At 47.0% G+C, this 72,089-nt stretch overlaps 1 long non-coding RNA gene across 1 annotated transcript; it reads right to left on the reverse strand.

Moving 5' to 3' along the window:
* Positions 1 to 6,321: 6,321 nt before the first annotated feature.
* LOC115088726 lies at positions 6,322 to 29,409 on the reverse strand. Its single transcript, XR_003855840.1, has 3 exons — positions 29,127 to 29,409; positions 9,918 to 10,043; positions 6,322 to 6,346 (listed from the first exon to the last, which is right to left on the reverse strand). It is a non-coding gene; the product is annotated as an uncharacterized LOC115088726 (long non-coding RNA).
* Between the last annotated feature and the right edge of the window lie 42,680 nt (positions 29,410 to 72,089).

Below are 72,089 nucleotides of genomic sequence, written 5' to 3' on the forward strand. Positions count from 1 at the left end.
AGAGTGCCAAAAAATCTAACTAGAATACTATAGGGAAGAAAAGGTACTGTATAATGTTGAGATTACTTACCTGATAATCTCCTTTTCCTTAGTGTATGCAGATGGACTCAAAACAAGTGGGTTAGTGTGCTTGTGCTAGCAGTTGGAGACGGATCTGACGTCAGCACGGGTACATATACCCCCACAGGAAGTGTAGCAATTCAGTAATCTTCCTTGCAAAAGCTTTTATGGATATATGTGTGACTGACCGATCGTTTAAATGAACAGGATTACCCTGACCAATTGATGGTAGCTGGAGACCGCCAGTGTTCTCAACCGGAAGGCGTCGACACCCGGCAGGGTGGAAGCCCTATATAAGCAAACATGGCTTACCGTGAGTCGGCGAATCCCCATGTATACCGGCAGCCGGGCGGGATGCTGAGTCCATCTGCATACACTAAGGAAAAGGAGATTATCAGGTAAGTAATCTCAACATTTCCTAGCGTGTAGCAGATGGACTCAAAACAAGTGGGATGTACAAAAGCTACTCCCGGACTGGGCGGGAGGCTGCCCGAGGTCCGTTTAGGATTGCCCTCGCAAATGCTGTGTCCTCCCTGGCCTGAACATCCAGACGGTAGAATCTGGAGAAGGTATGGAGGGAGGACCACGTCGCCGCTTTACATATCTCTGCAGGCGACAGCATCCTAGTTTCTGCCCAAGAGGCCGCTTGCGCTCTGGTAGAATGAGCCGTGACCTGTAGAGGTGGTGGTTTTCCTGCCTCTACGTAGGCCGCCTTGATAACTTCTTTGATCCAGGCGATGGTTGGCCGTGAGGCCGCTTCTCCTTGCTTCTTCCCGCTGTGAAGGACGAACAGATGGTCCGTCTTTCGTACTGCTTCTGACATTTCCAAGTATCTGGCCAGTATTCTGCCGATGTCGAGATGACGCAGTATTCGACCTTCTTCTGACTTCTTCAAACCTTCCGTGGTTGGCAAGGATATGGTTTGGTTGAGGTGAAATTGTGAGACTACTTTGGGTAAGAAGGAAGGAACCGTGCGAAGATGGATAGCCTCTGGAGTGATTCTGAGAAACGGATCACGGCAGGACAGTGCTTGTAGCTCTGAGATGCGGCGTGCTGAACATACAGCCAGCAAGAACACCATCTTCAAGGTCAACAAACGGAGAGACAGGCCTCGAAGGGTCTGAAGGCGGATCCCGCCAGAAATTCCAACACTAGGTTGAGGTTCCACAGGGGCACTGGCCACTTCAGTGGCGGACGAATGTGTTTGACTCCTTTCAGGAAACGTGAGACGTCTGGGTGTTTGGCAATGGTGTTGCCGTCACTCCTGGGACCGTAGCAAGACAGCGCTGCTACCTGAACCTTGATGGAGCTGAGGGACAGACCCTTCTGAAGTCCATCTTGAGGAAGTCCAAAATGATAGGAATCTTAGCGGCATGTGAATTGGTGCTGCGAGAGTCGCACCAGGCTTCAAAACTCTCCAGATCCTGATATATGTGATGTGGAGAACTTGCGTGCTCGGAGGAGTGTGTCTATTACCGGCTCCGAGTATCCTCTTTTCTTCAATCGAGCCCTCTCAATGGCCAGACCGTAAGAGAGAATTGAGCTGGATCCTCGTGGAGGATGGGACCTTGCAGCAGCAGGTCCCTGTATGGAGGCAGAGGTAGAGGATTCCCTGCCAGTAGTCTTCTCATGTCTGCGTACCAGGGTCTTCTTGGCCAGTCCGGGGCCACTAGAAGAACTAGTCCTCTGTGCCGCTGAATCTTGTGTATAATGGCGCCCAGCAGGGGCCATGGAGGAAAGCATATAGCAGGATCCCCTGAGGCCATGGCTGTACCAGGGCATCGATCCCCTGGGATAGAGGATCCCGCCTGCGGCTGAAATACCTGGGTACTTGAGCGTTGGACCTGTCCGCTAGTAGGTCCATGCCCGGCGTCCCCCACTGATCCACAATCATCTGGAAAGCTGTGGGCGACAGCTGCCATTCCCCCGGGTTTAGGCTTTCTCTGCTGAGGAAGTCTGCCGTGGTGTTGTCCTTCCCGGCGATGTGGACGGCGGAGATGTCCTGGAGATTTGCTTCCGCCCAAGTCATCAGGGGGGCTATTTCTAGGGATACCTGTCGGCTTCTGGTTCCGCCCTGTCGGTTGATGTATGCCACTGTGGTGGCATTGTCCGACATCACTCTGACCGTTCTGTTTCGAAGTCTGTGGGCAAATCGCAGGCACGCTAGCCTGACTGCCCGTGCCTCTAGTCGGTTTATGTTCCACCCGACTCTTCTCTGTTCCACCGCCCTTGGGCGTGAGTTCTTCGCAGTGTGCTCCCCATCCGTTCAGGCTGGCATCTGTCGTGAGCAGGGGCCAGGTTGGGGAGGACATTCTTGACCCCCGGCTCATGTGGCCGGGCTGCAACCACCACCGTAGCTGGTTCCGCACTGTGGTTGGTAGAGGCAGGTGTACGGTATAGTCCTGTGATCGTGGGCTCCACCGAGACAGGAGGGCGCGTTGTAATGGTCTCATATGAGCCCGCGCCCATGGTATCACCTCCAGAGTGGATGCCATGAGGCCGAGGACCTGTAGGTAATCCCGAGCTGTGGGCCGGCTGGCGCTCAGCAGGGCCTGCAGATGATCCGGAGTTTCGACTTCCTTTTGGAGGTCAGGCTGACCTTGTCTTCCTGGGTGTCGAATTGAACCCCTAGGTATTCCAGCACTGAGAAGGCTGTAGGGAACTCTTGTTCAAGTTTACAACCCATCCTAGGCTTTCCAGAAGAGCTATAACTCTGTTGGTTGCCTGGTGGCTCTCCTCTGGTGACTTCGCCCGGATCAGCCAATCGTCCAGGTAGGGATGGACGAGGATTCCCCCTTCCTGAGGGACGCTGCCACTACTACTATGACCTTGGTAAAGGTCCGCGGCGCTGGCTAACCCGAAGGGTAAAGCTCGGAACTGGAAGTGTTGGTCCAGGACCTTGAAGCGTAAATAGCGCTGATGATCCCGATGGATTGGGATATGCAGGTAGGCTTCCGACAGATCTAGGGATGTGAGAAACTCCCCTGGCTGTACTGAATTCTTGACAGACCTCAGAGTTTCCATGCGAAAGCTGGGGACCCGTAGGTATCGGTTGACTGACTTGAGGTCCAGAACGGGCCGGAAAGTGCCCTCCTTCTTGGGCACGATGAAATAGATGGAATAATGCCCAGAATTCATCTCCCTTGCAGGCACTGGGATTATGGCCTTTAGGGACAGGAGCCTCCGCAAAGTAACCTCTAGGGCCGTCCTCTTGATGGGCGAACAAGGAGATTCCACGAACCTGTCCGGCGGGAGTCGAAGAAAATCCAGGTAATACCCTTCTCGGATGATGGCGAGGACCCACTGATCCGAGGTAATCTCGACCCACCTTCGGTAGAAGAGGGATAGCCTGCCCCCTATGGCTGCTACCCCCGGATGGGTCGGCTGATTGTCATTGTGGGGTACGGCCGGGACCCGAACCCGAGCCGGTTCCCCTCTTGTTGTGCTTAGGCCGAAAGGACTGGTTCCTGGCCTGCGAACGAGGTGCTTGGTAGCGAGTCCTGTAAGGGTTGAAGCGCTGAGAGGTTCTACCTCTGGATGGTCTAGGAAAGGGGCGCTGGTCCTCCTTGACCGGTCTTCTGGTAGACGGGGTAATGGGGAGGCGCCCCATTTATTGGCCAGTTTCTCAAGGTCGCTGCCGAACAGGAGGGATCCCTCAAAGGGCATTCTCGTGAGGCGTGTCTTGGAGGAGGAGTCGGCCGACCAATTACGTAGCCAGAGCTGTCTCCTGGCCGCCACTGAGGATGACACTCCTTTGGCTGCCGTACGGACTAAGTCGGAGGCTGCATCAGTGAGGAACGAGAGAGCTGATTCCATTTCTTCTCCCGGGGTGTTGTTCCTAGCCTGTGATAAACAGGAACGTGTCACCACGGTGCAGCAGGTCGCAATTCGTAGGGACATGGCTGCCACCTCAAAGGCTTGTTTCAGAATGGTGTCCATGCGCCGGTCATGTGTATCCTTGGGCCGTCCCCCCCTCCACCGGAATGGTGGTGCGCTTCACAATTGCGCTAACTATGGCGTCTACCTGGGGGCACGCCAGCTTCTCCTTGGTTGCCGGGTCTAAGGGGTACATGCCAGCCAAGGCCCGACCCCCTTTGAATGAGGCCTCCGGCGTATTCCATTCCAGATCGATTAACTGCTGAGCTACTTGTAGGAGGGGAAAATGGTGAGACGTTTGGCGCAGGCCCTCTAACAGGGGGTTCATTCTAGGTTCCTTTGGGGCATCGTGGCCCGGAATAGCCAGCTCCGACAGGCATTGAGAGATCAGGCCTGGGAGATCCCCTTTCAAAAAGAAGCGCCTCATGGTCCGATATGGTTCAACCCCCGAGGGCAGTTCTCCCTCCTCGGGGGACTCGTCTTCCTCAGGGCAATCTGAATCCCCATAAGTGGGGGTTCCGGGTGGCGTGGCCGTGCCTAGGCCTTGAGGGTCCAGGGGCCGGGTCATCCGGTACGTATGGACCCGCTCGGGGAGCAGCCTGCATTGTGACAAAGGCATGAATCCCCTTGAATAATTCCACCCAGGAGAGCGAAGCAGGATCTGGTCTGAGGGGTACCAGGTCCCTCGGGGTCCCCGGCTGCTCACTGCTGCCTGCTAGGTCCGGGGTGTTCCCTAAGGAACTGGCAAGTACACTGGGCTGACCGGTCCTGACCCGGAACTCCCAGGGCCTCTTCACATTGGGCACATAGGGAGTCTGCTTCCTCGCTCTGTGTGGCTCTGAGGTTGCATGCCGAGCAGAGGCTCATGCCTGATGCTGGAGGGGCCGGCTCCGCTGACGCATGGGCTCTCTGACGCTCCATGTGTGCCTGGCGTATCAGCGGGCGCCTATGAACGCGCACCTACCAATGCGCCTACCATCGTGCGCCTATCACGCGGTGACAAACCAGGCAGGAAAATGGCGACCTCCGTGGCGGATTGCCACAGGCAGACTCTGCGAATCCTCGCTTCCTCGGAGACCAACAAGTAAAGATGTACGCCTTACCTTGTCTTCGGCGCTTCCCGGTTGCGACCCGGGCTCTCCGGCTGCGGGGGGAGAGGGTGAGTACCGTCACCGCCGCGCTCAAGGAAGTGCACCCGCTGCCTCTGGGCCGCGCCCAACTCGTCTCGCTCGGGGGCCAAGTCCACGCCGGACCGAGGCTGCCTCTATGCCGCCCCGAGCCCTTCTCACTCGGGGGCTAGGTCCCTGCCGTGATCCGGCCACCGGACCGAGGCCCTTACCTCCGAGGGACCACGGAAATCGCCTCGGGAAACTCAACTGGGGAGGGACCGACTGGTATCACCGCAGGAGTGGGGCTCGTCTTCAGGTAGGTTTCTTCTATGAATTTAGTTGTGTAGAATTTGGAAACACGCTCAGCGAGCGTGAGGTAGCTCCAAACTGCTTTGGAGACGGAAATTACTGAATTGCTACACTTCCTGTGGGGGTATATGTACTATGTGCTGATGTCAGATCCGTCTCCAACTGCTAGCACGAGCACACTATACCCACTTGTTTTGAGTCCATCTGCTACACGCTAGGAAAATAGGTAATATTCCTTTCAGAAAAAGGTCTGAGGTAATAAGTGGCTACAGACTATCCTCTTCAAACAGAATAATGTGGATTTGGTACACTACATGACTAGAAAACTCTAAAAATTTCTTCTGCTCAATTGCACTTGCTTGCCAGAGAAAAGACGAATCTGGTCTTTTCTATTTGGACCCATAAATGATAAATTACAGTGCCTTATAAAAATCTTCACACCCTTGTGTACAAAACAAAATGCATTTTTCACTTTCATCATGAAAGATCAATTATAGAAATACTGTAAATGTAATCAGGGAAAAAAAGTGTAAAAAGTCTTGACTACATATAGCTTCACGTCCTTTGTCATAGCAAAATCCACTAGAGAAATATCTCAATTTCTAAACGTATAGCCTTCTAAAACACTGAAAGTTCTCTCATGCAGTCAGTATTTGGCGGATCTCTTGGAGTCTACATATTGGAAGAAATTTCCAAAGAGGCAAACTTACGTTAACAGAAAATATACATCATAGCACTAATATAAACAACCCCAAACTGCTCAAAAACTGTATACAAACAAGAGGAACAAGTGTGAATGAAAAATATTAAACCTACTTTTTTAAATGAGCAGGTCCAACTGGATCTGTGTAAACAGGCTCAATTTTCTTATTATGCTTTTGTGCATATTCATTGAGTAACGTGATATATCTGCTTGGATTAAGTAATGATGATGGGTGCAATGCTCCTTGTAATGGCGATACTGTCCCTGCAGCTGTAGAAGCATATTCATTCTACAAAATGAAAACAGTTTTTAAAAACATTTAGTTTATTTTTTTGCATCTTTTAGTAAAGTTCACAGAATTCAGTTTATAGCGACACAAGAGCAGAGATATACATGCCAAACGTCATTAATATGGAAACATAAAGAAATTGGAAAGCAGTACTAAAGATAAATAGAGAAACATTATATTGTAATGTACTTTCTGAATACATTTCTGGAAATTAGAGCTCACTAAATTAATATACTTAGTGGGGTAGATTTTCAAAGGGTTAAGCGAACCCCCGAAAACCTATCCCAAACCACCCCCCCCTGGTGCGCTGAGCCTATCTTGCATAGGCTGCTGGCGCGCGCAAAGCCATGGGACGCACGTAAGTCCCGGGGCTTTCCTGGGGGGGCGTGTTGTGGCCGGCGAGTCATCGGGGGGCGTGTTTTGGGGGGCGTGTCGCGGCAGGCACGTCATCGGGGGCGTTCCGGGGGAGTCGCCCTGGCCTCCGGACCAGCCCCGGACCGGACCATGGCGTGCCGGCGGCCGGCCCAGCACGCGCAAGTTACGCTTGCCTCGGGCAGTCGTAACTTGTGCAACAAAGGTAGTGGGTGGAGGGAAAGGAGGCAGGCTGCGCGGCTTGGCGCGCGCAGGCTGCCGATTTTGGGCAGCCTTGCGCGCTCCGACCCGGATTTTAACAGTACGCACGCGCGCAGTTTTATAAAATCTGCCCCTTAGTGAATTATTAAAGGAGTTACGTGTGTAAAATTATATACACACATAAATAGTCTGTACTCGAGTACATGTTATTTTATAAACATCAAAAATATGTGCATGCGAAAGTGAAAATGTGCACATTTACACACGTAAAAAAGGGGTGTTCCAAGATGAGGCGAATTATGCGAATAAGTTGCTTTTTTAATGAGAATTATGCTCATACATTTGGCAACTTATTCATGCAATTTTACACCTATTAATTATTTTACGCAATTGATATCAGATTCATATGTTATCAAGTAGTGGTTGGGCAGAAAATCTGGGTGAACTAGAGGGAGTTCAAGCTGAAGAACTAGGATGACATGGATAAGGACTGGGTGAACTGATGGAGGAATTAGAAAACTAGTGATTTCAATTATGTGCAAATATTTTAAAATATACTGACAACATCTATAAATCGTTTTGCATGAGCAAGCTGTATATTTTTTCACATGTAAAGTATATGCATGTATGTTTCTAAAATAGGTAGCAAAAATACGTGCTTTCAATGCATTGCACATAACCAGACATACACAGATTTTATACTATGTGTATATCTGATACGCACAGGTCTATTGTAGACTTCTATACATCCACACGCATATATGGGATTACACTGAGTTTTTTTAAAATGTATCCTCATACCTTTTATTAAACTTCTAAATATATCTGCGGAGGTACTATATCCAGTTATCGTATTATGTTATTGTACAACTATGTTCTTTATCTGTGAAGTTGCTATGTTTGTATAGCACAGTTGTTATTCATTGTTGTGCAATATGACAAAAACCCAATAAAGATATTGGAAAAAAAAACTTCTAAAATATTCCAAAATGGTATAACTACCTACCTTCACAATTCTGCTCTTGCCATGGATTGTCAATTGACAATCAGAATAAACAGCTGAAGACAGTCAATTTGGATTAATGTGGCTGATTGGTTCCTTTGACCTAAAATTCTACATCTACACAGATGACAGTCAGCTCCTTCTAACTATGGACTCTGACCAGTCAACAGCTACTTTTAGGCTCCATACCGCCTTAAGAGGTGACAGGAGGGTTTGTAGGTGTCTGCAAAGATGTCCACGGGTATTTCAAACTCTTTCAAAGGGGATGGGTTTTGACGCATACTGCCCTTTAAAAACGATGGCGGCCCCATGCAAAGTGGGCTGCCATTGCGCATTTTTGTGGCCTCTGCCATATTCTTGTTTAACACAAGATTTTCCATGATAATATCGCAGCTATATCAATGCAATATTTTGTCAGGGAGGGACAAAATATTCCAGAACCACCCCACCCACAATATTTTGCCCCCCTGCGATAAAATATCACAACTTAATAAATTTCCCCCTTAGTATGACATCTAAATGACAGGTAAGGGCAGGTAATTGTATGTACATGATGCTCACAATTTTGCATGAAATAGTTCAACTGTTTAAATTTTCTGCCCATCTACAGCTTCTGATACAGTGACTTGAATGAAATGCAAACATCCAGTACATCATGTACACTTCTATGATGAATAAAACAACAAAATTGATTTGTGATCTCTGGACTGCAATTCCCGCACTCAAAAAATCAGTTCCATACACTGTCAAGGAGCAGCAGCATGCTTGCAAAAGAGATAAGGCTGTTACTAAGGCATGGACTACTAAGATATATTTATAAAATGGTTGAAAGAAATCAAGCATTTCAATTTGCCACAGACTAATATTTGACCATGATGAAAATCATTTACTGTAGTCACATTACAATGTTAAAGTAGCTTGAACAATGCTTCAAGACATCTGAGGGTAATTTTCAAAGGCAATTCCACAGAGAACTGCAGAAAACACTCCTTATAAAAATACTGCGAGTAGGTTTACCCAGACTGATTGGAGGTGTTCCTGAAGGCACATAGATTGTGTTTGAAATCTTATAAATAAATGTTTAATCAATAATACAAAGAAAAATACCTTTGCACAGAATCATCACAAGAGTTTTAAACATCCAAATAAATTGAAATAACAGAAATATGCCATTTGAGAATCTTTCTCCATTATATCGTTCAACAAAACGAGGGGAGTAGGAAAAAGAAAAGAGGAGTAAAGAACATTAATTAAAAAGGAAAAAGTATTAACACATGCATTTACCTAGTTCAACTTTACAAATGGACAAATTAGCTTAAAGCTCTAGGATGGTAGGTGCACATTCCCAGTCCTTCCATCTAAGAAAAACCTAAGTTGCACTGGGAGGGAAAAAAAAACCCCAAAACAATCTGCATTTAACTTCACTTTATATTTACAAGAGTATCTGATAAGGAAGGACACACTTAAAGCCTGAATTTCTTGGCTCATTCTTTTCTGTGTAACTCTAGCCAGGTCTGGATAGATCTTGATGTGTTCTCCCAAAAATGTGTCATTAATATGTTGAACTTTTTTTTTCAGGCACATAGATTTTCCTGAAAAATGTGTGCGCACATAATAGCAGGTGCAGTTGGTAGGATAATTTTCAAAGCAAATTTATGCTCTTACACATATTTTTAAAACCTAATTTAGGTGATTTGTTTCAAAATTATTCCCATAATGTCTAGCTTTTCTTACACTTAAAATAAGACTTTTTAAAATAAAGTAAAAAGTATTGAAAGTAAACATTTTATTTTTAAAAGCAAAATCTGAGGAGGTTTTTTTGACAAAGAAACTTTTTTTTTTTTTATAAATGCAGTAGCACTTTCCAGATGAGCACTGCAGGATTTTCGTGAACTTCCAGATGATAAAGGTATAAATCCACCACAGATCAACATACAATTGTTTTAGTTACTTGACTGGTTATGACTTTTTCCTTTGAATATGCAGTTCACTCACCATGCTTTCAAGAGTAGTATGTTATTTTGCAAGTTTTTCCAAGAACAATGAGTCACTTTGTTTTTTGCTTGTATTTGATTTGATCTTCAGCAACTCTTGTCATTCAGAACAATTCCACAGATAAACCTAAAGCAAATAAAATATGGAGACAATGAAAACACTCAAAATGTTGCAAACCTGGTTCAAGAATTTACTCAAATATTTATTTGGTTTTCTAGATGTAATTTGTCTGTCAACCCAGTGATGTAAGAATTCTATAGTGAATCACTCATCCAACAGAATATGACAGTATCTTTCAAACTTGCATGCAGGCACACTTTGGCGCATGTGCATCAGCGCACACCCAGATAAGTGGCCATTTTATAACTTGCACGCACATAAAATAACCTAGCCGTGCGCACAGGTGTGCCTAGGCATGCAAACCCTGATTCTACCACGAAAGTCAGGGTATTTTATAATGGGCGCGTATCCACACCATTGCTAGCTTCCCCAGTTCATCGAACAGTTCGCCCAATTAAGAGCTAGGTATTCCAAACCCCCTCGTTTAATAACCTGCACTCCCCCAGTTACCCCACACCCTTTAAACCTGGAATAAAAAATTTATTTATTTATTTATTTATTTACTCGGCAGTTGACTTGGACATGCACCGGGACACGTACGTATTTACACACAAATCTCTTGGCTGTGCCCCAAAACGCTCACCCCCACCCAGACCACACCCCTTTTTGAAATCAAGCGAGATGTGCACGCAGTCAGAGATACGCTCATCTGGGCAGCTTTTAAAATTCGGTGGGTGAAAGCAAGCCCGACTTGTACAAGCATCTCCCAATTTTGGCATGTGTCAACCTTTAAAATTCACCTTTTAAGGAGCCTATGCATAAAAATTGCACTAAATAAAAGTTATCATCTGTGTGCTAAAAAAATGAACATGCAATTTAAAATGGAGAAATTATTTACCTGATAATTTGTTTTCCTTAGTGTAGACAGATGGACTCAGGATCAATGGGTATAGTGTACTCCTGATAGCAGTTGGAGATGGATCAGATTTCAATCTGACGTCAGCACTAGTACATATACTGCTGCAGGAAGTGCAGCTCTTCAGTATTCTCCTCGAAAAGCATTGTGGATATATGTGTGACTGACTAATTTGATAACTTGTGTAACTTCATAATTTGAATAACTCTTAACTTTATAACTTGGTTAAATTGATTAACTTGAATCGGTTGAATTGGCTATAGCTGGAGACTGCCAGTACCCTCAACCGGGAAACGTGGACACCCAGTAGGGTGAGTGCCCTAGATGAAGGAAAGCATGGCTTACCCTTGATTCCCTTGCTCTCAGAGCTGTCCCCCGAGGCTTTCATGAGTAACGGCAGCCGTGGGTGGGATGCTGAGTCCATCCATCTACACTAAACGAAATTATCAGGTAAGTAATTTCTCCATTTCCTAGCGTGTAGCAGAGGGACACAGGACCAATGGGATGTATAAAAGCTACTCCTGAACTAGGTGGGAGGCTGCCTGTGACCCACTTAGTACTGCCCTTGCGAATGCTGTGTCCTCCCGAGCCTGAACATCCAGGCGGTAAAACCTGGAGAAGGTATGAATGGAGGACCATGTTGCCGCCCTGCAGATCTCGGCGGGTGACAGCATCTTGGTTTCTGCCCAGGACACTGCCTGGGCCATAGTAGAATGGGCCTTGATTTGTAGAGGCTGCGGCTTGCCTGCGTCTACGTAGGCCGCCTTGATGACTTCCTTGATCCAGCGGGCTATGGTTGCTCGTGAGGCCGCTTCCCCTTGCTTCTTCCCGCTGTGAAGGACGAACAGGTGGTCTGTCTTTCGTATGGATTCTGACATTTCCAGATATCTGGCCAGGAGTCTGCTGATGTTGAGGTGGCAAAGACTTTGGGCCTCTTCTGAATTCTTATGTTCATCTGGCGATGGTAGTGAGATGGTCTGGTTAAGGTGGAAGTGAGATATCACTTTGGGGAGAAACGAGGGAACCATGCGCAACTGGATGGTTCCAGGGGTGAGCCTGAGGAACGGCTCACGACAGGACAGTGCTTGTAGCTTGGATATGCGATGGGCTGAACAGACTGCCAGCAGGAAAGCTATTTCCAATGTTAACAGTCGGAGAGACAAGCCTCGGAGGGGTCTGAACGAGGCTCTTGCTAAGAAATCCAGGACCAGATTGAGGTTCCAAACAGGTACCAGCCACTTTAGGGGTGGTCGGATGTGTTTAACTCTTTTCAGGAAGCGGGAGACATCCGGGTGAGAGGCTATGCTCTTGGCGCTGTAGCATGATAATGCTGCCACCTGTACCTTGATGGAGTTGAGGGACAATCCCTTCTGTAGGCCGTTTTGTAGGAATTCCAAGATCGCGAGCCTCGCACCAGGCTTCGAATACTCTCCACACCTTTACGTATGTTAGAGATGTGGAGAATTTGTGTGCTTGGAGTAGGATGTCGATTACAGCTCCCGAGTATCCGTTCTTTCTCAGGCGAGCCCTCTCAATGGCCAGACCGTAAAAGAGAATCGAGCTGAGTCCTCGTGGAGGATCGGTCCCTGTTGGAGCAGGTCTCTGTGTGGAGGCAGTGGCAGGGGGTTTCCTGTCAGTAATCTCCGCATGTCTGTGTACCATGGTCTTCTTGGCCAGTCCGGGGCCACAAGAAGTACCTGTCCCCTGTGTAGACTTATCTTGTGAATGATAGCGCTTAGTAGGGGCCACTGTGGGAAGGCCATGTCTGAACCAGGGTATCGATGCCTTGGGACTGAGACTCCCGTCTGCGGCTGAAGTAACTGGGCACTTGGGGGTTGGACCAGTTTGCCAGAAAGTCCATGGTTGGTGTTCCCCAACTGTTCACTATCAGTTGGAACGCTGTGGTCGACAGCTTCCATTCTCCTGGGTCTAGACTTTCTCTGCTGAGGTAATCCGCCGTGATGTTGTCTTTCCCGGCGATGTGGACGGCCGAGATCTCCTGGAGGTTCCCTTCCGCCCACAACATTAGGGGGTCTATTTCCAGGGACACCTGTTGGTTTCTGGTTCCTCCCTGACGGTTGATGTATGCCACTGTTGTGGCATTGTCCAACATTACCCTGACCGCTTTGTTTCGGAGTCTGTGACCAAACCGTAGGCAGGCTAGTCTGACTGCCCTGGCTTCTAAGCGATTGATGTTCCACCCAGACTCTTCTGCGTTCCACTACCTTGGGCGGTTAGCTCTTCGCAGTGTGCTCCCCATCCTCGTAGGCTGGCATCCGTGGTGAGCAGGATCCAGGTCGGTGAGGATTCTGAACCGTTACTTGTTCCCTGGCTCAGGTGGCCTTCCTGTAACCACCACCGTACCTGGGTTTGGACTTTGCCCGGGAGCGGTAGACGTACGGTGTAGTTCTGAGATAGTGGGCTCCATCGCGATAGGAGTGAGCGCTGTAAGGGCCTCAAATGAGCTCGTGCTCATGGCACTACTTCCAGCGTGGATGCCATGAGACCGAGAACTTGTAGGTAATCCCATGCTGTGGGGCGATGTTCGCTCAGCAGGATTCGTAACTGGAGTGTCAGGTGACCTTGTCTTCCCTGGTGTCAAATCAGACTCCTAAGTATTCGAGGGTCTGTGAGGGTTGCAGACAGCTCTTGTTTGTGTTGATCACCCATCCGAGACTCTCCAGTAGGGTCTGGACTCTGCTGGTTTCCTGGCGACTTTCCTCTGGGGATTTCGCCCTGATCAACCAATCATCTAGGTAATGGTGTACGAGGATTGCTTCCTTCCTCAGTGTTGCCGCCGCCACCACCACTATTATCTTGGTGAACATCCGGGGTGCTGTGGCTAACCTGAAGGGTAATGCCCGGAACTGGTAGTAACGGTTCAGAATTTTGAAGCGAAGGAAGAGCTGATCTTCTTCATGGATCGGAATGTGTAGATAGGCTTCCGACAGATCCAGGGATGTGAGGAATTCTCCCGGTTGTATCGCCCTTATTACGGAGCAAGGGTTTCCATGTGGAAGTGGGGGATCCTCAGGTGGCGGTTGACTGACTTGAGGTCCAGGATGGGCCTGAACGTTCCCTCTTTCTTGGGGACGATGGAATAGTGTCCAATATTTATTTGTTGCGGAGGCACTGGGGTTATGGCCTCTAGGGCCAGTAATCTGGTCAGAGTCACCTCCACTGCCACCCTCTTGGAGGGGTGGTGGCAGGGGGAGTCCACAAACTTGTCCAGAGGGGTTCGGAGGAAGCCTAGATAGTACCCCTCTCGAATGATGGTTAGGACCCACTTGTCCGAAGTTATCCCCACCCACCTTTGGTAGAATAGGGCAAGTCTGCCCCCTATGGCTTCTTCCTTTGGACGGGTCAGCTGATTCTCATTGTGGGGTGCGGCGGGAGCCGGGGCCCGAGCCGGTTCCCCTTTTGTTGTGCTTGTTCCGAAAGGACTGGTTCCTGCCTGCAGGACGAGGCGAATGATAAAAGTTTTTGTATGGATTGAAGCGCTGCGAACCTCTGCCCCTGGAAGATCGGGGGAAGGGTCATTGGTGTTTCTTATTTCTGTCCTCCGGTAGTCGCGGCAATGGGGACTTGCCCTATTTGTTAGCCAGTTTCTCTAGTTCGCTACCGAACAGGAGGGATCCCTTGAAGGGCATCCTTGTGAGTCGCGTTTTGGAAGATGCGTCGGCCGACCAGCTTCGGAGCCAGAGTTGCCTCCTGGCTGCCACAGCTGATGACACTCCTCTCGCCGCTGTGCGCACCAGATCGGAAGCAGCATCCGCAAGGAATGATACTGCTGGTTCCATGGCTTCCCCCAGGGGTGTTGCTCCTGGTCTGTGATAGGCAGGCACTTGTCACCACGGTGCAGCAGGCCCCTATTTGTAGGGACATAGCAGCGACATAGAAGTGATATAGAAACATAGAAGTGACGGCAGAAGAAGACCAACGGCCCATCCAGTCTGCCCAGCAAGCTACGCAGTTTATCCATTTTTTTTTCCCCTTTTTTTCCCTCCCAACCGTCTCTATTGGCTTCCAGCACCCTCCGGCCCCAATTCCCTTCCACCCTTCCACCAATGCAGAGAGCAGCGCCATCCTAGTGAACATCCAGCTCAATCAGGGGTAGCAACTGCCGCAACCAGCAGGCCACACCCCTGCCCCTTACCCACCCCTGTTTTGTTTGCTTGTTTGTTTTTTGAGATGGCAGCCCTCCATCCTTCCGCTCCGTGAAGGTGGAACACCAACCACTGGCCACTGGCATCCCACTCCGTGAATGCCTCTGTGGCTACTGCCGCTCCGTGCAGTGTTTTGTTGCATGAAAGTGGAACACCAACTACTGGCCACTGGCATCCCGCTCCGTGAATACCTCAGTGGCTACTGCCGCTCCGTGAAGTGTTTTGCTGCCTGAAGGTGGAACACCAACTACTGGCCACTGGCATCCCGTTCCGTGAATGCCTCAGTGGCTACTGCCGCTCCGTGCAGTGTTTGCTGCCTCCTCTCTATTTATGCCCATCAAACATCAAAGGATTGTTTTAGGATGTATTCCAGAAGTCGGTCATGAGCATCTTTGAGCGCTGCACCTCCCTCCACTGGGATGGTGTTGTACTTCGAGACCACGCAGACCATGGCATCCACTTTTGGGCATGTCAGAAGGTCTTTGGCCGCCGGGTCCAGAGGGTACATGGCTGCCATAGCCCTCCATTCCAGGTCAATTAGTTGCTGGACGGCCTGTAACAAAGGGAAATGGCAGGAAGTCTGGCGGAGTCCCTCTAGCAGGGATTCGTCTTAGGTTCCCCTGAAGCGCTTGTGCCCGGAATAGCAAGCTCCTTCAGGCTGTAGGTGACCAGGTTTGGGAGCATGTCCTTGGTGAAGAAGCGTCTCATGGTCCGGTGAGGCTCTGTCCCCGGGGGGAGTTCCCCCTCATCTAGGGGCTCTGATTCCTCTTCAGAGTTATCCGTGTCCCCGTAGGTGGGACATCCGGGCGGTGGAAACATTTGTCTGGGTCTAGAGAGGCCTGGGACATGAAGGTCTTCTGGTGGAGGCTGTGGCTGTTTTGCCGGAGGCTCTGTCTGCATGTGAATGAAGGCCTTTAAAGAATTCCACACATGAGATGGATGCTGGGTCCAAGCTAGGGGGCGCTTAGTCCCTGGGGGACTTCATTTGAGGGAGAGTCTCGCTGGAATTTGCTAGGTCCAGGGTGCTCATTGAGGAGCTAGTACTCGGCCCTAGGTGAGACTGGCCCTGGGCTGGATCTCCCAGGGCCTCCTTATTTATTTATTTAAAGTTTCTGTATACCGACATTCGTTAAGAAAACATCACATCGGTTTCCATAGAACAATAAGTATCCAACAGGGCTTTACAGTGAAACTCATAATAGAAACTGGGTAGAGGGGTGGGTGGGGGGGTGGAGGGAGCGGGAAACCAAGGTTATGCTGTACAAATAGGTAAACGCAAAACATAGTTAAATACAAGTATAGATTTTGCACAATAAAATACTAGAAGGGGAGAGTTAAGAAAAGGAGTTTTCGGTCATGGACCTAGGGGGCGAGGGGAGGGGCAGGGGGTGGAGGAGGGGTGATGTAGAGTAGGAGTGATAAGAAGAGGGGGCTCATGCTTAGGATCGTGTGAACAGCCAGGTCTTGAGGTTCTGTCTGAATTTCTTAGTGCAGGTTTCAAGGCGTAGGTGGGTGGGCATAGAGTTCCATAAGGAGGGTCCAGTTTGGTGGCTGTTAGATGGAAGAGTTTGGGGGAAGGTGTGTGAATGTTTGCGGTGTAGGGTGTTCTGGTGGGTCTGGAGGAGGAACGGATGTGTAAACAGTCTGAGAACCAGAGCATGCCTGGATTGTGGATGGCTTTGTGAATAAGGGAGAGGGTTTTAAATTGAATTCTGGCTGTGATGGGGAGCCAATGAAGTTGTTTGAGAATATTTTTTTTATTTATTTTATTTATTTCGGTTTTTTATATACCGGCATTCGAGACCGCAGTCACATCATGCTGGTTCACATAAAACAAGGAGTGCATAATAAACATAAACTCTCAAGTGTACATGCCTCGTTTAATTTGTATATAAGTTCCTTTGCATACTTAACCCTAACTTGAATGCAAAAAGTTGTAATTCTGCTGTTGACTCTCTCTTCCTTTGTATTTTGTATATTACCCAGTTAGCCCCTCCCTTGTTCATTGTAATTTCCTTTCTCAGTTGACTGTAAACCGACATGATGTGTCCTACGAATGCCGGTATAAAAAAGTGTTAAAATAAAATAAATAAACTAGAACAGTGGAGCGGAAAAGGCAGTTACATGTAACAGGGTGACTAGAACTTGGCGAAGAAGGAAGAAAAGGACAGGTTACTAATTAATAATGGCTAATGATAGTAGAGATAGTTAACAATGGTGTAAATGAAGATGAGTGTTGAAGTTGAGGTGTTATAGGTGTGTGAGGTGAATAGGTGTGATGTGTTCTTTTCTGTGGGTGCCTGTTAATATTGCACTGGATGCACAGGGCGTTGGCCTCTTCATTTTGTGCGGCTCTGAAATAGCATGCTGGGCAGAGGCCTTGAGCCTTGATCTCAGTTTCCGGTGGTGGCATGGGTATAGGCGCGTAAATCTTTAAGCGCTTAAGTGCGTCGAAGATGTGCGTGCGGGTTGTGTGCGCGCAGGTGTGTGCCCGGCCCAGTAAGCGCGTGCTGCGCGCGTATCTTATGCGCACGGCCCTTGTGTGTGTAACTTTATGCACGCGGCTCTTGTGCATGTATCTTATGCGCACATGTAATTTTGTGCGCCTAGAGAGCCTTGTGCGCCCAGGTCGAAGCGGCGGACAGAGCGGCAAATAGGGCCAAGATGGCGACGGCGACCACGCGGGCAATATGGCGACCACTTCGGAGGGTCTCCATGTGGGGGGGAATCTAACCGGGGCCTGGCCCTGCTAGGGCGGATCAACCCGGCGGCACTGGTCCCAGCCGGCGACCTGTGCGACTCCTCGAACCTCGGAGACCAGAGTCTATGCTGAAGATTTCTACCTTACCTTGTCTTCAGCATTTCCCGGTTTCGTTCCCCCGGCTGCGGGGGGAGAGGGCAAATACCTTCACCGCCACGCTCGAGGGTGCACCCGCTGCCTCTCAGCCGCACCCTAGATCGGGGGCTAGGTCCTCGCTGCGAATCAGCCGCCGGACCGGGGCTTACCTCCGAGGGACCACGGAAATCACCTCGGGAATTCTCAACTGGGGGAGGGACCCGAGGGTATCACCGCAGGAGAGCGGGGCTCGTCTGTAGAAGTAGGTTTTCTTCCGAATTTGGGTGTTCTCCGTTGAATTTGTTCTAACGCTGTGAGAGCGTGCAGATAGTCCCTAACTGCTATGGAGATGGAAAATACTGAAGAGCTGCACTTCCTGCAGGGGTATATGTACTAGGGCTGATGTCAGACTGAAATCTGATCCGTCTCCAACTGCTATCAGGAGTACTCTATACCCATTGGTCCTGAGTCCATCCTTTTATGGGATGACATACTAGGAAATGTCAGTTAACAAATGATGCAAACAGATTTATTGTATGCACACTAAAAAATGTTTAGTATAACAGGGATTAAAAGGAGCTGGACAAGTTCCTTAAAGAAAAGTCCATAAGTAATTAGCCAGGTAGACTTGGGAACACCATTGCTTATGCCTGGAAGTGAGCAGCAGGGAATGGATCTACTCTTTGGAATTTCCTGGGTACCTGTGGGCGTAACTAAGAAGAACTGAGTTAGCCAAATAAGTTATCCGGCTATCTCTGATCTTAAAGTCTTGTCATCCCATAAAAGGATACACTCACCACATCCAAATGGGCTCAGAAAGGCAGACACATCACACCCAGAGAAACAGCACATTCAGACAAAGAGAGGCATAGGCACACTCGGACAAACACAGAGTAACATATACATACCACATCCAGACACAAGGACACATCACAATGACAAAAGCAGAAAGAAAGATGTAGAGAAACACAGATATCCCAGACACAGACACTGCACACCTAGAGACACAGAGACAGATACTCCATACCAATCCACACAGAAACACACACTATAGTCAAAGAGAGACACAGATACCCCATAACCAGACAGGGATTTGAAAACAAAGAGTGCAGCAATAATATAAGAAAAACAGAAATGACAGCAGAAAAGAACCAAACAGTCCGGCCAGTCTGCCCAGCAAATTTATGGTAGTATCTGCTGCTCCATTCAAGTCATCCCCATTTCACTTTCCCAGATCATCAAAGTTAGGGCCCTTGTTGGTTGCTGTTTGAATCCAATTCCCCTTTACTTCTTGCCACTGAAGCAGAGAGCAATGTTGGAGTTGCATCAAAAGTATCAGGCTTATTGCCAAACCAGAAAGTTACTCCCATGCATTCTTTTCTTTGTTTCCATCCTCTAGCCTTTAAGGATCCACAATATTTATACCTTGCTCCTTTGAAATCTTTCACTGTTTTTGTCTTCACCACTTCCTCCGGAAGGGCATTACAGGCAGCCACCACCCTTTCTGTGAAGAAATATTTCCTAACGTTGGTTGAGTCTTCCTATAGTTTTGTGACCCCTAGTTCTACTTACTTCTTTCCAATAGAAAAGGTTTGTTGTTGATTGTGCATCATTAAAACCTTTCAGGTATCTGAAGGTCTGTATCATATCTCTCCTGCACCTCCTCTCCTCCAGGGTATATATATTTAGGTCCTTCAACCTCTTCTCATAAGTCATTTGATGGTGATCGCCCACCATTTTGGTTGCCCTTCTCTGGACTACCTCTATCCTGTCTCTATCCCTTTTGAGATACAGTCTCCAGAACTGAACACAGTACTCCACATGAGGCCTCACCAAGGACCTGTACAAGGGGATTATCACCTCCTTTTTCTTACTGGTTATTCCTCTCTATGAAGCCCAGCATTCTTCTGGCTTTAGCAACCACCTTGTCACATTGCTTCGCCATCTTTAAATCACTAGACACTATCACCCCAGGGTCCCTCTCTTGCTCCATGCACAACAGTCCTTCACCCCCATCACATACAGTTCTTTTGGATTACCACACTCCAGATGCATGATTCTGCACTTCTTGGCATTGAATCCCAGCTGCCATATCTTCATCCACTGTTCAAGCTTCCTTAAATTTATTTTATTTATATTTATTTATTTTTATTTTTTATATACCGAAATTCTTGTAAGGATACAAATCAATCCGGTTTACATAAAACTAGGATGCCAACGGGCTTAAGGAAAGCCAAAGGTTTACATGAAACAGTTTAAACAGAACGCTTCCATAGAACAATGAGGAGGTAACTCTCTTTGGGTAATATAGGACAGACCCAGGGCTATGATTAAATTGACTTAAAACGATTAAGAAATATACAATACAAAATAAATAAATTAAATTAAAATGAATCCAAATAATAAATAGAATAGAATGAGTACAACTACAGTTGTAACTATTATACATCGAAGGAAGATGTTGCAAATATGAAACAGAATAGTTACAGGTTAAATGTTTAAATTATACAGTATTTAAATATACAAATATACGGAGAAGGAGGCTGAATAAAGTTTGACAAATGAACAAAGTAGTGGAGAGAAACGCATGAGGCAGGGGAGTAAACAAGATATCAAAATGAAGTAAGTGAAGTAATAGTAATAAATCAAGTCTTATTTTCTCTACTCCTTACGGCATGTCCACTCTGTTGCAGATCTTAGTATCATTTGCAAATAGAAAAACTTTACTTTCTATCCCTTACGCAATGTCGCTCACAAAGATATTGAACAGAACTGGACCCAACACCATTCCTTGTGACACTCCACTTAACACTGTTTTCTCTTCAGTGTAGTTTCCATTTACCATTACACGCTGTCTTCTATCCGTCAACGAGTTTGTAATCCATGCTACCACCTTGGCGTTCACTCCCAAACTTCTCATTTTATTCACAAGCCTCCTATGCGGTACCGAATCAAAAGCTTTGCTGAAATCCAAGTAGATCACATCGAGCGCTCTTCCTCAATCCAATTCTTTAATCACTCAATCAAAAAAATCAGATTTGTCCTCAGGACCTTCCCCTAGTGAATCCATGCTCCCTTGGGTCCAGCAATCCTCCTGACTGTAGACAGTTCACTATCCTTTCCCTCAGCAGATTCTGAATTAGTGATGGATTCGGTCAAACGCGCCAAGGCGGCGGTATCTGTCTCCAACTATGACCATTGGTCTACCTGGTGGGAACAACTGGTAAACTGGCTCACATCCTTAGGGGAAATTGGCAGGGGTATCTTGTGGTTTGCTCTGGTCCTTCTTATGGTTGTGTTAGTAGTGTGTATGTGTTTGTCTACCTGTTTATTGTTTATGGGCCCAAACAACGTCTCCTATCACCTTGAACACGATCAACATCCAGGGGTCAAGTATGTCACAGAACCTCTATGCTTCCCTTGATACAGCAGCTTCCCTTGAAAGGGACCTCCTCAGGATGAGTCATGTTGATAATGACGGGTAAGATCAGAGTACGCCCTCTGACAACCTAAGACAGTCGCATGGCCCTGATGGTGATGATTGTCCCAATCATCAAGAGGGAAATGAGGATTTAGGTTATTTGTCAATTGCTGCTTTAAGAAAACTGCCCCATGTTGACTAATAATTGACATAAAAAGGTCATGGTCAGCCCAGAGACAGAGAAACAGAGGCTGTGCAATAGTGTGGAAAAGAATGGCATGAGACTGCAGAGTGAATGTGAGATAAGAAGGTGCCAATATGGGAAGCTACAAGAACAAAAAGATATCTAAGAGGCGCATGAAGGAAAAGTACCAGCAAATGTAGGGGATGAGAGAGGGGAGGAGGGAAACATGTGGGAGTCATGTTTAACAGTGTATAAAAGACTAATGCAAATTCAAAACGATGAATTAACTGGCATTGCTCAGAAAGCAGTTCATTCTGTAAACTGTTTACTCCCTTGAGGAAACACAATCTTGTTTCCTTCGGTTTCCGCTATCAAGTTTTGTATGTATAAAAAAAACAAACCTGCCAGTGATTATAGATCTCTAAGCTACTTAATAAATGTTATGTTTTGAAACTGAAAAGCTGTTTCATCACTGGATTTGTGCCCTGTCTGGGGAGGAAACCAGGCAGGGATAAGTTTCAGTATTAACAAGGTGATGAGGGCCACGTGGCATGAGTGTATGTGTGAGTGCAGAATGACAGCGCATAGAAGGGTCTGTGATGTGTGAATTGGAGCCTGAATGAGGGTGTGTGTGACAGAGGGATTTTGTAAGGATATGTGTGTGTGTGAGAGGGAGCCCATGTGAAGGAGTGTGTGTGTGTGTGCAACAGAGATAAGAAGCCTGTGCGAGGGAGTCTGTGTGTGTGAGATAGAGAGCGAGAGAGAGAGATGGAGCCTGTGTGAGAGTATGTGGGGGTGTATGCATGAGACAGGGAGCCTGTGTGAGGGTGTGTGTGGTGTGAGAGAAGGACAGACCGAGCCTGTGTGAGGGGGTATATGTGCAAGAGATAGGAAACCTGTGGAAGAGGGTGTGTGTGCGCATGTGTGAAAGAGAGGGACAGAGTGAGCCTGTGTGAGGGGTGCTGGAGAGAGTGAGTCTATGTGAGACAGGGACAGAGGGAGCCCTTGTGAGGAGTATGTGTGTGTGTGTGTGTGTGTGAGGGTCAGTTGAGCCTGTGTATGGGGTTATGTGTGTGAGAGGCACAGATTAAGCCTGTGTGAGGGGCTTTTGAGAGAGAGGTCAAACTCTGGGAGTGGAGAAATGATAGAGAGTGGAGGGGTTAAGAGCCTGAGAGGGCAGAATGAAAGGGGTCTGGCCAGGGGAGTAGGGAGAGAGATTGGAAGAGTGCACTTCTAGGGGAATTCTGCTCAAAATATTTAAGACTGCATCTTTGGGTAATAACTTTTCTGCATTACATTTTAAGTGAATTACTCAAAGACTGATGTATATTGTGTTATTTTAACCAATATAAAATTTTCAGAATTTTGCAGAATTTTAAAATTGTTTGTTTGGAATCCCCCCAGGAAAACTCTATGATCTCCTCTCTTCTTACATCCAGATAGATCCCTTACCTTCCTTCTTCCCCAGACCCAATGTAAGAGAATAGTTGGGGGCAGAGTTGGAAGCAGTTTGCATGCCCCCCCCCCAACCAAAAAGGCATTCCGCTGCTCCTCCCTACAAGTAACCCCCTCCATAGTCTCTCACAAACTCCACCAAACAATTCCCATGGCCCTCTCTTTCCTGTTCATCTTCTCCTAGTCGATGATGCAGGCACCACCCTGTCTTCTTTCTGCATTGCATGGCTCTCACATAGTGTGAGCTGCATGATGCAAAAAAACACCTGTGCTGTTCTCAAAGTCTTGAAGAACAGTATGGGAGTTTGGGTATCACGCAGCTCACATTCTGGAAATTACACTGTGCAGGAAGAAGAAAGCTATTCCAGGATGGCAATTAGGGAAGTAGGAGTGGTTTCTTTTTCATTACTACCCTTTTACACTTTTTGGGAGAATTGGAAAATTTTGGCCAAAAAATAAATATCATGCCACAAAATAAATGTGCCATTCCAGAAGCACATAAATGTATGCAGGGCATTTGATCAATAGAGATTTGTTAAAAAAATAAAAAGTTGATCCTGCCCTTTATATTTTTCATTTTAATTGTTAAAGATCTAGAAGAAAGACAAGATAAGGGAGATATGATGGAGACATTTAAATATCTCCAAGGTTTCCATGCAAAGGAGGCAAGCCTCTTTCAAAAGAAAGGAGGTTCTAGAATAGTAGTTCTCAACCTTTTTTCTATCAGGGCACACCTGAGAGATTAAGCACACATGCATGACACATTGAACACATGACTATCATGGGACTTATATAAACATATACTCTGCATCCACAGAAGTTTCCCTAACAATGCTTCCTAACAATGAGTGCAGAGCAGAACTAAGACATTTCCCTGTACAACTCACCATACAAAAAAGATATTCTGATTCTGGTGACGTCTCAATAACAACATCACAAACTCCCTCTACTACCAGGTACACTGTAAAATAATACAAAACCTGGAAACAAACAAACAAACCCCACTCTGTACATGTTTATCAAACCTGCCATACTGAAGCAGCACTAACTCCACGAAATAAAAGGGAGCAGTTCACCACCAATGCAATATCATATTGAGAAAATACAACAAATAAGACTGATACAAATCCCTGCTTGCTAGTAAAGCACCTCATCTCAGTCACACACACATACAGAATAGACAGACCTACCTTCACCTAATTTAGAATAAAATTCCTCAAATTACAATTGCAGAAACAAAAACTGGAATGGAAACCCCAAGAAGACCTGTATGCAGTGCAAAACTGGAGAACTAGAAACAGAAATATATTTCCTCCTACATTAAACAAAGTTCAAAGATAGAAGAAATGCATATTCTCAAAACAGACATATGGCCCTTGTACCCAGTCACTCCCCTCCATGCCCCCATTACCCCTCATTTCTCCCAACTACTCAATCATCCTTTCACATGCTCATATCCCTGTCCAACATTTCTGACACCCTCCATCGCTTCACCCTCTTCCCTGTGCCTCCTCAACTCTCCCTACCCTTCCCTCTCCCCTACCCAGCATACCTCTGACCACCTCTTTCCCACCCCTTCCTGCATCCCCTGACCTCCCTTCTCCCCAACCCAGCAGGCCCCACACCTCCATCTCTCCTCCCTGCCCAGCACCCCAGCCCTTTTCCATCATCTCTCCCTACCCAGCAACCCCAACCTCCTTTTCCCCACCCTCCCTACCCAGCAACCCCAACCTCCTTTTCCCCACCCTTTCTTACCCAGCAGATGCCTGATTCCCTATCTGCCAAGGCCTTCCTGCCCAGCACCATTTCCCCATCCTCCTGGTTCCCAGCCAGCATAAGCCTTCAGTCCAATCCAGAGTCTCCCTCCCACTTTACCAGCAGCAGTTGGGGAGAGCAAGAAGCACTGAGGAGAGGAAGAAGATGAGGCAGCAGAAGTCAGAAGTGGATCTACAGAGCACGCATCTTTCTTCCTCATGCTCCTGCTTTCATGTCCAGGCTCCATGGGGCAAAGAGAGAATCAGCAGCCTCACTGCCAAGCCAGGCAGAGGAAGATAGTTGGTGTCCTGCCAGGCCCATATGAACAAGAGTTGGTGATATCTCACACTGATATGAGTGAAAGAGAAGGGAATAACCTCCCACTGGGTCAGGAAAAGAAGGAAGCAAAAGCAGCTTCCTCTCATACCCAATAAAGGAGAAATCAGCCAACTCCTTTCCACACAGATAAGGAAAGAGCAGCCTTCTGCTGTGTTTGCGACACACCTTACGAGATCTCACGACACACTAGTGTGTCCCAACACACCTGTTGAGAAACACTGCTCTACAACAAGGAGAGTGAAAGGGGGTAGACTCATGAGTAATCTTAGGAAATATTTTTTTACAGAGAGGATAGAAGATGCTTGGAACAGCCTCCCAGTGGATGTGTTGGAGACAAAATACATTTCTGACTTCAAGAAAGCACAGGATAAACACAGAGGAGCCAATGCAATAAAGTGTGCTCAGCCTATTGCACAGGTTTTTTTGCAGTTGGACGCACCTTTTGGATGTGCTAGACTAGCTCCCGATGCATCACATGTAAACTATATGTAAATTAGGCTATTAGTTATTACACACACACACACACACACCCCGATGCAGAAAATCGCTGGGCGCCCAACGCACACTTTTTAATGGGGCAAATTTAACTCCAGCCCCAGAGCTGGCATTAAATCAATCCACAACTCAAGGGCTTAGAAGAAATTTTTAAAAAGTGTCCTGTGTGGTTGCTACCTTTATTCTTAAACACCTATTGCTTGCAGTGTTTAAGAATAAAGGTATGTTATACGGCTTGATGAAAAAAAATTCTGGCTCCAGGCCGATTTCGCCCCTTGCTATTGTGCGTATATATATTGGGCTTCCAGAAATCAACCTGAAGCAGGATAACATGTATGCTCATATTGAGCACTCATTGCAATTGTGGGCGCAGTCATGTCTCCTGGGTGCCCAATGAATTTGAGCATTAGGGACACATAATTCATCCCTAGGAGCCGATGCAATATTAGTCGCGGAAAGCGAGCGCTGAATTTTCAGCACCCACTTTCTTAACGCACGCGCCTGCAAGGAGGCGCCATGCAATATGCAACCTTAGCGCCTCCTTCCTAACACGACCCCACGGTTACCGGCAGTCTGCCGGTTATGAAAACCAACAAAGAGCATATCGGCGTCAGTCTTCAAAGCGGCCGGCAAAGGGTTTTTTTTTTTTTTTTTTTTAACTTATAAAAAAGTACAGAAAAGCATTTTTTTCTGCTTTTCTATACTTTTTTTCAGTGCGCTCAGCTATTAACGCCTGCTCCAGGCAGCGTTAATAGCTGAGCGAAAAATGTGCGTCTGAGACATGAGGCATTTGCATGCGATGAGCGCTAACTCATTCACTTCGCATCGGAAGTGCGTTAAATAGGCGCTAATCCTCCTATTGCATTAGGGGGTGGATTAGCACCTATTTAACCCGCGTTTGACAACGGGTTAAACAGTGCGCTTGGCTGAGCACACTGTATCGCATCGGTCCCCTAGTGTGACCTTTTTAATGCAGCAGCTCATTAAAATAGAGCATCGGATGCCAAAGAGATATGGCTGTGCATGCGTTAGGAAAACAGGCACTCAATACAAGTCCCCATTTTAACACGTCTTGTGCACTGGCCCTAGAGGATCTCTGAGGGAGTGATGGGAATTGTAAACTTAAATTAGTTGAGAGGATGGGCAGACTAGATAGGCCATTGTTGCGCCCAGTCGCAGACGGCTGCAACCTCTGTTGCTTGCCTCCTTTTTCCCTGCACCAGTGATTCTGGGGAAGATGGCGACCTCTGCCTCCACACGCCAACCTCCCCAGGACGGCATGGGCGATCCCATCCGCCATCTTGAGTCAGAGTTCCAATAAGGAGTAGAAGAATTCTCCAGGCAGGAAGGCCCTCCGAGAAGCGGATAGCCGTAACGCGACAAGGCCCCCGAGAAGCGGGTACCTAAAGCGTTCAAGTCAGGAACTCAGCAATCAATAGTGAGAAGCGAAGCGTCTCCGAGGTAGTGGAATTCAGCAGGAAGGAAGTCCTTGCTAACTCGTAGGAAGCAAAGTCCGAAGGGCTTAAATACACTGGAGGGTGACGTCATGCGGAGGGGACGCCCCCCCCCCCGAGGCCTCTCTTATTCATGTCATGGTGGGAACCTCGGGGGCGTCCCCCTCCGCATGACGTCACTCGCCAGTGAATTTAAGCCCTTCGGACTTTGCTTCCTACGAGTTAGCAAGGACTTCCTTCCTGCTGAATTCCACTAACTCGGAGACGCTTCGCTTCTCACTATTGATTCCTGAGTTCCTGACTTGAACGCTTTAGGTACCCGCTCCTCGGGGGCCTTGTCGCGTTACGGCTATCTGCTCCTCGGAGGGCCTTCCTGCCTGGAGAATCCTTCTACTCCTAACTGGAACTTGACCTTGTTCAGCCTTGTGAGTACGCTCCTCTGCTACCATCTCTTGCTGACGGAACCTCCGGCGTATCCCACGCTTTGGGCCACTACCGAGCCTCGCTGCAGCATATCACATTCTTCACTTCGGAGTGAGTACCTACATCTACCCAGCTCTACTGACTTTCTACACCTCTCCTCACCTACTGCACAGATTCTCGGTGTACCCCGCTCTGCGGGCCACTACCGGATCTACTATTTAAGAGGTATCATCTTGAGGAGAATCTCCCCGGCGTACCCTGCTCTGCGGGCCACTACCGAGGACATCATCAGGGGCAACATCTCCACTACGAGCTGTATCCTACACTTCTCCATTGCTGTATAATAAAACATCACTTCTCTCTATGTCCTTCACTGCTGAGGCCACGCCTATCGTGGAGAGTCCTCACAGGGCTCCTTCCTGTGGGTGGAGTCAGCTCTCATCACGATCCAGGGTTCAGAACCATACCAAAATCTAACAGCCATATGGTCTGTTGCATGTTTCTATTCCAAATAGCCACCTCCTTCAAGGCCCAAACATCATATCTCCTGATACTGACATTCCTTGAAGACAGTGGTGGGACATCAACTGCTTTAAAATATGACCAAGCCAATATGTACACCTCCACAAATGGTAAATAAAGGTCAAGCCACAGTATGATTGCATCAAGGTCCTTATGATTAAGAAAAACAGAGGAAAATTAAAATAATCTTGAAATATAAGACTTTTGAAGTTGATATAGCAAAACATTCTGACTTGACAAGAAACTCAGAGACCTAAGTTTATTAACTCATTATGAGCCACAAAAATTATAGTCGCCTTCTGATCACCCATGGAACTTTCCCTCCCTTCAACCCCCCCCCCTTTTCCAGTATCACTGGAATGCCTTTTATATTTCACTTATATTAGAATGTCATGTTTTGCTCATTGTAGTCTGACCTTAGGAAGGGCGTATTAAATCAAAAAGTAAAAAAATTTAGTCCAATTAAAATGTAACAACACCTTACTTGTCTTATTTATTTATTTATTTATTTAACAATTTTATATACCGGCATTCGTAGGACACATCATGTCGGTTCACAATTAACTGAGAAAGGAATTACAATGAACGAGGATAGAGAGTGATTAACGATATTACAATGAACTAGGAACAAGGATAGAGAGAGTCAACGAGCAGGGATACAACTTTGTAAAAGAACTGGATGAAGATTATCCATGTTAAGAGTAGATATGCATCAGGATGTTAAGGATGCATGTACACTTAAGAACTTAACATATGAACTTATTTACAGTATTAATGTTAAATGCAGGGGCAGGGAGAGGGGAGAGGGGGAGCGAGGAGGGGAAAGAGAGAGGGGTAGGGGTATAGGAGATCGTTAAGGCAATGGCACTTTCAAGGAAGGCTTTTGTTAAACTTTTGTTTCTATAGACAAGAACTGAATTTTTAACTATAGGCTTTGCAGCTGACAGGAGTATTAATGAAGTCGTGCAAATAACGGGTGCCCCCCGGGAACTTTCCCTTTCCCTCTCCGTACCCTGCAGACCGGCTACACCCACATAAACCTCTGACCCTCCTTGGCTACACTGCCAAGGAACTGGTGCAACCGCACCCTCGCGACAATTAAAAGACGTGGCTTTAAAACATAAAAACAGTGGAAAGCTTATGCTCAATGCTCACGCGCGAGATTGTGGACCGAGCTGCTTACCTACTTATTCTCGCTGTCTCTACGGCCAACCATCTGCAGCTGGGACCGGGGCTCGCGCTGCCCTCCGCCGCCGCTTGCTCGCGCCAGACCACGCCTACTTCCCTGGAGTCCGCAGTTTCGATTCCTCTGACTAGGAGGGACGAGACTGGGGTACAACTTACTTTCGTTTTCCCACTCCGGGAGTTGCTCGGCTGTCTACGTGATGGGAGGAGACGTCGTCGAATTGAAAATAACGTGGTTGATGAGCATTTACGTGAAATACTTGTTCATGTTAGGAATATGGTACACTTAAATGCAGCCCTAGGTTCTCAAACGAGTCTCAACCGCCATGGTCGGGGGATTCTCCGATGGCAGCAGGGAGGATAAGACCTTAAAAAGGTGAATTTACAAAGCGTTGCGCACATAAAAATTAGCACAATAAAGATCTTCTTTATGAATGTTGGTGTGATAGAGTTGTTTTGTTTTTTACAAATGTATTAGGACCAGATGGAGGGGGTGGAATGGGAGGGGTTGGTTAATCGTAGGTAGGCCAGAGGTGGTTATCCAAACCCGAGTTTGTTGTGTAAAGCACCATAACCTTAAACTGGACACGCCAGACAATTGGGAGCCAGTGAAGGTCAATCAGCACGGGGTAATCTACGATTTCATATTCAGTCCAGTTTAGAATTTGTAACAACTAAAGCCTGGAGAGCGTATGCAGGTAGTCCATAATATCAGGAATGACGATAGCTGGGCATAATTATAATCTGTACCACAAAGTTTTGAATGGTTTAAGAGTGGTTTTTAAGAGCGAAGTAAATTAATCTTATAATAGCTAGCCTTAAATCTGCTGCATCCGCAAATCTAAAATTACTTCTAAGCTCTTTGCCTGCTCAACAATAGATATAGCAGCATTGTCAAATATAAAAGAAGAGGGCACAGCAAACTTCTCTGACCTCTGCAAGACCATCTTTTCACTTTTATTCAAATTCAATGCTAATTTATTTTGAATCATCCAATTCTTTTCTACCCAGAGGCAAGCAGCAATAGTGGTAAATCTAGGAGACCGTGAAGCCGATAGCAGAACAAAGCATTGAATAGCATCAGCAGTATCCATGTGCTTTCGGACCGACAGCCTTGCAGTACATGGATACAGGATAAGGTTGCAAGGGGTTTATTAGAGATGTAAAAACAAATAGTTCCTAATTGACAGCATAGGAGATTATATAAAGATTTACTTTACAAAAAAAGGATAAGGCTTGTATCTAATCCAAAGGTGCAGTCCAGGTGTTTACACAGTGATTCTTTCCAGTGATAGTACGAACACAGTTTGACAAGACTTCACAATACAGTTCAATACCGTATTTTCCGGTGTATAAGACGACTGGGCGTATAAGACCACCCCCCCCCCTTTTTTATACATATTTTTAAGAAAAAAAATTTTTACACTCAAACAGGAGCAACCCTATCTATGAAAAGGCAACACTACAAATACCGTATATCAGGCCCTAAAAACCAATATACCTCTTATTAGGAAAACAGAACTAGCAAGCAGCTATAGATCCCCACACATAAATAATTGTAAAACTATACTAATAAGCAGAATAAATGTTTCAAAACAGCTATGAACAGAATAACATCCAACAATTCAAAACTCATAAAAACTATTAAACATTCTCCAAACACCAATAAAATATTTCAAAAAAGCAGACACATCACATAATATTAAATAATTAAAATGGCAGTCAATCAAGAAAAATAAACTTAAAAAGCCACCTTTCCTTACCCCCTCCAGCAGCTCTCCTATTCCTCTTCCTTAGGGCCCATGTCTCTCACACACACACCATACCAGTCATGCCCCCATGACCAGTTTCTGTCTCTCACGCACCAATCATTTCCCAAACAGTCTTTGACACACACACCAGACACCTTCCTGAACAGTTTCTCTCATGCCATACACACACACAGGCTTCCCACTCCCGTGTTCTGCTTACCGTACATATACGGGCTTCTCACTCTCATAATCACTTTCTCTGTCTCACACACACACACACCAGTCTCTCTCTCATTTCCATGCTCACTCTCCACGTGCACAGGCTTCTCATTCCCTGAATCACATTCTTTCTCTCACATTCACACACAGCAGTCTCTTTCTCTCACACACACCGTCACCTTATCAACCAGTCTCTCTCTCATGCACGCGCACACACACACACAGCCAGTCCTCCCGCTCCCATGCTCTCTCTCACATAATCAGGCTTCTTACTCCCATACCCAGATTTCTCACTTCCATGCTTTTTCTCTCTCTCACACTCACATACACATCAGTCATCTCTCTGAGCAGTCACTTTCATTGTCTCTCACACACATGAGCTCGCTGACCAGTTAGTATAGCTGTGTTTAAAAAAGGATTGGATAAGTTCTTGGAGGAGAAGTCCATTACCTGCTATTAAGTTCACTTAGAGAATAGCCACTGCCATTAGCAATGGTTACATGGAATAGACTTAGTTTTTGGGGTACTTGCCAGGTTCTCATGGCCTGGATTGGCCACTGTTGGAACAGGATGCTGGGCTTGATGACCTTGGTACTGACCCAGTATGGCATTTTCTTATGTTCTTATGTTCTCTCAATCACACACATGCTCTCAATCAAATGCATTCTCTCACTTATACACAGGCTGGCTGCTTCTCTCTCTCTCTCTCACTTACACACAGGCTGGCTGCTTCTCTCTCTCTCTCTCTCACTTACACACAGGCTGGCTGCTTCTCTCTCTCTCTCTCTCTCACTTACACACAGGCTGGCTGCTTCTCTCTCTCTCTCTCTCTCACTTACACACAGGCTGGCTGCTTCTCTCTCTCTCTCTCACTTACACACAGGCAGGGTGGCTGCTTCTCTCTCTCTCTCTCTCTCACTTACACACAGGCTGGCTGCTTCTCTCTCTCTCTCTCTCACTTACACACAGGCTGGCTGCTTCTCTCTCTCTCTCTCTCTCTCACTTACACACAGGCTGCTGCTTCTCTCTCTCTCTCTCTCACACCAGGGGCTAAAGGCTGGCTCCCTCTCTCTCTCTCACTTACACACAGGCTGGCTGCTTCTCTCTCTCTCTCTCACTTACACACAGGCTGGCTGCTTCTCTCTCTCTCTCCTTCACTTACACACAGGCTGGCTGCTTCTCTCTCTCTCTCTCACTTACACACAGGCTGGCTGCTTCTCTCTCTCTCTCTCACTTACACACAGGCTGGCTGCTTCTTCTCTCTCTCACTTACACACAGGCTGGCTGCTTCTCTCTCTCTCACTTACACACAGGCTGGCTGCTTTCTCTCTCTCTCACTTACACACAGGCTGGCTGCTCTCTCTCTCTCTCACTTACACACAGGCTGGCTGCTTCTCTCTCTCTCTCTCACTTACACACAGGCTGGCTGCTTCTCTCTCTCTCTCTCTCACACTTACACACAGGCTGGCTGCTTCTCTCTCTCTCACTTACACACAGGCAGGCTGCTTCTCTCTCTCTCTCTCTCACTTCCACCCCCACCCCCGAGCACAAATAGTAGCTGCAGCAGCTTCCTCCTCCAGCCCCCGCAGGCCAAGAAAGAAGAAACCCATCGGCCGCGGGAGGCTCACGCTGCTGTCTCCTTTCCCGATTACCAGCTCCTTCGACTGCTCGGGGCCGTTCCTGCTGTCACCGCTGCAATTTTTTCACGCGGCACGGTTCTTTCTTCCCGCGCATCACTTCCTGTTCCGGTTCAAAGGGGGGGGGGGGGCGGGAAGAAGACAAGGCCAGCCGCGGATGCCACAGCTTTTTTTTTTTTTTGCACCGCTGTCGTTCCCGCTGGGCTTGAACGTGCTTTTAGCCCAGCGGCAACGGCAGTGAGGTGCGCGGGAAGGAGAAAGCCGTGCCACATGAAAAGATAGCAGCATCGGCCCCGAGCAGTCGAAGGAGCTGGTAATCGGGAAAGGAGACAGCAGCGTGAGCCTCCCGCGGCCGATGGGTTTCTTCTTTCTTGGCCTGTGGGGGCTGGAGGAGGAGGTGATGCAGCTACTATTTGTGCTCGGGGGTGGGGGTGGAAGTGAGAGAGAGAGAGAGAGAAGCAGCCTGCCTGTGTGTAAGTGCGAGAATGCATTTGATTGAGAGCATGTGTGTGTGATTGAGAGAAACTGGTCAGAGAGCAGGTGTGCCCGGCGTATAAGACGACCCCCAACTTTTGAGATTTTCTTGGGTTAAAAAGTCGTCTTATACGCCGGAAAATACGGTATATATATTTAACACTTCACATAAGCAAGAACTTACAAGTCTCTTCCAGGATCCGACACTCTGGCCGCTGTGCCCTCTAAATCAGTGGTTCTCAACCTTTTTCCCATCATGACACACTGCTCATTACAATTCATGGCGGAAATAAAAAATAAAGACCCAGTATTATTTTTATTGTTAAGAATGACAAGGGAAATATATGTATTCTGTCTGAACAGAAATAGCATAAATAGTAAACATCCCACATCAAAACAGCACCAATTTCCAGTACTCAAACAGTAAACACCTTACCTAAGAAAAGGCAACACTGAAAATATTACACCAAGCCTTAAGACACCAATACACCTCCTATAAGGAAAACAGAACAAGCCAGGCTACCATAGAGCGCTACACAAATTACAGACCAGCAGAAAACTTCACCTGAATCACATGTGCTGACCCTCACCTAACAAAGAATAAAGAGACCAAAACGCATAACTAGAAGCATACAGACAAAAACTGAATTGGCAACTGCAACAAGCCAGAGTCTGTGTATGCAATGTAACAAAGGAAAAAAAGAAACCACCAGTCCTTATAAAACAAAGGAAAAAATATAAAATCAATAGCAGCAAAACCATACTAACAAAAAGAACAGATTATTTCAAAACAGCTGATGAATGGCAAATCCAATAATTAAAAACTCATATAAAAAAAGCAAGTTTGCTTACCGTAAACGGTGTTTCCATAGATAGCAGGATGAATTAGCCATGCTGTCTGGGAGCGCGTCGCGACCGGTCAGTAGGTGAAGTTTTCTCAGTTAGTACAGAGTTTTGAACTCTGTACGGCTGCATGGTGAGCTTCCCGCGCGATTGCCTTGTTACCTCAGACTCTTGTAGCCAAGCGAGATGTACGTGGAAAAGTTTTGGTAGAATCTGTAGACTGTCTATGGAGGTGGGAAGGGATCACATGGCTAATTCATCCTGCTATCTACGGAAACACCGTTTACGGTAAGCAAACTTTCTTTTTCCCGTCGATAGCAGGGCTGAATTAGCCATGCTGTCTGGGAGTCCCAAGCTCCCGGGTTGTGTCCATATAATATGTTTTATGAGTTGAGGACACTACCCTTCAAAAAAGGTAGACAGTCTTGTTCATTATTTAGGGTTGATAGAACTGCTGAACCCAGAGCTGCATCAGAAGATGTTTACTGTTCGATACAGTAGTGAGATGTGAAGGTATGAAGAGAAGTCCAAGTTGCCACTTTGCAGATGTCCAGCAGCAGAACCTTCCTCAAATGCACAACAGATGCTGCTGTTGCATGTATCTGGTGTGCTTTAGGTTTGACGTTCAAAACAAGAGAACATTTATTGAAGCAGAATTGAATGCATTGGGACAACCAACTAGCAATGGTTCTCTTGGAGACTGGCTGGCTTGGATTATTAGGGTTAAAGGAGAGGAACAGTTGAGATGGTCTGCATTGAGACTGGGTCCTTTGTTTGTAATAAGCTAATGCTCTTTTACAGTCTAAAGAATGTAGAAGTCTGTCCCGGTCATTATGATGAGGTTTAGGTTTGAAGACTGGCAGTGTAATTGACTGGTTTATGTGAAAAGCCGATACTACCTTAGGAAGAAAAGTAGGATGAGGCCGAAGAGTGACTTTATTATGGTAAAATTCTAAATAAGGGGAATAGTGAACCAAGGCTTGTAGCTCACTTACTCTTTGTGCTGATGTGACGGCCACTAGGAATACCGTTTTCCATGTTAGGTATTTTATGTGGCATGAATCTAATGGTTCGAAAGGAGGCAGCATTAGTCATTCAAGAACTATATTGAGATTCCATGGTATAGATACCAATGGCCTTAGACATAACATGCCCAGCTTGAATCTGGAGATTAAAGGATGGTTGGAAATGGGAAGTCCATTATGAGAGTGGTGGAAAGCTGCAATAGCGCTAACATGCACACGAACTGAAGCGAACGCAAAACCAGCAAGGTAGAGCGTAAGGAGGTACTCTAGGAGCTGCGTGACTGTTGATGAGAAAGGGTCTAGTCATCGCGGTTTGCACCATTCTGTGTAACGATGCCACTTTCCTGCATAGTTACACCTGGTTGAAGGTTTCCTGGATGCAATGAGAATGTCTTCAAGTTGAGATGGCAGTCCTAGGTGGTTTAATAATTGCCTTTTAACCTCCAAGCTGTCAGGTGGAGGAAATGATGCATTGGATGAAGGAGAGACCCCCCTTCCTGAGTCAACAGACATGGATGGTTCTCCAGTGGAATTGGTGGGCGAATGGATAGTCGCATGAGATACGGATACCACGGCTGCCTTGGCCATGCTAGAGCTATGAGGATCATATCCGTTGTGCCCGGATGCATTTTTGAATCGTCCTTGATATTAGCGGAATGGGAGGGTAAGCGTAGAGCAATCCCGTCCATGGGATGAGAAAGGCATCTGGAGCATGACGAAGTTTGCTCGGGTAAATGGAGCAAAATGTTTGCATTTGACGGTTGTTCTCTGTGGCAAAGAGATCTATTATCAGGTTGCCCCAGCGTTGAAAGATTCTGGTTGCTACGTCTTGATTTAAAGTCCATTCATGTGGATGAAAATTCTGCTGAGGCAATCCGCTGTGACGTTATCTAAACCTGGAGGTAAGTGGCTTGTATCGAAACTTCATTTGCTATTGCCCACGTTAGTATCCAAAGTGTTTCCCGACAGAGTATCCAAGAACCTGATCCTCCTTCCTTGTTTTTGTAGAACATGGCAACTTGGTTGTCTGTGTATACCATGAGATATTTGTCTTGAATTTGAGGGGAGAAGGTTTGAAGTGCTTTCCAAATGGCTCGAAGTTCCAGGAGGTTGATCTGGTGTGTACTCTCCTGAGGAGACCAGAGACCTTGAGCCTTTAGGTTGCACAGATGGGCTCCCAAGCCCCTTCTGGATGCATCCGTTTTGAGCGTGAGTTCATGGGGAGGTATCCAGAAAGGTGCTCCCGAGGTCAGGTTGGTGCGTTTCTTCACCATCGAATGTCGGTGCACATTTGAGTGGTAAGTTTGTATCCTGTTTGAGAGGGGTTGTAAGTATTGAGATCATTTATTTTTTAGCCTCCATTGTAGGCTGCGCATGTGTAGTCTCATGTAGGGAACCACATGAATAGCTGCTGCCATATGACCCAGTAGCTGGAGGACTTTACATGCCGATGCATGAGCTCGGTTGCATAGATGCCAAGCTAGTGAGGATAGAGTTTGAATCCTGTATTGCGGGAAGTATGCTCTCTGTTGTGTTGTATCGATGAGCACTCCAATGAACTGTAGTGTTTGGGTTGGTTGCAGGTTGGACTTTTCATAATTGATTTGAAGCCCAATGTCGGAAGACAATGGATTGTTTGGAAAGTGTGAGTTCGTAGAGTAGCCTGATCCAAGGCTACTAAAAGCCAGTCGTCCAGATAGAGAAAAATCTGGATCAACAGTTTTCTGAGGTGAGCCACCACCACCGCTAAATATTTTGTGAACACTCTTGGGGCTGAAGACTGTCCAAAGGGTAGAACCTTGTATTGATAGTGGCTGCTCTGAGCTTGAAAGCAAAGGAATTGCCAGGAAGAAGGGTGCATAGGTATAAGGGAGTACACATCCTTCAAGTCTATGGAACATAGCCAGTCATTGGGTTGTAGGAGGGGAAGAATAGTTTGGAGAGAGGTCATCTTGAATTTTTCTTTTTGAATATGTTTGTTGAGATTCCGTAAGTCTAAGATGGGCCGAAGACTTCTGAACCTTTTTGGAATGAGAAATAATGGGAGTAGAATTCCTGATTTTCCCGTGACATTGGAATTCTTTGAATGGATTTCTGGATTTGTAGATTTTGTAATGTTCTTGAAGGTTAGAGTGAGTGGGTCGATGTATTTTGGAGGGAGGGAACATGAGGGAGGGATGGGAGTGTTATAAAATTTATTCGGTAGCCCTCCCTTATGATGTTCAATCTGAGGTAATCGCCTCCCAATTGGCATAAAATCATTGAAGGCGACCTCCTATGTATGGTGGTGGAGGTGGCTCGGGATAGCACAAAAAGATGAAGTCTGTTTTTGAGGAGGTGCTAGTGCTTGCTTTTGTGGTCGTTGTTGACGAGGTCATCCACGGGATTTATGAGTACGAGATTGGTATCTTTGGTGGGAATAATTCTGTGTTCGATAGGTATTGTATGGTTTAAAGAGTGCCCTTGAGTAGGATTTCTTCCTGAATGAACGGTAAAATTTCCTGGACGAGGTATGGGGGTCCGTTGGAGATGTGAGTGACAGTACAGCAGTACTCTGTTCTTTTAGAAGGGTAACAGTTTCCCCAAATTTATCATCAGATTGTCTCCTAGACACGGTTTGTCCACTAACTTATCGTGTACGTCTTCTCTAATCGCGCTCATTCTCAACCACGCCATTCGTCATGCTGCTATAGCCATAGCCGAAGATCTTGCAGAAGACTCAAACGACTCATATACAGACCGAAGTAGATGGCGAAGACCTTCTTCCATGTCTGTAAAAGTTTGTGGTGGGGTGTTATCAGAGGCTAAACATAAGGGACGTAATCTCAAGACATTCAAATAAATACTGGATTACGTAAAACTGATGGTGTTGAATTTTCGTTGCTAGCATGGACGATTGGTATACCTTATGGCCAAAGTCATCCATAGATTTATGATCCTTCCCTGGTGGTGAAGTTTTGTCCTTTTTGCCTTCGATAGAGCAGATTCCACTACTATTGAGTTGTGTGGTAATTGTGTGGAATCATAAATCAAGGAATTACGCATACGATACTTTAAGTCTGTTTTCCTGGATGTGGCTGTGGTGGTAAAACGTTTCTCACACATTTTACGAAGAACTGCATCCAGCACTGTATGTGGTGGTAGAGCTGTTGGCTCTGGAGGCATTTCAACTATTTTCAGTATTCCTAGAACCTCCGACCTAGGATCAGGGATCTTTCCCATCTCGATATTTAAAAGACAGCCTACTTTCTTGATGAAATTTGCATAGTACAAATCTTCAGGAGGGGAATAAGGTTCTGGGAGACCTTCTGGAGGGTCAGATGGGAATCCTGTGGATGAATCAGGCGACGATGTCCATTGAGAGTCTGGAGAATCTGGTCAATCTGGGACTGGAGATGGTGCTGGCAGCTGAGACGGAAGGAGAAGAGTCGGTGATGCAGATGGCGAAGACTGAGAAGGCGCAAGTGGAGGCTAAGGATATGCAGACTCCAGATCTTGGAAAAAAGTATTTAATGCCTGCGTAATTTGTAACAACGCTTTAGATGCGAGATGTTGAGGTTGTGAAAGTCCTGGAGATGGACCTGGTCCTGGAGACAGTGCTGCTAAGAGCAAGTCTTGAGGAGGCAGGCTGAGTTATGTAGAAGACGAGGGGATTGTGGTCTACTAAATGAAGACCCATCAGATTCAGAACCCTCACTAAGTGAATGTTTGTTAGAGATGTCGGAGTCATGGACAGAGACTAGTTCCACATCTTGGTCGGAATCTGTCTCACGAGGTTTTGATGATCTTATATGTTTTGTTTTTTGTGTCTTTTTAAGATTTTTTGACTGTGCAGTGCAGACTGCTTTAAGACTGGTGTCATGTGCATCGGAGTTCGAGGTTGGATCGAGAGCTTCGCACATTTTGAGTCGTCATGCTTCGATGCATTGTGTGCCATATGCTCTGATGCTGCACGCTTAGATGCGCCATTGTGCGCCGATCCGTGCGCTGATGCGTTGTGCACCGATCTATGCGCCGATGCACCTTGTGCGCATCCCTGCGCCGAGGCGCCGTTCTCCGAATGCTTCATTTGTTTTGATTTTTTATGCTTCGAATTTTTTGGCATCGAGCGGGAGCGAGCGGGTACAGTGGCCTGAAACCCGAGCGGCTCATGAGGGACTTTTTGTGGAAGAGGAGTTGAGGCTTCAACTCCCTTCACTGGCCCTGGTGGTATGACTGACCTGGCCGAGGCACCCTCTAATGAAGCAGATCTCTTAGCTGGTGTCTTCTTCAGTCTCTTTGTTGGTCCCAGCGAAGACTGTGTGGACGATATCTTTAAACGCGCAATTTTTTCTGCGCATTGCCTTTGGGCCCGGGGGGACATATGACAACAGTCTCGGCATGAGACTTGGTCGTGTTCCGGCCCTAGGCATATATAGCAGCAATTATGTCCATCTGTAATGGACATAAGTACTTAAATCCTGATGGCTTAGGAGCCATTACTGCCAAGAAGAAAAATGAAGAAAAAAAATCAAAAAAATCGTGAAAAAATCTCTTCAGAGACGAGGAGGAGAAAAACCCTGTGTGCAGACTGCTCGCGGAAAAAAAGAGACTGAGGTAACAAGGCAATCGCGCGGGAAGTTCACCGCGCAGCCGTACAGAGTTCAAAACTCTGTACTGAGAGAACTCCGCCTACTGACCAGTCGCGACGCACTCCCAGACAGGAAATTTCTAGATACCAATAAATATTTCAAAATAGAAGACACAACGGCCCCAATAATGAAAAATAATAAGGATACAAAAAATGTTTTGCTCTGCATACCTGGGAATGTTTGATATCCAGATGCCCTGAAATTGTTTTCAATTAGCAAGAAGAGGGATGGTTTGCTTGCAACTTTCTCCTCTCTCTCTCTCTCTCTCTCTGTCTCTCACTGGCTCTCAATCACTCACATATACACATGCTCTCTCACTTATATAGGCTCTTAATTACACATTTAAACACATGCTGGCTGTCTTTTCACGCTTACACACACACAGGCTTATTACAAAAAAAATCCAGAAATATGAACACAATCCAAGAATGCTTTTTTCAATTGTGAAACAACTTACTAAACTTCCCTCTCAAACAGACACTACTCTGCCGGAGGACAAGTGTAATGACATCACCTTATTTTTTTTATGTGTAATATATTTTTATTATTAAGTGGTACAAAGGCTCCAAGTACAACGGGCATGGAACTCATACATGTAACAAATACATCAAAACAGCAACTATAGAGTTTCTACCTTATACAGATAAATGATACCACTATCATTTTCACCCCCAGCGGCAGAGCTGCACACTACGCCATCCGCTCTGGAACCCAAGACCCTTAGCTGGGTACCAGTAGCGTGCCCCCCACAGTAACCTAGCCACCAAATTCCCCTCCCCCCCCCCCAAATCAGCCCCAAAAGTTCAATGCCGTAAAGCCAATATTTCCCAGGTTGCAGTCCTGTATGATTAAAGTCCACTATTCAGTATCAAACTCCTGGCCCTGTGGGGCAGATGTTGAATATATGCTTCCCACGTCTGAAGAAACAGCCGACGATTTCTCAATGAGGTCCGAGATGTCATGTTGTCAAACTCCATCAGCCGGTGGAAATGTACTCTCCAGGTCCAGAAAGATGGCCCCTTCGCATCCCGCCAATACAAAAGAAGCATTTTTTTCCCCACTAAACCTGCTTTCTTTAACAATGCCCGAAGTCCATAATTAGATACCAGGTGTCTAGTGACACAGTGAAACAGCCATAAATACGGTGAGAAGGGCAACTGCACTCCCACCAGGCCCTCCAAATAAGCAGAGATTTGGTGCCAATACCTTTGCGTTTGGGAACAGGACCAGAACATGTGCGCCAAGGTTCCCTTCTCAGTTCCACACCGCAAGCACCTAGCAGTGGCACTGACACCAAATTTAAATGCCATATACGGTGAGACATACGCCCGACACAGAAATTTGAAATGCATTTCCCGGAAATACATATTACTTGTGACAGGTAGTACCCCCCTCACGCTGCCTGCCAAAATACGTGGCGTCAATTGAAAACTCCCATCTTTATTCCAGCGATCAACTGACAGCACATATGTTTCAAGGCTAACCCGCCTGGCATACCCCTTATAATACATGGAGAGGGAAGGTTCTTTGGGAGCATCAAAATGCAGGAAGTCGTTTAGGACCTTGAAAGCCGCCAAATGTTGCTCTGATCCCCCCAGGGAACGGACATAGTGACTCAGTTGGATATAACCAAAACGATGTTTGGCAGGGATTCCATATAACTCCTGCAAAGTCTAAAAGGACATGTAGCGTCCATCAGAGTCAAACACATGACCCAAGTATTCCACTCCCCGATCACGCCAATCAACAAAATAGGTAGTAGTGGAACCCGGGGTGACATTAGGATTGCCTCTCAAGGAGGTTAAATATGTGCATTGTATACTGATCCCTAAAATCTTGGTAAGCTGGGCCCATGTCTTTCGCAACGGCAGAACCAATGGGTGTTGCGTCAGTAGTGGAGATAAGGTATCCCCCCGTCCCATTAGTACATAACTTAAGGACAGTGGACTAGTAAATGTATTTTCCGCCATCAAGTTGATGAATGACGACTTCCCCAACAGCCAGCCTCTTATCAGACGCAGATTCGCCGCCCACCCATAATATTGTAAATTTGGGAGTCCCATTCCTCCCGCCGACCAGGGCCGTTTTAACCAGCACAGCGATATTCGAGCCCTCCCCCCTTTCCAGATAAAATGACGTAATAATTGGTCCACTCTAGCAAGATCTCTGGGCCATAACAACATGGGGTATGTCTGTAACACGTACAGCCATTTGGGGAGTATCACCATCTTGAATAAAGCTATTCTCCCCCCCAAGGAGAGCGGTAAATTACGCCAGACCAACAACTTCTCTTGTGTGGCTTTCAAAAGGGGGGCAATATTTAAGGAATATATATTCTGCACATCTGTAGTAAGATGTATTCCCAAATATTTAAGGGACCCACTCGCCCATTTCAAAGGGAAGGGCCCCTCCCATCTCTCTTGCAGTGTATCAGGGAATGCCAGCGCCTCAGACTTTTCCCAATTGACCCGCATTCCAGATAGTTCGGCATACTGACCATATAGACCAAGGAGATTAGGCAAAGAACGCTGAGGTGTGGTGAGGAACAATAAGACATCATCGGCGAATAGCCTTCCTGTGTCTCAGCTGGATGACTTCAGGAAATCAAGCGGGCAGTAATCAGGTAATCAAATTGGGCCAGGCAAGCTCACCTTACCCCCAAGTAACAAGGCAGTCTTTTCTCTCCGCTTGAGCCTCAGACATGGTCCATGGGAAGGGCTTTTTAATAGCCCTCCTGTGTCTCAGCTGGATGATATCAGGAAGTCAAGCAGGCAGTAATCACGTAATCAAATTGGGCCAGGCAAGCTCACCTTACCCCCAAGTAACAAGGCAGTCTTTTCTCTCCGCTTGAGCCTCAGAGATGGTCCATGGGAAGGGCTTTTTAGTAGCCCTCCTGCGTCTCAGCTGAATGACATCAGGAAATCAAGTAGGCAGTAATCAGGTAATCAAATTGGGCCAGGCAAGCTCACCTTACCCCTAAGTAACAAGGCAGTCTTTTCTCTCCACTTGAGCCTCAGAGATGGTCCATGGGAAGGGCTTTTTAATAGCCCTCCTGCGTCTCAGCTGGATGATATCAGGAAATCAAGTGGGCAGTAATCAGGTAATAAAACTGGGCCAGGCAAGCTCACCTTACCCCTACGTAACAAGGCAGTCTTTTCTCTCTGCTTGAGCCTCCGTGCAGGGACAGTTTCAATATTTTATGCACCGTAATCCAAATCTTCTCATTGTCCTTACCAGTCCTGAGCATAACCCGGCTTCATGCATTTCTCACAGAGAAGCATGAAGAGCAAATTTAGGCTTGGATTTTCTATTGTCGCAAAGCTTACTGAATTCCGTGGTAATGAGGGGCGGGCCTCGAAAGCTGGCAGTGATTGTACCACCGCGGTTTTATCACTGCTGGCTTTCGCACCCAATAGCGCCACTGTGAAAAGTGGTGCTATTGGGCATGCTACTGGTGGCGATAACAAGTCTTACCTTATCACCGCCAGCGAAGTTACCGCCATGTCCGCCCTGACGCCACCCCGACTCCTCCTCTTCCAGTCCCGATTCCGTCCCTATCAAGCTATCGCACGCGAACATAATGGGGCGGATTTTCAGAGCCCTGCTCGCCTAAATCCGCCCAAATCCGGGCGGATTTAGTCAAGCAGGGCCCTGCGCGCCGGTGAGCCTATTTTACATAGGCCTACCGGCGCGTGCAGAGCCCCGGGACTCACGTAAGTCCCGGGGTTTTCGGAGGGGGGCGTGTCGGGGGGCGGGACCGAGCGCAGCGGTGTTTTCGGGGCGTGTCGGCAGCGTTTTGGGGGCGGGTACGGGGGCGTGGCTACGGCCCGGGGCGGTCCGGGGGCGTGGCCGCGCCCTCCGTACCCGCCCCCAGGTCGCGTCCCGGCGCGCAAGAGGCCCGCTGGCGCGCGGGGATTTACGCCTCCCTCTGGGAGGCGTAAATCCCCCGACAAAGGTAAGGGGGGGGCTTAGACAGGGCCGGGTGGGTGGGTTAGGTAGGGGAAGGGAGGGGAAGGTGAGGGGAGGGCAAAAGGACGTTCCCTCCGAGGCCGCTCCGATTTCGGAGCGGCCTCGGAGGGAACGGGGGTAGGCTGCGCGGCTCAGCGCGCGCCGGCTATACAAAATCAATAGCCTTGCGTGCGCCGATCCAGGTTTTTAGCAGATACGCGCGGCTCCGCGCGTATCTACTAAAATCCAGCTTACTTTTGCTGGCGCCTGATGCGCCAGCAAAAGTAGGCCAATTCGCGCTATTTGAAAATCTACCCCAATATGGATAGAAAATGACCCCCTTAAGTTTTAGGAATAATATGCCAATTTTGCAATCATAGCTCGGGGCCACCGTTGATCTTGCTTCTGTGGTCCCAGCCTTTGTGCTTTCTCAAAAATCATTTCGCCTTTCAAATCTTGTAGGTCAACATCAACCAGTAACCAGTTTTCAAAAAAGATACTTACATCTGAGGTTTCTATGTCCTCTGCTATGCCCACAAAACATAGATTGTACCTATGGGTCTGGTTTTCCACATTATCAATTTATAGGTTTTTTTTCTTGCATTTCTCACTTTTCTAGTATTGAGTTTTATTTTTTAATAATTATTTTTTGTTTTCTCATTTTTGTATTTTTGTATATTTTAGTAGTATTTTTCATTTTTCATAATTTTCTTTGTTATTATTTTTTAAATTTTTGTACATTTTTTCTAGTATTATTCATTTTTTTGTTTTTTCATTTTTTTAAATTTGCATATTTTTCTAGTGGTATTCTAAATGTAATTTTTTTCTATAATTTTGTTGTTTTTTTATTTTTTTTTAGTATTCATTTTTTTATATATATTTTTGTTTTATCATTTTTTTATTTTTGTATATTTTTCTAGTATTAATTTTTTCATCATTTTTGTTTTATTTTTTTTTTTACATGTTTGAATTTTTTTCTAGTATTCTTCATTTTTTTTTAATTTTTAAATCATTTTTTTAATTTCTATATTTTTCTAGTGGTATTCTAAATGTTCTTTTTTTCTGTAAATTTTCTTATTTTTGTATTTTTTTCTAATATTCTTTTTTGGTTTCAACATGTTTTTATATTTTATATTTTTCTAGTAGCATTCATTTTTTATGTTATTTTATTTTTCTAGTATTTTTTCTAGTATTTTTTATTTTATAATTTTTAAATTTTTGTATTATTATTTTATTAATTTTTAATTTTATATTTTTTGGTAGTATGTCTTCATTTTTATATTTTATTAGTTTTTTTTGTTTCATCATTTTTTAATTTTATTTTCTGAATAGTATTCATTTTTTTTCTTGTATCATTTTTTTTATTTTTGTAATTTTTTAGCATTCATTTTCTTATTTTTTTGTTTTATATTTTTTTAATTTTGTATTTTTTCTAGTATTTTTTTTTTTTTTTATAATTTTTAAATTTTTGTATTTTATTATTTTTTTTTAATTTGTAGGGTGTCATTTTCGATCCATATCGCATGCGAGAAGGGAATTTTTGCATGCGAAAAGTCCTTTTTTGTGTGTGATAGCTTGATAGGGGCATCGTCGGGACGGAGTCAGGACCTGAAGAGGAGGAGTCGGGGGTAGACGCGTCGGTAACTTCGCTGGCGGCAGTAAGGTAAGACCCATTATTGACACCAGTAGCGCCCAATAGCACCACCTTTCACGATGGCACTATTAGGTGCGAAAGCCGGCAGCGATAACACTGTGGTGGTGTGATCACTGCTGGCTTTCGCAGGCCCATCGCCAGCTTTGCCCCTCCGCCCCCAGTTACCGCGGGATTTACAAAGCTGTGCGAGAATAGAAAATCCAGGTCTTAATTTTGTATTTTTTCTAGTATTATTCAATTTTTTCATTTTTTAAAATTTTTTAAAATTGATTTTTAATGCCACTGTTCACTGTCTGTCATATTCTTCACTCAATTCTGTTGGTGTTTGTAGTCCATCCACGTCCGCCTGCAAGCACAATATACTTTAATGGATATCTTAAATTCTATCACCAAAGAGCAAAACAAAATAAAGACAGAAGATGGAAGTCATCGAGGCAGGAAACAGTATTTTACTACAATGGCCCCAAAGTATTAACAGTTGACTCTTTCTCTTGTGCACATGTGCGCCTGATTTTGTATCGGTGCGTACTCGCGGGCAGCGATGAGATCGGGCCTTTGCCCAGTTCCCTCCTAGTCCACTCCAATAAAGGAGCAGACAAGGAGGGAACTTCCCTATCCCCCTAACTAACCTTTCTCCCTTTTCCCCTCTTCACCTCAACCGCTAAATCCACCCTAATTAATCTATTTCTTTGTCGTGGAACTTACTTCATCTGAAGAGGTGAAGTAAGTTCCACATGACAGCCAGCTTCCATCACGCATTTCACCAGAGTAGCGCAAAACAGTGCTGTCCCTGTCCGCCCAGACCCCACCCTGGCCCACCTCTTTCAAGAACCCAGCACTTCCGCGCATACTGGCGGAAACACGCATGGCCAGGCCACTATGAAAATGAGCTTGGCGCATGCGCAACCTAGCCACACACGTATCTCCCAGAATTTGCGCACTTTTAAAATTGGCCCCTATGGGCAGTAATCTCATGTATTCAGTTAAGGGAAGGAATTGCTGCTCTGTGTTGGTTACATCCATGTTCATCAGTTCTGCAGACCATAAAAATCAGGGCCCTCTTTGGTTGCTGTCTAAATCCAATTCCCATTTTTTCCTACCATTGAAGCAGAGAGCAATGTTGGAATTGTATCAAAAGTATCAAGACATATTGGTTAAGGATAGTAACCGCCACATCAGAAAGTTACCCCATGCATTCTTTCTTCATTTCCTTTAAGACTTGGCCATAGAAGTAGTCCTGAGCTTTTTCCCTTATGTCCGTGTAACCAGGGCCGGCGGAAGCACTAGGCGGTCGCCTAGGGCGCCAGCTTCCCGGGGGCGGCACTGCCCCGGTAAAATTAAGAGAGCCGCGCTCAGCTGCTGCCCCGGTAAAATTAAAAGAGCTGCATTAAGCCGCCGCCCCCCCCCAATAAAAATAAAAGAGCCGCTGCCGGCAGCCCGCCCCAAAAGACCCATCTGACCTCCCCCAGCGGTTCTCAACCAGTGTGTCGCGTGCTCTCGGTCTCTCCCGCTGCTCTTTCTTCCCTCCTGCCGTTGCCGCCGGGCTATCAGCACGTTCAAGCCCAGCGTTCAAGCCCAGCGGGAACGGCAGCGGTGCAAAAAAAAAAAAAAAGCTGTGGCATCTGCAGCTGGCCTTTTCTTCTGCCCGCGCGCTTGACCCCCCCCCCCCCGTGACCCGGAACAGGAAGTGATGCGCGGGAAGGAGAAAGAGCCGTGCCGCATGAAAAAAATAGCGGCGACAGCAGCATCGGCCCCCGAGCAATTGAAGCAGCCGGTAAGCGGGAAAGGAGTCAGCAGCACGAGCCTCCTGCGGCCGATGGGATTCTTCCTTCTTGGCCTGCGGGGGCTGGAGGAGGATGAGCAGCTACCGTTTGTGCTCGGGGAGGAAGTGAGTGAGAGAAAGAGAGAGAAGCAGCCAGCCTGCCTGTGTGTGATTGAGAGCCTGTGTGTAAGTGAGAGAATGTATTTGATCGAGAGCATGTGTGTGTGATTGAGAGAAACTGGTCAGAGAGCTGATGTATGTGTATATGTGAGAGACAATGAAAGTGACTGCTCAAGGAGATGACTGATGTGTGAGAGTGTGAGACAGTCAGGGATGTGACTGATGTGTGTGTGTGTGTGTGAAAGAGAGAAAAAGCATGGAAGTGAGAACTCTGGGTATGTGAGAAAGCATGGGAGTAAGAAGCCTGGTGTTGTGGGGGTGTATGTGAAAGAAAGCATTGGAGTGAGACGCCTGATTATGTGAGAGAGAGCATGGGAGTGGGAAGCCTGTGTGTGTGTGCATGTATGAGAGAGAGACTGGTTGGTAAGGTGACGGTGTGACTGGTGTGTATGTGAATGTGAGAGAGAGAGAATGTGATTCAGGGAATGAGAAGTCTGTGCACCTGGAGAGCGAGCATGGAAATGAGAGAGAGACTGGTGTATGTGTGTGTAACAGAGAGAAAGTGATTATGGGAATGAGAAGTCTGTGCATGTGAAGAGAGTGAGCATGGGAGTGAGAACCTGGGTGTGTGTGAGACACAGCATGGGAGGGAGAAGCCTGTATATGTAAGACAGAACAGGTGACTGGTGTGTGTTTGTGTGTATGTGAGAGAGAGAAAGAAAGTGATTATGGGAATGAGAAGCCTGTGCATGTGAAGAGTGAGCATGGGAGTGAGAAAGCTGGGAGTGTGTGAGATACAGCATGGGAGTGAGAAGCCTGTATATCTGAAAGAGAACTTGGGAGTGGGAAGCCTGTGTGTGTGTATGCATGAGAGAGATCAGGTGACTGGTGTGTGTGTTTGTGTATGTGTGTGAGAGAAAGAAAGTGATTATGGGAATGAGAAGCCTGTGCATGTGGAGAGAACAAGCATGGGAGTGAGAGACTGGTGAGTGTGTGTGAGAAAGAGAAAGTGATTATGAGAGTGAGAAGCCCATATATGTAAGTGGAACACGGGAGTGGGAAGCCTGTGTGTGTATGGCATGAGAGAAACTGTTCAGGAAGGTGACTGGTGTGTTTGTCAAAGACTGTTTGGGAGATGATTGGTGTGTGAGAGACAGAAACTGGTCATGGGGGCATGACTGATATGGTGTGTGTGTGAGAGACATGGGCCCTAAGGAAGAGGACCATGAGTATAGAGCTTAGCCACTACTGCTGCTTCTGGTGTGTACTACAGCCTGCATGGAAGAGGAGTAAGAGAGCTGCTGGAGGGGGTAAGTAAAGATGGCTTTTTAAGTTTATTTTTCTTGATTGACTGCCATTTTAATTATTTAATATTATGTGATGTGTCTGCTTTTTTTGTTTGAGCAACAAGTATAGCTTTGGTTTATGTTTATTTTATTTATTTTTATTTATTTATAAAAGAGTTTCTATACCGTCGATAAGACATCATCTCAATGGTTTACATGGCATAAAAATGTCAAATAAGTGTTCTGTTATAAATACAGACTTCGTTATTTTCATTAATGCACAATGTAAGTTAATTGTGTGTGTGGGGGGGGGGGGGGGGCGGCATAGCTGACGTTTCGCCTAGGGCGCCTAATACCCTTGCACCGGCCCTGCGTGTAACAGTATCACAGACTAAGGAAGTCCAAATTTATCAGTTATCGTCCAAATCCAATTCTACTTATTCCCCTACAGTCAAAGGCCGATGCGCATGTAAACTTCAAGATACGCGCATGACCGGGACGTATGCGTGCTGTGTGGAATTTCAAACGCCCGCATCCACGCACGTGTCTCCCGGTATTCATAGAAGAAAGGGTTTCCAAAAGAGGGGAGTGGATGGGCCAGGATAGTGCTGAAGCACTTGCCAGGAGCCGACTGGCCCGCACAACCTGCTGCTGTTTTGGAGTGCGAGTAAGTTATAAATCAACAAAAATGTAGGGTAGTCAGCAGAGTTATAGAGGTCAGGGTTAGTAGGGTTTAGTAGGGCAAAAGGGAGGTAGACTGGGAGGGAACTGGGGAAAAGGCCTATTCCATCGCTGTGCGCATTTACTAAATTCTCCCCCCACTTACGCGCACGAGACGGCACTTAGGTGCACATGTGCACGCCGATATAAAATCATGCAGACAGGTAGCGGATTTGATAACATGCGCACATCAATACACACGTTATAAAATCGGCACATCCATGTATGCGCGCTGGCAACTGCCCGTACATAGACACCCACGCACAGAACTGAAAGTCTACCTTTAAGTAGAGAGCAATGTTGCAGTTGCATTAAAAGCATCAAAGTATATTGGTTGGGGTAGTAATCTCCATGCCTTATGCTAAGGGTGGTAACCACCGTACTAGCAAGCTACCCCCCTGCACACTTATCTCATCTCCACCCTCTAGTATTTACTACTGTATTACTGCAAGAACTCAGAAGAAGAGGTGTGCTATCATTTAAAAAAACAAAACAAAAAACCAGGCAAAACTCAATGAAATTTCTTGTTTTGTGTCATTTCCAATCTGAAATGATAAAAATTCAATGAAATTTAGTTGAGATTTTGCTTCTGTTTCATTTCTGGCTCTGGTCCATGAGCTCAAAAGTAAAAATTGCCCCAGCAGATTAAAATGTTCCTCTTGCCCTCAGATCATAATCCTGCCCCAGTACAGGCCTCTAGGCCCCCTTCTCGCTTCTGGATCCCCTCTATCCCCCTGATCGGAGAATTCCTTAGTCATACTTGCCCCACTGGCATCGTAATCAAAGTGAAAATTTTGGGCTACAGATGATGTTTCTGTCTTGTTTGCTCTTTTCTCTCATACCCCAGAACCTTATTATTGCTCCCCCCAAATCAGACTGGGCCAAAGCTTTGCCCACCCCTCCATTATGTACAGTAGCTGGCTGACTCTCAACACTCTACAGCAGGGGTCCCCAACCACCAGTCTCTCTTTCTCTCACACATACTTCCTCTTCCCCCCTCCCCCAAGCAGAAATGGTAGTTGCAGCAGCCTCCTCCTCCAGCCCTCGCAGGCCAAGAAAGAAGAATCCCATCGGCCGCGGGAGGCTCATGCTGCTGTCTCCTTTCCCGATTACCGGCTCCTATTCCCCTTCCATGCAGGCCGTGGCACACACCAGAAGCAGCAGAGTGAGAAGCCCATATATGTAAGTAGAACACGGGAGTGGGAAGCCTGTGTGTGTTGTCGACCAGTCAGTCTTTGCTCTACCATAAGGAGCCTCCTCCGTGCTCCATAATTCTAAAGGCAGCCGGTTCCAGTTCCATTCATCAGGAACTTCCTGCTCTTCCCCATTACCCTCTAATGTTACCAATGACAGGAGGCTTTTTATGGTAGAGCAAAGACAGCTCCGGCTTATCGAATTAGGGCAGTGTGTATGGCATGAGAGAAAGTGTTCAGGAAGGTGACTGTTGTGTGTGTCAAAGACAGTTTGGGAGATGATTGGTGTGTGAGACAGAAACTGGTCATGGGGGCATGACTGGTATGGTGTCTGTGTGTGTGAGAGACATGGGCACTAAGGAAGAGGACCATGAGTATAGAGCTTAGCTTCTCCTGCTGCTTCTGGTGTGTGCCACGGCCTGCATGGAAGGGGAATAGGAGAGCTGCTGGAGGGGGTAAGTTAAGGTGGCGGTTTAAGTTTATTTTTCTTGATTGACTGCCATTTTAATTATGTGATGTCTGCTTTTTTGAAATATTTTATTGGTGTTTGGAGAATGTTTAATAGTTTTTATGAGTTTTTAATTGTTGGATTGTTATTCTGTTCATAGCTGTTTTGAAACATTTATTCTGCTTATTAGTATAGTTTTACAATTATTTCTGTGTGGGGATCTATAGCTGCTTGCTAGTTCTGTTTTCCTAATAAGAGGTGTATTGGATTTTAGGACTGATTTAATATTTGTAGTGTTGCCTTTTCATAGATAGGGTTGCTCCTGTTTGAGTGTATTCCATAATACAGGTGTAACTGTGTGCGGATTAGTTTATGTGCATTACTACAGATCCTGGGAGTATGTTAGGTCGGTTCTGTGTCTGTTACTGAGATGTTTTCTCAAGAGGACATGCATTGGTGGTAAACTGCTGTCTTTTCATAAGTAGGGCTATTGAGCCTGGAAGTAGAAGGAGTTTGAGTTGCTGTTACTGAGATGACACCAGAACCAGAATAACTTTTTTGTAGGGTGAGTTGTATGGGGAATGTCATAATTCTGCTTTACATCCATTATTGTGGGTCAGGGGGGTTCCCATGGATGCAAACTGTACTTTTACATCTAGCCCCATGACGATCATGGGTCAGTGTGCCATGCATGTGAAAACCTATGGTGAGTTGAGTCACATTCACATTAAAAATGTCATAATTAAATGATAAGTACGCACAAAAATCCAACCCCCTCCATAACCCTGCCCCATATGACCAAAACCCCGCCCCTGCCCCACCCTACGGGGCCATGGAAAAAAGGCCTTGCTTGAAGCTGGTCCCTTGTGCAAAAAAAGGTTGGGGACCACTGCTCTACAGTACCGTAGCAGCATATTTCTAACTACTGTGACTGATTATTTATTTTGCAATGGTATAATAAATAGTTGTGGATTTAATTTTGAAGTATATAGTATTTACCTTCACTTAGTCACCTTAGAGGACTTTGCACAGCAACACTGAAAAATTTTCCATAAACTGAAAGAAAGTATAGAAGTGTTAGTCCTTCACGTCCTGTATACCTCACAGATACAGTGCTTTCAGTCTTCCTGTTTTCTAGTTTGGTTCTGGATATGGTAATGCTGGCTATGATGTACTTGCTACTAAACATTCTGTTGAGATCAAAGGATCCTGGTTGCCTGCCATAAACCACTCACCTTTTGCCCTTCCAATCTCATAAAGATTCCCATGTCCTAAATTTTGGCACTAGGGTCAAAAAAAGTTGCTATAGTTGTAGCTGTGCTAAAGCACTGCTGGCTTCGGCCCAAGAAGTGCCACAACCTGGGACCAAACAGAGAAGCCACCTCCTGGATCAGCCCAGGAATGATGAAATTAAGGTCCAGGCCTGGTCCTATGGAGGGGATCCACTAAGGCCACACAACATCCTAGCCCAAGAAGGACAACTAACATAAGCCAGTCCTAGCCCAAGGAGGTGTTGCGAGCATGGCCTTTGATTCCTATTGGACACGGAGGTGTGGTCACCTGCTGCTGGGGATAGTGAGCCCTTGGGCCACAGCGCAGCTCAGGGAGGATCCCCAAGGTGCACATCATGGGAATTGAGCGAGTACAGGCATAGGGTGGAACAGGAACAAGGCTGGACTGGACCAAGCAAGGAAGAATTATGAACTGGAACAAGGCAGGCTCAGCCCTCTGCTGGACCTACACACACCAGTGAGACCCCGCAACTCAATGCTGGTCTCAGAAGTAGGCCTCTGGCCTCTCGATAGCCCTTCCAGACCCGCCGCTTAGGAACGACGAGTGTGTGAGGCCAGACGGAGTCTGAGGACAGGAACTAGACGAGACATGGATACTTGGAACTTGGACGAGACGAGGATACTTGAACTTGGAACTCGGAAGGCACTGCCCCTGAGGGCGCCCTACACAACCCACCGTGGGTTGGTCACGGACCACCCCTTCCCACTGAGTACCCTACACAACCTGAAAAGGCTGGTTGCAGACCACGCGGGAGCGTGACATATGCAGCACTGAGGCTCAGGATGAAGGAGGAATCCAGGCAGTGCTCAAAGAAAGGTCCAGCCGGAAACGGACTCCAATGACCAGAAACGGACACCAGATCAATACGGATTTACTCCTAGGATGGTCATCTGGAGGCGAGGTCCGGCGGGCGAGACTAGGCTTGAACACGGAGCTAGGAACTAGCAGACACAACAGGATCAGAACTGGAACATAGGATGTCAGGATTCAAGACTCGGAACTTGTAACACGGAACTTGGAACTTGGATTCAAGAGGGTCCGGACCGGAACATAGAACATCAGGGCATCTGGACATGGAACATCAAATACTTCTGGACTAGGAACAACTGTACTCGGAACATCAAGTCTTGGATGAGGAACATCTAGACTTCTGGACATCAAGACTTCTGGACAAAGAACATCAGGACTTCTGGTCGAGGAACATCAGTACTTGGAACATGTGAAGAAGGAGGAATCCGGGCAGCGCTCAAAGAAAGGTCCAGCTGAAAGAGGACTCCAATGACCGGAAACGGACACCAGATCAATACGGATTTACTCCCAGGGTGGTCATCTGGAGGTGAGGTCCAGTGGCGAGACTGGCTTGAACCCGGAGCTAGGAACAAATGGATACATCAGGATCGAGAAGAACATGGAACACGAAGCCATCAAGACAGGAACAGACCACGGAAGACCTTGATCAGAGAAGAGGAAATATGGACGACCATGGAATCCGATTCGAAGGCCCCGAGGGACTGAAGCAGAACCCTTTTATAGGGCTGGACCAGGGAACACAGTGATTTCATCTGGTGGGGCCGTGGGCTTTTCCCGCCACTGGCCCTTTAAATAAACTGAAGAGGTGCATGCCCACACCTAGAGGGAGTCCAGGAGAACAGAGGCCTGTGTTGGAGGCTGCGATACAGAAGGCCAGGTTGGAGGTGGCTCCCATGATGTGAAGATGAAGAGGTCAGCGGTGGCGGCTTCCTGCCACTTAAGAGGATGACTGCAGCAGCAGCAGCCGTGAAGAGAGAATCCTGGCGGTGTCTCTCCCGCTGCGGAGATGGCAAAGAGGAGGTCCTGCCAGCGGCTCAAGGCCGCAAAGGAGTGGTGTCTTGGCAGTGGCACCAAGCCTCGACAACGGAACCAGTGGTGGTGGCTACCTGCCGCATATGACAGCAGTCTGAAGCGGCGAAGGCCGTATCAACGAGGGACCGGTGGCATCAGAGTGGTGACTGGAGGGCCTGCTCGCGGGATGGGGTCCGCAGGCAGGAGCGTATCAGCGCCCCCTCTTCAGCCTCTTCTCTACTATACCAGCTTGGATCTTGGGGGTCCAAACACAGGATAGTCAAAGCTTGGAAGGAGCTGAAATGATAAGGCAAATTAACATTCTGAAGACAATGTAGACACACGATGAAACTCAAAAGAAGACATGACCCAGGTTGAACTGGAAGCACTGAAGTAGTAACATCATTTTAAGGGATGGTCCAGTTCAGGTTGTTATTAAATCAGGACATGAGTGAGGAACACCTCCACAGCATTTCTTTCTTGAAAGCAGCCAGATAGTAGATTTAAGGCATCATTTTTGGAATCTTGGATTTAAGATGGTATACCAAGAGAGTGCCAACTTTCAGATTATCACTTGTTTAATTGAACATGGTATGAGGAACACCAGGTGGCACTAAACAGTCCAAACATTGCTCCGAAGGTGGAAAGCTGATTTTGGGGAAATCTTATACTCTTGATGATAGATGGTACATGGAGTTGCAGTTGACAGGTAAAATGGAGAGATGGACAGGGTTACTGAACACAAACTCTTGTAAAACCAGATGGATGAGTGCAGCCCTTTTAATAAGGTCGAGAAGGAAGTTGCATCTCAGGTATAATCCGAATATTAATGCAGGCTTCCATGTGATAGACATAAATGCTCCACTCTACATAGAAAGCTGTTTTCTAGAACGGGATCTCCAGAATGGCTTGATAGTGGCAAGCTCCAGAAGGCAAGGCTTGGCGACAATAAAGGTTCCCTGTATGTACCAGGATCAGTCCAGACAGTGGGTTATCTTCCCCTTCCAGCAGATGGAGTCAGATAGAACTTTAAAGGATGCTTCCTTATAAGGTAGTGCACTCTCTACTAATCCTCTGTATTCTCTTGACTCCAGCAGATGACAGTGGTGGCTTTCTTTCCCCATGAGATGACTAGAAAGATTTTATTGGAATTTTTTCTATTTTCCTCAGCTTTCCTTTCTTTTGGATGGATCAAATGTAATTTAAAAAAAAAATCTTTGAATTTTGAATTTTCTGAGGGAATTATTTGGAGAGCTTTCCTGTAGCCTCCGCTCCTGTTTTAGTGGGAGCATTCTATAGCTTGCAGGCAGTACTACTTGCAGCTTTCCCCACCCCTCCCATCTCTGTCGGGGTAAGTTTGTTTTTATTTCCTTTTGACAGGTTATTTCCTCTCTGCCTCTCTCCGGGGTGCAAGTTGGTGGTGCCGACCTCTCCCCCTGTGGCTGCTATCTGACCCACTGCCCCTGAGATGCTGTTTTCCTCTGGGCAGCCGGCACAGAGAGGAGTTATTCCTCTGTACCTCTATCTGTGGGTCGCTGAGGGATAGAGAGAGAGCAGGACTGAAATGGAGCTATTACCCGCTTCTTACAGCTACGAACCTAGTGAGCGTAAGGAAGAACAGGCTGAAGCTGAGGTTTTTCCTGCTTCCCACAGCTTTAAACCCTGCCTGTTTCTTGAGTTAAGAACAGCTGGTTCCCTCGCAGCTCCGTCGGGGATCCCCAAGCCTTGTTCGACCAGGTGCTGTGCTTGTGGAGAGCCCGGGTTGAGGGTCTCCCATGAGGTGATTTGCACAGCTTGCCTTCCTGGTGGGGAGGGACCCTCTCAACCGCCGGGTCACTCTTGTTCTCATCTTCTGGCGTGCCTCGATGCTCAGGGGCTGGCCCGATCCCGCTGACCGCGGGAACGGCAGCCATTTTGTCTCCAGACTCTGCTGCTCCGGCGCTAACAGGAGAAGAGCAGGTTGCTCCTTTTTCATCTCAGCTGCCAGTTTTGACACCCGTTCCACCTCTGGAGCCTTTTCCTCCGTCAGGGGATCTTCTTACACTTCCTCCATTGGGGCCACCTCCGTTTTCCATGGATTTTGTTCTCCTGCTTCACAATGCTTACCTGGCCAGAATGGGCCAGCACCAGGAATTTCTGGCGGGACCTCCTCCTCCTAAGGTACCCAGAATGGCTGATTCCACTGAGGTCTTGGGAAGTGCCCAGACTGTGGGGAGTGCCCAAGGGTCAGCGGTCTCGGGACCAGGGGTACCTCTGACCACCTCAAGCGCTCCGAGGGTCCTTTGGTACACCCCTCTGCAGGGGGGTCTGTTCCTCAGCAGGACCCGGATCCGAGTGAACCTTCAACTTCAGCTCAATTGGAAGGGGATGATCCTAGAGTCTTGCGGATCTTCCAGAGGGATGAGCTGGAACCCCTCATTCCACATATCCTATAGGAATTGGACATTGAGGCCCCTCAGGACCCACCTGAGCCTAATCCACCAGCAAAGAAAGGGGACCCCCTTCTGGCTGGTCTACGTCCGCTGTGTAGGTCCTTTCTTTCCCATCCCACGATCCTTCAACTGTTATCCAGGGAATGGGATTCTCCGGAGACCTCCCTCAAGGTCGGCAGAGCCTTGGATAAGCTATATCCTCTCCCGGATGTTTTCCTGGAGCTTCTTAAGGTTCCCAAAATAGATTCTGCAGTCTCAGCGGTGACGAAAAGAACTACCATTCCGGTAATGGGTGGTGCAGCCTTGCGAGATCTTCAAGATCGAAAGCTGGAAGTTTATCTTAAGAGAATTTTCGAGGTGTCCGCCCAAGGGGTTCGGGCGGCCATTTGTAGTTCCTTCGCTCAGCCTCAGGCCTCCACTGGCTTCAATAGCTGCTCAGCTCCCAGGAGTTGCCTCCTGAGATAGCACTTCAGGCAGACCACCTGGAGGCTGTCATAGCATATGGAGCAGATGCTCTATATGACATTCTGAGAGTATTGGCCAGATCTATGGTTTATGCAGTCTCGGCTAGACGTCTCTGGCTTCGCAACTGGTCTGCGGATTCTTCTTCCAAGTCGCAGCTGGGATCCCTAGCCTTCAAGGGCAAGCTACTATTTGGGGAGGATCTGGACCAGATTATCAAGTCCCTCGGAGAGAATAAGGTACACAAACTGCCAGAGGATCGCCCTCGTTCTTCTAGGTCGTTTAATTCCACTAGAAGCTGATTCAGGAATCAACGTCGTTTCCACCAGGCAAGGACTGCAGCTCCTCATCAGCCGTCCTCTCGATCTCAATCCTGAACTCAGTCCTTTCGTGCCTGAAGACAACCCCGCTCTGGTCCTGCCCAGGGGACGTCCTCCAAGTCTTTACAATGAAGCTATGCCGGGACGTCTCTCCCTTTTCTACGAGGAGTGGGTCAACATCACGTCAGATCAGTGGATCCTGGATATTCTAAGACATGACTACGTGTTAGAATTTGCTCGGCCACTAAGAGACAGGTTCTTCTTCTCTCCATGTGGCCCAGTCCAGAAACAACTCATAGTCCGGCAGACACTCGACAGGCTTCTGGCTCTCGGAGCGATTCGTTTGGTCCCCCCCCCCCCCCCCTGGAAGTAGGACGGGGACATTAATCAGTATACTTCCTAGTCCCCAAGAAGGAAGGTTCCTTCCGCCCGATCATGGATCTCAAGATGGTCAACAGGGCCCTGAAGATTCCCAACTTTCGGATGGAAACTTTGCGCTCCGTGATAGCGGCGGTACACTCTGGAGAATTTTTGGCCTCCCTGGATCTGATGGAAGCTTATCTACACATTCCCATCCTCCAAGCACATCAGCATTTTCTGCGATTCAAGATTCTGGGACAGCATTTCCAGTTCCAGGCTCTTCCCTTTGGTCTTGCGACCACTCCTCGAACCTTCACGAAGGTGATGATAGTAGTAACTGCCACTCTCCGGAGGGAGGGAGTCTTGGTGCACCCATACCTGGACGACTAGCTCATTCGGGCAAAGTCCTCAGCCCAGTGCCACCGGGCAGTCCACAAGGTGTTGATGCTTCTTCATTCCCTCGGTTGGGTGGTCAACCTCGCCATGAGCAGCCTTTCTCCATCTCAGTCTCTGGACTTCCTGGCGGCGCATTTCGACACAGCGCAGAGCAAGGTAACTCTGCCCCTGGACAGGGCTCATACACTCATAGCTCAGATACAGCGATTCATCAGTCTCTCGCTTCCAATGGCATGGGATTAGCTCCAGGTCCTGGGATCCATGGCTTCCACGATCGATCTGGTCCCCTGGGTGTTTGCACATATGCGTCCCTTACAGCGCGCCTTGCTCTCCCGCTGGAAGCCGGTGTCTCAGGACTTCCAAGCCATCCTTCCTCTCCCGCAGGGAAACAAGGACAGTCTCTCGTGGTGGTTCAACCTGTCTCATCTTCTCCAGGGTGTTCCTTTGGACATCCCAAAATGGGTAATCGTCACGATGGATGCAAGTCTCTCTGGTTGGGGAGCGGTGTGTCAGATGAGTTCTGCACAACGAAAGTGGACGCCATCCCAAGCAACTTGGCCGATCAATCACTTGGAGACCAGAGCAGTGCATCTAGCATTGAAACGCTTCCTACCTCTCGTCCATCGTCGTGCAGTCCAAATACTCTCAAACAATGCGACCACTGTGGCCTACATCAATCGCCAAGGGGGCACGAGGAGCCGTCATGTCTCTCGGTAGACAGACAGGTTGATGGCATGGGAGGAAACTTATCTCTCCTGCCTAGCGTCTTCCCACATCGCAGGCGTTGACAACGTTCAAGCCGACTTTCTCAGCCGTCAACATCTAGATCCCAGAGAGTGGGAACTCTCAGAGGAGGCAGTGAATCTCCTGTTCCACAGATGGGGGACCCCATATCTGGACCTAATGGCAACCTCCTGGAATGCCAAGGCAGCTCGGTTCTTCAGTCGCAGAAGACAGTATGGCGCAGTGGGAGTGGATGCCTTAGTCCTCACCTTGCCCCGTCACATTCTTCTCTACATGTTTCCCCCTTGGCCTCTGGTGGGCAAGATGCTCTGGAGAATAGAGTCCCACCAGGGCCCGGTAATTCTGGTGGCACCGGAATGGCTCTGTCGTCTGTGGTTTGCAGACTTGATCAACCTCGCAGTGGACGGACCTCTTTGTCTGGGTCACCTTCCATGCTTGCTACATCAGGGTCCAGTATCTTTCGCCCAGGCCGATCGCTTCTGTCTTGCGTCCTGGCTTTTGAGAGGCGCCAGCTGAGACGGCGTGGATACCCGGAGGCTGTTATCTTGACCCTCCTCAAGGCTAGAAAGATGTCTACCTCCATCTCCTATATCAGGGTATAGAAATTTTTGAGAACTGGTGTGTCTCCATACCTGTGTCGCCACGGACCGCCTCGCTGGCTCAGATCCTATCTTTTCTTCAACAGGGACTGGACAAGGGTCTGACCTACAACTTGCTGAGAGTGCAAGTCTTTGCCCTAGGATCTCTACTTCATCAACGAGAGGGAACTTCCCTTTCCTCTCACCCGGATATCATCCGATTCCTCAGAGGGGTGAAGCACGTGAAACCCCCAGTCCACGCTCTTTATCCTTCATGGAGTCTCAATCTCGTTCTCCGAATCTTGGTCGGACCACCCTTTGAACCCATGCGTTCCGCGACTCTCAAGGATATCACTCTCAAGACGGTTTTCCTGGTAGCTATCTGTTCTTCCCGCAGAATCTCGGAGCTTCAAGCACTCTCATGCAGAGAGCCCTCCTTCGTTTTATGGATTTGGGAGTTTCCTTGCACACTGTGCCTACTTTTCTGCCCAAGGTGGTTTCCGAATTCCACTTGAATCAGACGGTAGAGTTTCCGTCCTTCTCAGAGGACGCATTGGCAGATCTACGCAAGCTAGATGTCAAGCGTATCCTCATTCGCTATCTGTAAGTCACTAATGATTTTCGCTTGTCGGACCATCTTTTTGTTCTCTGACATGGTCCGAAGAAGGGGGCCAAGGCGTCAAACTACCATTGCTCGCTGACTGAAGGAGGCGATCTCGGTAGACTACATTGGAGCAGGTCGACAACTTCCGGCGGGTGTCAAGGCCCATTCTCTTCAAGCTCAGGCTGCTTCCTGGGCGGAGATGCAATCGGTCTCATTCCAGGAGATTTGTCCAGCGGCAACTTGGAAATCATTACATACCTTTGCTCGTCATTATCGTCTACACATACAGTTGCCTACTTTTGGCTCCTTTGGCTCTAGGGTCATTCGAGCAGGGCTTTCTGGGGCCCACCCTACGTAGGGAAGCTTTGGTACATCCCACTGTCTGGACTGATCCTGGTATGTACAGGGAAAAGAAAATTATTCCTTACCTGCTAATTTTCGTTCCTGTAGTACCAAGGATCAGTCCAGATGCCCTCCCTGACTGTTTATTGGGTTTGGGATTGCCTCTCTCCTCAAATTGTTCTTCAGTGCCTTTTTTCCTTTGGCTGGTTAATGGTTCATTCTACAAGTTTGTTGTTTGACATTGTTTTGTGCCCATTACACACTGTTATTTGCTACTTAATTCTATTGTTCTTGATCCATCCTGGTTTTCCTCTTTGCTTTGATATACTCCATACTGAGGATTAGTAGAGGGTGCACTACCTTATAAGGAAGCAGCCTTCAAAGTTCTATCTGACTCATCTGCTGGAAGGGGGAGATAACCCACTGTCTGGACTGATCCTTGGTACTACAGGAACGACAATTAGCAGGTAAGGAATAATTTTCTTATTCCAGCAGAGTCTATTGGATGCTCATTTCCATCATAGGCGGATAATGAGAGCAGATGGTAGCAGAAGTCTTTGTGAAGACAGCTTATAAGAATGGAAACATCTAAAGGCTGGCAAGATTTGAACATACTTGAAGAGCAGTCCTTAGATGGAGCAAGGGGTCCTTCCTGGTGGAAACTGAGCAGAAGAACCGTGCAAGCTTTCCAGAGGAGCCTGAAGGTGGTAATCATGGACCTCTGTCTGGCAGCGAAGACAACATCAGATGGGTGGATAAACAACAAGTCAAGATCTCCCAATCCGGATTCTAACAGCTGAAAAGCTGTGCAAAAGGCACCAGAAGGGTGGTGGTTTGCAAGCTATGGATTCAAACCAATTTGCCATGTTGAAATTAAGGTAAAGAGGCACAACAAGATGATATCTTCAGGAAATCTGGAATGGAATTAGAAGCTGGAATTCCCACTTGTGCAAAGCAGAGTCGGGATTGTAGCTGTAATTAGTCCCATGACAAGCATCAAGCTGAGTGAAGCATTGACTGAATTGGAACCTGTGGGAATTATGAGCTTTGCAAGCAGGCCATGTCAGGGTTTAACACTAACTTCCCTTCTCCCTGGCCTTTGCACTGAATGAAGCAAACACTAGTGCTTAAACCTCTCTGCCTAAGGAGAGGATACCTGACTGTCACGTATTTCTCTAGCTTATAATTAACCCTGATTACCTGAAAGAAGGGCTAGTTGCCCCTAGTCAGATGCAGGACAAAGACAGGAGGTATAGGATTCAGCAGCCAATGAAATGATCCGTACACACCCCCTGAGCCAAGCCAATAGTGTAGTGACACGTCTGTATGCTATGGGGAGAGGAGCCAATGATGTGATGACACATTGTATGCTATTGAATGTATGCACAATAAAAAGGGGACCCACGGGAGTGGTCCGCCCCTTTTTAGCTAGGCCTAGGGTGCAGGCACCTCCTGCAGGTCATTCAAATCCAAGGACCTGGAGTTACTGCAGAATTTTAATTCAAATAAGCGTACATTCCCAGAAGCTTGATGATGTTTGGTGAAGAAGCAGAACTTGGTAAGGGTGATGTGGAAACCTGAGCGCAGGTGCCTCCTGTAGATCATATGGAACCCAGGCTGAAACCCACATCTCTGTGAAACCAAACAGAGATGGTCTCTGAAACGAGTGCAGGTGCTTCCTGCTGATCGAAATGAGTTCCAGAACTGGACTGGCTTGAAGATGATCTGGATGCAGGTGCCTCTCAGGATGGTCATCTGGATGCGAGGTCCGGCGGGTGAGACTAGGCTTGAACCCAGAGATAGGAACTAGCGGACACAACAGGATCAGGACTGGAACATAGGATGTCAGGATTCAAGACTCGGAACATGGAACTCGGAACTTGGGAACTTGGATTCAAGAGGGTCCGGACCGGAACAAAGAACATCAGGGCATCTGGACATAGAACATCAAATACTTCTGGACTAGGAACAAGCGGACTCGGAACATCAGGACTTGGATGAGGAACATCTAGACTTCTGGACATCAGGACTTCTGGACGAGGAACATCAAGACTTGGAACATGTGACAATCTGTGAAGTTCTCAAAGAAGGGTCCAGCCGGAAGAGGACTCCAGTGACCGGAAACGGACGCCAGATCAATACGGATTTACTCCCAGGATGGTCTTCTGGAGGTGAGGTCCAGTGGCGAGACTGGCTTGAACCCGGAGCTAGGAACTAACAGATACATCAGGATTGAGAAGAACATGGAACACAAAGCCATCAAGACAGGAGCAGACCACGGAAGACCTTGACCGGAGAAGAGGAAACATGGACGACCATGGAATGCAATTCTAAGGCCCTGTGGGACTGAAGCAGAGCCCTTTTATAGGGCTGGACCAGGGAACACAGTGATGACATCATCAGGTGGGGCCGCAGGCTTTTCCCGCCTCTGGCCCTTTAAATAAACTGAAGACGTGCGCGCCCGCACTTAGAGGGAGTCCGGGAAAGTAGAGATCTGTGGCGGCATCCTGCTGCGATGGAGAAGGCCAGGTTGGAGGTGGTTTCCATGCCGTGAAGATGAAGAGGTCAGCGGTGGCGGCTCCCTGCTGCTTAAGTGGATGACTGCAGCAGCAGCAGCCGTGAAGAGAGAATCCTGGTAGCGGCTCAGGGCCACAAAGGAGCAGTGTCAATGAAGGAGTTCGATTCTATGAACCCTTGAAGACTGCACCGCGGAGACGCTTCTCGTCTCATCATCCCCGCAGTGAAACGCACAGCCATCTTGATTCACTAACATTTGCAACGCAAACGGAACCTAATACGTAGTAACGTACTGACGTACTCACGCACTAACATTTAGTGAAACGTAACTCCATTTTGGAATTATAATTTGTATTGTATTAATACGAACGCCGCTGCAAATGTCTAACCTGTCAATTAGATGACGAAACAATAGTCTGATGATAAGCTACACCTCCTGAAGACCACGCTAGCTATTGCTTATTCAGCAGTTTGTAAATTGTTTGTTCAGCAAAACCAGAACGCATGTGTGAAAGATAAGAGCTGTAAAGTGTATAAAGGGTTGCTCCTAAGGGGGCGTGGCATGCAGTTGTACTAAGCCGTTGTCTTAGCTGCATCTTGCTGGCAATAAAAGTTTTTCTTTACGGATCAGTTGTCTGGGCCTCCTTACTGACTAAAAAGAGACGGTTACATTGGCGAGCCAGCCAGGAGGTACCGGAGACGCTATTTTAGCTCTCCAGAAGGTCCGGTAGTTTGGTGGCGGGGCAGTCCCCCAGACATACCTGGTGAGTGGCCACCGCTGAGTTCAGCGATCAGGTTTCTGAGGGGACCGTTCCACAGAAATTCTGCTGGGACCTCTGGGTTGATGATTCGGGAAGAAGGCTTTCACGACGATCGGAAGACCCCTGCAGGCGAGTATTATGGGTACATGGAAATAAGTGAAGAATAGCTAGCTAAGGAAATAACCGGTCCATCCCCGGCGGACCGAGGGGGCTTTGATCACACCCCACGCAGTGTGTTAGTAGGAACCCCGTTCCGAAGACCACGCGCATGAACAGGAAAAAGTACAAGTGAAGCATATGATAGTGGGAATAGGTTTCTTGTTGTGTGAAAGAAAGTGAATGGCCTCGCAGTTCTAGGCCGGGCTGACCGCGTCCTAGTCAGGGCGATTGTGACCCTTTTGTGTCTGACGGATACGGACCCCTTACCTATCCGTCTTCCCTTCCCTCCTTTGTCTGTGAATTCTATCCTGATGGGAGGGGGCGGCTCGACTCCATTAAAAGTCATGACGGAACACTATAGTGAAGTGTTCGATAGACATAAATGTACAAAGCCCGGAATGATTCAACGATGCACCCATAGGTGGCCCAGTTTGTGTGTAAATTGGCCTCCGGTAGGAACTTTCGATTTCCAAACGGCCACAAGGGTCCAGAAAATAGTCATACGAGAGGGGAATCCGGGCTGCCCTGAGGATATACCGTACATAACTGCTTGGATTGCAGTTATTGAAAATCCTCCGACGTGGGCAAAAAAGCTAGTAGAGGGAGCCGCCCTTGTAATGATAACTCAAGTACGCAAGATGGAGGACCAGAAGTCCTCAATCCGGAAGAGAAGGGGAAAGGCGGCCATATTGGAACCTAAAGAGCATGCGTCATCTGCGGCGGCCATATTTGTAGTGCAAGGGAGTTCACGGACTCCAGAAAAAAAAATTAAACCCCTGCCGTCCGCAGCACTGCCCGACGCTGAAAATATCTTGCCGCCACCATATGCCCCTAGTTGTCCCCTCACATATCTTACGCCACCAAACCCTCAAGCCCCCTTAAATGCGCAAGCTGATCCTAGAATCGCACCGGCTCATGAAGAACAACCTGAAGTGGCAACCGCGAAGGTAGAAAGCGGCAGCGAGCCGTACGTGGCCGACGGAACTCGCAGTAAAACCCAAGCCGCAGCAAGTTTGCAATTACCAATTAGAGAAACATCAACTGTAGTTCCTGTAGTCCCGACTGAAGAAAACGAACATCGCACTACGCAAACGATAAAATTATTTACTTACATACCTTTTACATCCAGCGATCTTTTCAATTGGAAACAGCTTGGGCCATCATACGCTGAAAAACCAGAACAGATGATAGACTTTTTACGGGGCATTTTTGCAGCCCACAATCCCAACTGGGCTGACGTTCGGCATCTAGCCTCCATTCTTTTTACCACTGAAGAACGCCGACAGATACAATTAAACATGGAAGAGGCAGCCCGATTAGGAGCCGGGTCAGATGGACGTCCCGAAGACGTAGTGAGAGACTTAGCCCCGACTGCAGATCCCAACTGGGATTTCCAGACCGCGGCAGGGCGGGAGCGTATCACCGCCTATCAGACCGCGTTTCTTGAAGCTTTAAAGAAAGGAAAGCAGAAAATTGTAAACATGGGTAAAATCCAAGACGTGCTGCAGAAGAAAGACGAGTCCCCTGGAAACCTTTTGGAGCGATTGATGGATACATATCGCCAATACAGCCCATTTGATCCAGAGGACTCCAAGTATCAACCCATTATAGTGATGAGCTTCGTTGGGCAGTCCTACCCAGACATTCGCCGGAAGTTGCAAAAACAGGAAGGGTTCGAGGGAATGAATATTAGCCAATTAAAAGCCATGGCCGATAAAGTCTATGTAAACCGAGAACCGGATGGAGACAGGAAGGAAAAGAAAGAAACTATAAAGTTAAGAGAAAGTGTCAGTTTGTTAGCCGCAGCGTTGGAAGAAACTAATTTCGGGAACCCGTCCAAGCAATATCACGGGTATCCCGGACCCCGAGGAAGGGGCAGATCGCCCTCTAGAGAGCTGCCAAGAGGACGAGCTAATAGAGGAGGATCGTTTAGAGGCGGAAGAATGCCATTGGGAACCAATCAATGTGCATATTGTAAACAAGAAGGACATTGGAAAGCTGAGTGTCCGGAGTCCCTGCAAACAAAGCAGGAAGGAGATACTCCGTCCAAACCTAAGGAAGCAGGATGGCAGATGACCGTGGGCGAAACTTCCGGCGAAGATAGTGAAGCATGACTAGACAGGGGAGCACTTCCCATTGACCCCCTGGTGGAAATAAAAGTTGGGGCTGAAACATTTAAGGGACTGCTAGATATGGGGGCACAAAGATCCGTGATGACCACAGCCATCACTACACCTACGTCGAAAAACATCTCCATAGTTGGAGCCTCTGGAAAACCACTAATCGCTCCCTTCCTCCAGAAACGGCAGGTTACAGTAGGAGGACAATTAGTGTCCCATCAATTCCTTTACGTGCCAGGGTGCCCAGTACCACTGATAGGGAGAGACCTCCTGTGTAAATTAAGAGCCACCCTGCAATTTGAACCCACCGGTGAAATCAAGGCATCCTTTGCCGATAATCCAGTCTCTCTCATTTGTCCACTCCAAGAGGAATGGAGGCTACATCTCCCCGTTGTCGAACAAATCACCCAACATCGATATGAAGTGAATACTCCTCTGAACGAACAACGAAGACAGCTAATGGATAGCGTGCCCAAAGTATGGTCCGAGCAAAATCCAGGAGGAGTAGCCATCGACGCCAACCCAATATGGATAGAGATGAAACAGAATGCACAGGTGATCAATCAACCTCAATGCCAGGCAGGGAATCCAGATACATCTGCAAAGACTGTATGATTTGGGTATTCTCAGGCGAATCCGATCTGCTTGGAACACCCCTCTGCTGCCCGTAAAGAAACCCGGTTCTTCTGACTACCGACCTGTACAAGATTTACGGAAAGTGAACAATCAAGTAGCAGATCTAGTAGCCCTCGTACCAAATCCATACTCAATCTTGGCTCAAGTTTCCCCTACATCCAAGTGGTACAGTGTCATTGACCTCAAAGATGCTTTCTTCTCCGTTCCAGTAGCAGAAGAATGCCAGAAGATCTTTGCCTTCACATGGGAAAATGCACAAACTGGAATAAAGCAGCAGTACACATGGACTCGCTTGCCGCAAGGGTTCAAGCACTCACCTATGTTGTTTGGTGAGCAACTGGCAAAAGACTTGAAGATGTACCAAGTCACGTATGGGCCAGTCATACAGTATGTGGATGACCTTCTGTTGTTTCGTGACACGTATCACGAATGTGCTATAGCCACACTCCACTTGTTAAAGACGTTGTACTCAAAAGGATACCGTGCAAGTAAAAAGAAGGCGCAAATTTGTGAATTGGAAGTAGAATACTTGGGATTCCAAATCCGGGAAGGTACCCGCTGTCTTGGAATATCCCGTACCAGTTCAATACGAGGTCAACCTGTACCCACTTGCAAGAAGGAGCTCCGAGCGTTCCTTGGAGCTGCAGGATACTGTAGACTGTGGATTGCAAACTACGCTGTTATTGCCCAGTCCCTGTACGACAAGTTGCGGGGAAAGGAGGCGGAATCTCAGACTTTTCAGTGGGAAACCCATGAATTGACAAGTTTACAACAACTAAAAGATGCCTTGATTGAACCCCCTGCCCTAGGGTTGCCAGATGTAATGAAACCTTTTCATCTATACGTCGATGAAAAGAAAGGGATGGCCATTGGGGTATTGACTCAAACTCTAGGCTCATGGGAACGACCTGTTGCATATCTGTCAAAAGGAATGGACAATGTTGCAAAAGGATGGCCAGGTTGTCTTCGAAGCATTGCGGCTGCATGCTTACTCATTCCAGAAGCAGTCAAATTAACTTTTGGTCAAACTCTGAACGTAACAACTCCTCACACCATTCAAGGATTGCTAGAAACGCATGGACCAAAATGGATGACTAACTCACGTCTTGTAAAATACCAAGCTTTGCTATGTGAAACGCCTGAAATTCAAATACAAGACAGTAAAAACTTGAACCCGGCCACTCTTATGCCGGCACCTGAACCAATCTCCCATGACTGTGAGGAAGTCATGACCACCATACATTCCAGTAGACCCGACCTGAGGGATCAACCTTGGCAGGGAGCGTGGACTCTATTTACTGATGGAAGTAGCCAAGTAATTGATGGAATTCGGGTCGCTGGTTATGCTGTCGTCTCTGAAGATGACATCATTGAAGCTACCCGGGACCTCAGCACAAAAAGCTGAACTAATCGCTCTCACTCGAGCTCTGCAATTGGCAGAAGGACAGACTGTGAATATTTATACAGATTCCAAATATGCTTTCCTCACCATCCAAGTACATGGAGCCCTATAGAAAGAGCGAGGATTCCTCACCGCCGAAGGAAAGCAATTGGCCAATGCATCCGAAATACATCAATTGCTAGATGCCGTGTGGGCACCACAAAAGGTAGCTGTTATGCATTGTAAAGCCCACACAGGAAAATCAGATCCCGTGGCAAAAGGGAACCAATGGGCAGACAAAACAGCGAAAGAAGCAGCTCGTGCCCATATACCATACACCTCAGCTACAACCTATCCACTTCTACAATTCCCAACAGAAACTCCTACCTATTCAACGGAAGAGAATGAGTGGGCACAGACTGAGAAGTTCCACAACCGTGATGGCTGGTGGATACTGCAAGATAACAAAATATGGATACCTGAAGCATTAGCTTGGACTATTGTCAAGGAAGCCCACAACAAAACCCATCTTGGTCGAGACGCATTAATAAAACTGTTGGGAAAAACGTACTACATCAATAAAATCATACAATTAACAAAGCATGCTATCAGTCAGTGTATCACATGTGCAAGAAATAATCCTAGAACCGGACCTGGTCCTATACCTGGACATATTCTGAGAGGGACTACACCATTTCAAGTTTGCCAAATTGACTTTACTCACATGACTCCGTCTAAAGGATATAAAGCAATGTTGGTGGCTGTCTGTACCTATACTGGATGGATCGAAGCCACACCGACACGAACTGAGACTGCTAAAGAAGTTGTGTCTCTGCTACTTCACCAAATCTTACCACGCTACGGATTACCAAGGCAGATAAACTCAGACAATGGACCAGCTTTCATCAGTGAAGTTATCCAACAACTGAGTCGAATTCTGGGTATCAAATGGCATCTGCACTGCGCATGGCGACCACAAAGTAGTGGAGCTGTTGAACGAGCTAATAGAACTTTGAAAAATCAGATAGCTAAACAATGCCAAGAGACAAAGACCAAATGGCCAGATATCCTACCCTTAGCCTTGCTGCATGTACGGTGTAGTCCAAAAAGGTCCGGTCTTACCCCATATGAAATGATGTATGCAAGACCTCCACCTCTTCCTTCTTTTCCTGAATCACTGCAGATACAAGGGGAATTGTCCCTTAGCAACCAGCTCAAAGGGCTATACAACACAGTCATTGCCATCCAGAATTACACCTGTGACATTGAACCAATTGTCTTGCTAACCCCGACCCATCCATTTCAAATTGGAAATTCTGTATGGGTGAAGGACTGGGATGAATCAGATTTCCTCAAACCACGATGGAAGGGTCCATACACAGTGCTATTAACTACTCCTACTGCTGTCAAGGTCTCTGGATGCCCTTCGTGGATTCACTGGACCCGCTTGAAACCTGCTGCCTCCAGTTGGCAGGTCTCCAAGATAGGGGACAACAAGTTAAAGTTCACCCACTACAGACAGCAAATTAGTCCGGGGTAAATGACTTTGACTCTAGTACTTTGCCACAACAGTACTAACATATACATTTTTCTTCCTTTCAGAATCAATCAACTGAACTACTAACAAGGCAAAGCATAAGGTGCTTACTAAATCACTCCTGCCATGAGACACAGTCTTCTACAAGTTATTCTACTGATCTCCTGCTCCTCAACTACTTCACTTATTTTACCACTAAGCAAAAATTGCTCAGAATGCATCAAATTAATCCGTACCACAACTCCAGATGGATTCCAGGTTGTCTCTACCATCATACACCAATCTCAGCCACCCACTTCTTGTGCAACGCAACCTGCATGCGCATTAAATACTACTCAAGGATATCAGTCTTTCCACCGGTGTCTAGAGGGTGACAAAGTCATTTGTCACACGCCAACAACTCCAAAGTACTACAACATCACCCTAACTGCTGGATTGCCAAAGAGCTATACTTCCACTATAATTCCCGAAGGCAAGGGAATCCTATATTACATCAACTCAACAAAAATCCTCATGGGAAGTGGGTCAAGCGTTACCATCACCTTCGACGCATGTGAAGCAATTGATAAACATCCAAATGCACTTCATTGCGGGTCTCAAGCCTGGAAAAACTCCTATGTTCATAACCACAAGTACCTTTGCCCGTACAACCGAGCCGCCAATCCATCCGGTTGGATACCGTGTCAGGGAGACCTGATTTTGTCGGGTTGGGCTCTAGTGTGTGACTACACAGGAGGAGGCTATCATGGCTGCCACGGCATTGGCAGATTGACGGCAGTAACTGGTAATATTGTGTCCATACAATGGCCCATACGAGGTGAAGGTTCCCCCTGGCAAGATACTTGGGGATTTGGCATCGACGGAACTGGAAAAGACCCAATGACCTACATCACGATAACCCAGCGTAGAGACAAGCCTCGCCCAGTTATTCATCAGACCACTGTGGTTGGTTACCAATCCTTCTTTGATGAAATATCCCACGCATCAGAAGAATTGAAGAAGCATGCCTTTTCAAATCAAGCAAAGAATATGTTTGTGAATCTGGCGGAGAACATAGCTCTCTCTCTCGAAGTTAAGAATTGTTTTGTCTGCGGAGGTACACACACAGGAGAGCAATGGCCGTGGGAAGTCAAGGAAGTCTTCCAACCCGACCTCGATCACTTAAACACAACTATATCTTACAAACGAAAGACGCATCCATACGAGTGGGCTCTCCAAACAGATGTTATTGGCAGACAATGTATATCACGACAACATTCCCGAATCTACACCACTTCTGTTGGCAATTCACCATGTACAGGGGTCCTCACTGCAAACTTAACCAAATTCACTTGGTGGCAAACGGAGAATTTGACTATGCCCACGACCTTGTGGACTGAATCAACCTTAAACAAAACATGGACTGCTGCTGGGGTGCCCACCACCCTCTTCGCTGCTCCAGATGGATACTACTTTGTTTGTGGCCGAAGAGCTTATGAGCAGTTACCACTCAACTGGTACGGCACCTGTTTCTTGGCCACCATTCGGCCAAGTTTTTTCCTCTTACCAATCACCGCTGGAGAAACCTTAGGTGTGCCTGTCTACAGTCCTATGAAGCCAAGCAAGCGTCGTAGAGCTACAAAAGTTTCTATTGGAGATTGGTCGGATCAGGAGTGGCCTCCTGAACGAATTGTACAATATTATGGCCCTGCTACTTGGGCTGAAGATGGTTCTTATGGATATAGAACTCCAATTTATATGTTAAACCGCATCATCCGACTGCAAGCAGTGTTGGAACTCCTGACCAATGATTCGGCCATGGCTCTCAATATCCTTGCCAAGCAGAACACAAAAATTATCACAGCTGTATACCAAAACCGTTTGGCCTTAGACTACCTCCTAGCTCAAGAAGGAGGTGTGTGTGGGAAATTTAATCTCTCTAATTGTTGTTTACAGATTGATGATAAGAGTAAAGTCATCGAAGAGATCACTGATCGGATGATCCGTCTGGCCCACGTTCCTGTTCAGACATGGACCGGTGTCCTTGACTGGACGGGGTCCTTACCAAATTGGCTTACTTCAATTCCAGGACTGAAAGATATTCTTATCCCTCTGCTGTTTTTTATTTTATCTTGCATTTTATTCCCTCTTTGTTTACCTCTCATTTTCAGAAATCTACGATCCATGATTGAAACCATAGCTGATCGCAGAGCAGCTGCTCATGTCATGATGATCAATAAGTATGTGTCTATCTCCTCCTTCCCTACTTCTGAAGAATCATCCGATTCTGATGTCACATTTGATTCTGATGACGAAAATGATTACTTTGACACTAAACTGTAACTGATCACATTGGACCACATGGTTGCTAGGGTAAGCCGGGCTACAAAGGGGGGTGACACCAATAGGGTCCACCCGTCTCAAACCCGTGAAGGAACCAACGACCTGGCAACCTCTTAGGGTCCACCTTACACCTATTATGTATTAATTTTTGCTTCTCATTTCAGTTACTCAACTACTATGAATGATACTTCTACCTTTCAACAACGTTGAAGTATCAAAGGGGGGAATGAAGGAGTTCGATTCTATGAACCCTTGAAGACTGCACCGCGGAGACGCTTCTCGTCTCATCATCCCCGCAGTGAAACGCACAGCCATCTTGATTCACTAACATTTGCAACGCAAACGGAACCTAATACGTAGTAACGTACTGACGTACTCACGCACTAACATTTAGTGAAACGTAACTCCATTTTGGAATTATAATTTGTATTGTATTAATACGAACGCCGCTGCAAATGTCTAACC

This window comes from Rhinatrema bivittatum, chromosome 3 (assembly GCF_901001135.1).
Source record: "Rhinatrema bivittatum chromosome 3, aRhiBiv1.1, whole genome shotgun sequence".
NCBI lineage: Eukaryota > Metazoa > Chordata > Amphibia > Gymnophiona > Rhinatrematidae > Rhinatrema > Rhinatrema bivittatum.